Raw genomic sequence first — 60948 nt, forward strand, 5'->3', positions numbered from 1 at the left:
CATTTCTCATCCCACCACCCCAACCATTTCCTTTACTCCAGATTGTTTCAACTGTGTTCTGAGAAGGGCCTCAGGTAAGTATGCTTTGGGAGGATTTGGGTGCCAACTGATCAAGGAATGTTCTAGTAACCACATGAAAACCAATCTCACTAGGAACAATTCTGTATAAAGTGTCACTGTCTAATAGAAACATGTAGAGACACATACATAATTTTAAATTTTCTAGCAGCCACATTTAAAAAGTACAAAAGGAGCAGGTTGAAACAACCTTAGCAATCTATTTTTATTTACCTGGATACATCCAAAATATAATTTCAATGGGTAAACAATATAAAAAGCATTATCAATGAAATATTTTCCTTTCTTTTTTCACACAAAGTGCTTAAAATCTGGTTTGTATTTTACACTTACATCATATCTCCGCTTGGACTGGCCACGTTTTAAGTGCTGGTAGACACATGTGGCTAGTGGCTACCATACTGAACAACATGGTGACACTGTAGTGGTGATTAAGCTTAGCTAATGGGTTGGATCGTTCACAGTGCTCATAAGCTAAGAGCCAAGTATATTAGTTCTCAAGGACTAAACAAACTACTATCAATAAATTTGTTTTGTTAGATGTGTTACTGCATATTAAAATTATGTCTAGATTGTGTTAGGTTTATAGCAGTATTTTCATGTGTGTTGGCTCTTATTTAATCCTCTTAACAGATCATTGAGGCAGAAGTAATAACATTATCTGTCATGACTTTTATTATGCAGATTAAATGAGCAGAACCACATAAAAGCTCTTAGCACAGTGCCTGAAATGTCAGTGAGAACTTGGTAAATGTTAACAATTGTCATTTTAATTGTCATTATTAGTCATAAGGCCAGAAATTATCCCTTTTTACAGACTGGGAAGCTTGAGACTTGAAGACTTTAATTTGTTTAATGTGGTAGAAGCTAAGTTTAATTTTTTAAAATGCATGAAATTTTAATTAAAAGACACTACTTGCTTATTCTAATATTTGAAACAATTCATAACTATATAAAGAAAAAATATTAGTAATCAATTCCTATACCCAGTCTCAGCCATTACCAAAATCCCTGTACTCATCTGTCCACACTGTTTTCCTTACTCACACAACCATCTACTAACATATGTAAGGCTTTTTTTATCCACCTCATTTTTGTTTGTGCAAGTATGAGCTCATTTCATAAGAACATTTTTCTGCAACTTGCTTTCTTTCCTTAACAAGAGATAGTGTATGTCCTTCTTGGGATCAATGGGATTTTATGGCTCATATTTTATACTCTATCTCTTTAATCCATATGGAATTTATTTGGGTAAATACTACGAATGTGAGATTTTTTTAACTTTACTTGTGTGTGTGTGTGCACGCTAATATGAAACTGGGCTTTGTAATATTTGAGCTTTCAATTTTGTTATATTTATCCTTCAGTCACTTCTTTTTTGTCCAGTTTCATTAAGATATAATTGACATACAACACTGTATAAGTTTAAGGTGTACAGCATACTGATTTGACTTACATATATCATGAAATGACTACTGCAGTAAGTTTACTGAACACCCATCATGTTATATACATACAAAATTAAAGAAATAGAAAAAAAACTTTTCCTTGTGATGAGGACCCTTAGGATTTACTCTCTGAACAACTTTCATATATAATGTACAGCAGTGCTAATTATATTGATCATATTGTACATTACAGCCCTAGTACTTACTTATCTTATAACTGGAAGTTTGTACCTTTTGACTGTCTTCCTCCAGTTCCCCCTCCCCTTCAGTCGCTTCTTGAACCAGATACTCAATTGTTTTAATTATGATAGCTACACACTGCCACTTGGTATTCATTCAACAAATATTTGTTGGTGCCAATTACATGCCATCATTAAACAAAAGAACCAAGAATACTTGTCCTCAGAGAACTTGCATTCTAGGAGGGTGGAGGTGGCACAAATATAAGTAAATTATCTACCATTAGAAAGTGATAAAGGTCAAGGGGAAAAAATACGCATCCACGTTAAAGGGGATGTGGAGTTCTGGTATGGAGACTGGTTGTAAAATGAAGGAAAGTGATCAAGGGAAGTCTTGAAGGGTAAGAGAATATGCCACTCCAAACTATGCCACTTTGATATTTTGATTATTTTGAGCTGTAGGCTTTTGAAAACAATAGCAACTTTAGGAAGGGGCTTTTTCTGAACTCCCCTTATCTGCCTACTGACAGATCCTCCAAAAGGAACTCAACTGTCATAGACCCTCTCCCTCGGAGTTTCATCAACCAGGTAAGACTGACTTTTATCACAGGATAGGAGGCTAGAAGTCAACACTACAGCCAGACACACGTTCTCACAAACCATCATACTTCCCATCTATTCTTCTAACGGTCCCTTCACCTTTCTTAAAAATTATTTACTCTCCCCTAAGAGGCCTACATACCATCTCCGCCTTTCCTATTAAGATGGTATTTAAGTCTGAATTCTAAGCACCTCTGAGTTACTCTCCCTGAGTATCTCCCATGTATACAGGAGGTATACATGTTAATAAACTTGCTTGTTTTTCTCTTGTTAATCTGTCTTTTATGACTTGGGTCTCCACCAAGAACTCAGATGGGTAGAGAAAAAATTATTTGTCCTCCTCTATAGTCTCAATGAGAAGGTGATTTCTGAGCAAATATCTAGAACATGTGAAGGATGTGAGAGAGGAATAACAGGAGCCAGCATAGAAGAGCGCACCTAAGGAACATCCTATGCAAATGCCCTGAGGAGAGTGGCAGCTCGGCTCTAAGAACATCAAGGCCAGTGTGGCTGGAGTGCACACTGGGAGAGTCTTTAGGAATGAAGTTCAGGAAAATAAAGGGAAGCTCGTTAAGCAGGGCTCTGTAAGCCATTGCACTGACTGGCTTTTAATCCTAGTTCAATAGGGGAGCCACTGCAGGTTTGGTGCTGCAAAGTATTTATCTGACTTACCAGTTAAGACAATTATCTTGTATATATTTTTAAAAGGAGTGCCTACAGGTTTTACTAATGAATAGAATGACCAGTATTTGAGATAGAGAGGTCTCCAGTTCAAGGAGAATGTGGGGCTGGTTAGGAGATGAGTTAAATTTAATATGACTGTTAGCCATGCACATAGACATGCTGAATAGGCAAGTGTGTCCTCTGGAGTTCAGGAGGAAAGCTTAAGCTGGAAATATAAAATTAAGTGTCATTAGCATACAGATGGTATTTAAAGCCATGAGACTGGAAACATTCATTCAGGGTAAGTACAGAGAGAGAAAAGAGGTGGGATCCCAGAGCTGAACCCAAAGGCATTCCAACCTTATGACAACAAGGAAGAGAGAATCCAGCGAAAGAGACTAAGAAGGAAAAGCCAGTGACTTAAGTAGAAGACTAAGAGAAAATAAGTGCATTGGAGGCCAAGTGAATAAAGTGTTACCAGAAGGGGATACAACTGAGAATTAGGCTTCTTTCTGAGTTGAAGGCAATGCTGTAAATTTGATTGTGGTGATGGGTGTACACCTCTAAACTGACTAAAACTCACTGAATTGTACTACATGAAACCAGTGAATTTTATGGTATGTAATTTATACCTCTAATTTTTTTTAAAGACCAGGGCTGCCATGTTCAGCCACACTACCTGCAGTGCTCTACTCAGGAAGGTGGCCTTGCATCGATGACAATGTGAACTGCACCTTTCTGAGTGGAGAAATGCTCAACAAAGTAACACTGGGGGTGGCCTTGGGAACACAGTGGGGGAAAAGCACAGAGCTGCTCTCGCTTGAGTCCCTGGTAGAAAAATTAATAATACAAATGAGTGAATGAACGTATTGGGGTGAAACATTTTTTCCTTTGCCTCAGGCTATGCTATGGCTCCACAGAAGGCTGGCTGACCCCAATTTTTTAATATTAATTTCCCGTCTCTATGTGTTTCCCTCTGTCTGAAACTGCATCGGGATTTCTCCCCAGAAACAATCCTGAACCCGTAAAAAATGACAGAGGATGCTATGAATTTGACCCTTAAAACCCTTCAGTGAATGGATAATTGTGCAAATTAATTCCTGGTAAAATATTATATGAGAAAGTAAAGACTAAAGCATCTGTTAACATTCTAGAAAATGAAAAATGCTATACTCACTATCTGAAACACTGGGAGAAACCGCAGTCTGGGAGAAACCGCAGCAAGGCCGGCTTCTTAGCAGTTGCAGCCGTAACAGGAAGCTTATTCCTTCCTATGGATGGGGCAACAAGTTGTCTTGCAGGTGCGAGGGCTCCTCCTTGGTCCTAAGGAAACTAACTTCTCGTCGCCCTCGCTGTGGACTCGGCGCCGACATTGCGGAAGGACCACGCATGCGCTCCGACCACGCATGCGCTCCGATCACGCAAGCGCTCCGACCACGCAAGCGCTCCACGCCGGCCAGAAATATCGGGTTCGAGCGCCCCCTGCTGGCCGTGTGGGCACAGCGCAGGAAGCTCAAACCTAGTTGTTCATCGGTGGTGGTGTCCCTTCTTGGGGATCCAGGTGAATCACTGAAATTCAGTATTCAGATGATTCAGTGCCATGATTTGGGAAGTTCAAGAAGAAATGGAGGGCTTCCCTGGTGGTGCAGTGGTTAAGAATCCGCCTGCCAATGCAGGGGACACGGGTTCAAGCCCTGGTCCGGGAAGATCCCACATGTCACGGAGCAACTAAGCCCATGCGCCACAACTACTGAGCCTGCGCTCTAGAGCCCGTGAGCCGCAACTGCTGAGCCCGCGTGCCACAACTACTGAAGCCCATGCGCCTAGAACCTGTGCTCTGCAACAAGAGAAGCCACCACAATGAGAAGCCCGCGCACCTCAATGAAGAGTAGCCCCTGCTCGCCACAACTAGAGAAAGTCTGCGCAGCAACGAAGACCCAACACAGCCAAAAATAAAGAAATAAATAAATTTAAAAAAAAAAAAAAAAAAAAAAAAAAGAAGAAATGGAGCCCATTGTTCTGTTAGAGATAACATGAAGCTAAGTTCAAAGTCAGTAAACAAAATTCAGTTGATTTTTCTATGTACCAGTAATAAATAACTTGAATATGAAAGAAACAATACCATTTACAATACACCAAAAAAGAAAAAATATCCTCAAGTATAAATCCAATAAAATATTTACAAATCTCTGTGGAAAAAAATATGAAACACTCTTGAAAGCAATGAAAAAAATATTAATTGAGATATATTCCCTTCTAATGATTGAAAACCACAGTATTATTAGTATGTCAATTCTTCTTAAATTGATCTAAAGATCCAGTGCAATTCCAATGAAAATTTCAGCAGGCTATTTTGTAGATATTGACAAACTCGTTTTAAACATTGAGTAGCCTAGACAATACTGATGAAGAACACACTTCCCAATTCAAGATTTATTTCAAATCTACAATAAACAAGAAAGCATGATAATTAAAACCTACAATAAACAAGAAAGCATGATATTTAAACGAATAGACACATAGACAAATGGAACAGAATAGAAAGCCCACAAATAGACCTATGCAAACACAGACAACTTGACCTTGCCAAACCCAGAAACGATAGTGTTTAATCTTTTAGTCTTTAGTCATCATCAACAAATGTTAGTGTAATTTTATAAATGGGATTAGGGGTATGCTGAGAGTCTCTGAATAACTACAACAAGGGTGGGAATTGGGTGGTAGAGTTGGTATAGTCTTACAGGCAATAGATTCATAACTGGGGTTATAAAGCATGACAGGGAGAGAATGGTATGGAAGTGGCAATGGGAGTGTGCGTCATGAGATGCAGGAGTAAGGAAGAGCAAACACTTGAGAAGGATTTAAGAGAAGCAGCATCCTCAGCGGAGAACCAGGTTTTAATTAGAGCACGAAGATAAACACCAGGGAATAGTATAAGGATGTTCACTTTGATTGTTCTGGGACAGCTTTTTATTTTAAAATGCAGTGACTTTCATAGGTTTGTTGAATTTCTACAGTTTGGTTATATTTTAAGAAGGAGTTATCCTTGGTTGATGTAGACAAATGGGTTATATGAGCCTTTGAGTTTGCTTTTGTAGGATTGTGTGTATATGGCAAATACCATTGTGTACATTTGAAACTACTAAAACTTGAAATACAAATTCATAAACAGAAATTCTTTCGTCATCTTGATAGAAACATAATTATATGTGAATTACCTAGTAGCCATAATGCACTTTTAATAAAGTAGTAATCGTTATGACCACAGAGTACAATGGAAAAATACAGAGTAGGAAAACCTGACCCTACAATATATTTTTTTATTTATTTTTGGTAGAAATCATATTTTTCATCATCCCTTTATGTATGGAACAGGGCAGAGTTTTAGACTTTGGTCATTTTATTTCTGCTGCTAACTAGCTTTTAAAAATATTCACAGCTTTTTGGAGGTATAAAGGATATATAATAAACTGCACATATTTAAAATGTGAACTATGATAATTTTTGACATTTATACACACATGAGAACCTATCCATCATCTCCAAATTTTCCTCATGCAACTTTGTAACCCCATCTTTCCTGTTAATCCCTGCTGCCCTTCTCCAACCTCAAACCAAGGCAAATACTGATATGCTTTCTGTGACAATAGATCAGTTTAAATATTCTGGAAATTTATATAGATGGAATCAAACAATATACATTCTTTTCTGTCTTCTTTCTTTCACTCAGCATAATTATTTTGCGATTAATCCATGTAGCTGTGTGTATCTATAGTTTATTCATTTCTATGGCCGAATTGTATTCCACTGTATGGATATACCAAATTTTGTTTATCCATCCCCTTGTTGGTGTACATTTCGGTGGTTTCTATTTTTTTTTGCCATTATGAGTAAATCTGTTATGAACATTTGTGTATAGTTCTTTGCATCACATATGTTTTCATGTCTCTTGGATAAATACCAAGGTTTAGAATGGATTGATTATGTGGTAGTAAATGTTTAGCTTTTTACGAATCTGCTAAATTGTTTCCCAAAATGATTGTGCCATTTACATTCTGACCGGAAGTGTAGTAGTGCTCCAGTGATCCATATCCTCACGGACGCAGTATCACCAGTATTTTCAATTTTAGACCTTCTAATAAGTACACAGTAGAATCTAATTGTGATATAGCATTTCCCTAATGACTAATGACTAAGCATCTTTTCATGTGCTTATTTGCCATCCTTATATCTTCTTTGATGAAGTGTCTGTTCAAATCTTTAGCTTGTTTTTTTATTGGATTGCTTGATTTCTTATTATTGAGTTTTGAGAATTCTTTATATATTCTTGACACAAGTCCTTTATCAGATATGTGATTGGCAAACCTTTTCTCACAATCTGTGATTTGTCTTTTCATTCTCTTTACAGTGTTTTTCAAAGATTGTAATTTGAATTAAATCCAATATATCTCTTTTTTTCATTAATAGATTGGGTTTTTTGTACGTAAGAAATGGTTTCAAAGCAACAAATATTTTCCCTGGGTTTTCATATAGAAGCATTATTAAGGTCTATGATCTATTCTGAGTTAATTTTTATGTGGTGAGATGTAGAGATCAAAATTAATTTTTTTGCATGTGGATATGCAATTGCTCCAGACTCAGATTTTGAAAAGACTATCTTCTCTAATCTATCTTCAAATCTCTGTTGATAATTGATCTGTCTATATATGCATATACATGTATGGTTCTATTACTGGACTCTCTATCACATTCCATTTATATATTTTTATCATTATACCAATACTACACTGTGTTGATTATTGTTATTTCATAAAAAGTCCTTGAAATCAAGTAGTACAACCCCTCCAACTTTGTTCTTTTTAAAAGTTCTTGGGACTTCCCTGGTGGCACAGTGGTTAAGAATCCGCCTGCCAATGCAGGGGACACGGGTTTAAGCCCTGGTCTGGGAAGATCCCACATGCTGTGGAGCAAATAAGCCCATGCGCCGCAACTACTGAGACTGCGCTCTAGAGCCCGCGAGCCACAACTACTGAGCCCACGTGCCACAACTACTGAAGCCTGCACACCTAGAGCCTGTGCTCTGCAACAAGAGAAGCCACTGCAATGAGAGGCCCGCGCACCACAACGAAGAGTAGTCACCACTCGCTGCAACTAGAGAAAGCCCACGCGCAACAACGAAGACCCAACGCAGCCAAAAATAAATAAATAAATAAATAAATTTTTTTAAAAAATAAATAAAATAAAATAAAAGTTCTTTTGGCTATTCCAGGTCTTTTGCATTTCCATATAAATATTAGAAGCAGCCATCAACTTGTATTATAACAAACCTTTGGGTTTTCAGAAAGATCACCACAATAAGTCTAGTTAATATCCATCACCATACACAGTTACAAAAAAATTTTTTTTCTTGTAATGAGGACTTTTATGATTTTCTCTTCTTAGCGACTTTCCAATATGTAATACAGTATTATTAACTATAGTCACCATGCTGTACATTACCTCCCCATGACTTATTTATTTTATAACTGGAAATTTGTACCTTTTGGCCGCTTTCACGCATTTTGCCCACACCCCACCCACCACCTCTGGTAACCACCAATCTCTTCTCTGTATCTATGAGCTGCTTCTTCTCCTCCTCCTCCTCCTCCCCTCCCCCTTCTTCTCCTCCTTCTTCTTCCTCCCCCTCCTCTTCTTCTTCTTTCCCTCCTTCTTCTTCTTCTTCTTCTCCTCCTCCTCCTCCTCCTCCCCTCTATGTGGTTGCTCTAAACTTCTCAGAACAAAGCCATACCTCCAGCCTTTGCACACTGTTCCCAGTATTGCACACAGGGATCTATTATTTTCAGCTCAGGCTCCTGTCTTCAAATTCGAGAACTGTACATTGTCAGATGCCTCTGGGATCTGCATTTGTGGCATATCCTCTACTTACTCCAGGTCATACTACTGTCCTATATCCGCTGCGTGTGGCAGCACAGACATCATTTCATTATTTAAGGTTTCAGCTGCTCCTAGCGTCATATAAGAGGTATGCATTTCTGTTGCCTTATTCTCCTTGTGAATTCCAAGAGGAGAAGGAAGATAAGTGACTTTAAACTAATGTGCTCGTGCTAAAAATCCTCTATTATGGTATTTCATTTCAAGTATCAAAATGATGAAAGCAAATTTATAATCCTCTTAACTCAAAGCAAGACACAAGGGGAAAATACAGATTGCTTATTTCTCCTCTAACTCCTTAAGACAAATTGTTTTTCTGTTCATGAATCCCTATGAAAAATGACTTTTTCTATGTGTACTAGTTATGGTCTTGTATTTGCTCTCTATCTCAATGTAGTCCCTGAGACATTTACTAATTTTAAAATATTATTTCCTGAGGAACCAGAATTTATTTTATCTGCCTCATACCATCCTCCCAAAACTTGCACTCTTCTCCCTTCTACCTAAGTTGACTAGATATTTATTAACATGATGTCTCTATTTTCTCTCACAATACCTGGTAATTAATAGTTGTAAATATTAACTAATATGTTCTGAGCAAAGAGACACAGGTGAGAAACAGTTTCTGCCATATAACTGGAAGGAAGATTTGGGAGTATCATGTTCACTGTAATATTTTATATAGCTGTTGACTCACAATAGTGTATGTTTTCCTAATTCTGTATTATTCAATGGTAGGGTTGTCATATTTACCAAAAAATAATAGAGGATACCCAGTTACATATAAATCTTAGATATACCAAAATAGTATCTATTGTATAATATATATTTTATAATATATATTGTATGTTACATATTTTATAAAATAATGATGTTTTATAATAGATAATATAAAATAATATATAATTATATTTATATAATATATATTGTATAATGTATAAGTATATCCTGTGAAATATTTGACTATTTAATGGTAATTTTTCTTACCATTTTCCACATTAACTTTACAAAAGTAGGCATGCTTTGCTTAAAGAAATAGGTGCAACATATTTACTAATTCAGTGCAGGCTTTTGATCTAAACAGAAACATTAAGAATATGGAGCTGAATTACAGCCTTATTTATCCAACTGAAACCTTTTATGTAGTCAAAATGAATAATTTATGTAGCAACGGAAGCATTTTCATTATTATATTTTACAGGCATAAAATGACCTCAAGCTAAATAAGTAAACATTTATATCTATTTATAATTTTAAACACCACTATCTGCCTTATATATACAAGTTTAAGTAAGTTATTTAACAGCACATTTATTTATCTCCCGATTTTATATTAGTGAAAACTGATGCTGAAAGAATCCAAGAGCACTGAGTAATGCCTGATGTCACATAATTATTTCACATTGAGATATTTCCCCATAATCCCATTAATAAATATAATATGTTCTTTTCAGTAATATGAGGAAGATATAAAAGATCTCTAGAGAAAACCTTTTGACATTTAATTTTCTATTTACTACTATTACAATGTCAATGAATAACAATCTGCAAACTCAAAAATATTTGAGATTATTAGTTTCTATGAAGGCCTTTTTAAGTATATAAATATTCTTGAAGAACACTATAGATAATTTTCCTTTTTTAAAAAAGCTGACTGGTAATTTTGAGTTTATATGGTTCTTTAAACTTATTATTCTAATAAGTTACTCCGTATTACTGTGACTATAATTCTAACCAAAAATCCTAAAAATCCTTATGGAGAATTTCCTTCTTAATAAATTATTTCAATAAAATCGTATCTTTTGTATTTACTTTGCACAATGTGCAGTAGTTTGGCTGAGATTTTAATATTAAAAAGATTAATATCTCATGGTTACTATGGGGACTGCAGAGATCAATGTATGACAGCTATTTAGCTTCTAAAATTAACATGAAATTATCATGTAATATAGGCTTGGAAGTCTTTTTTCATTAGAAAAATAGCAAATTTTATTAAAATTATTTAGAGTAGCAAAAACCACAATTAACATATCTACTTGGTATTGTCGGCAAACTTATGCATAAACTGTTATAAATACATAAAAATTATTACATTGGTATATAAACAAGTTATCAGGATATAATATATTTGTAAATATTAACAGGCACATACAATTTCCATTGCATGTTTTATATTAAAATAAAAATTAACTCCTCATTAAAAATGTAATTAGAGGGCTTCCCTGGTGGCGCAGTGGTTGAGCATCTGCCTGCTAATGCAGGGGACACGGGTTCGAGCCCTGGTCTGGGAAGATCCCACATGCCGCGGAGCAACTAGGCCCGTGAGCCACAACTACTGAGTCTGCGCGTCTGGAGCCTGTGCTCCGCAACGAGAGGCCACGATAGTGAGAGGCCCGTGCACGGCGATGAAGAGTGGCCCCCGCTCGCCGCAACTAGAGAAAGCCCTCACACAGAAACGAAGACCCAACACAGCCAAAAATAAATAAATAAATAAATAAATAAATTTAAAAAAAAAAAAAAAAAATGTAATTAGAAAGTCATGTTTTTCTCACTGAGTGAGTGTCAGGGATCATAGTTTATGTTGTAACTTAACGACCGTAAATAAGTAAGCTAGTTAAAACCTATATGAGTTATGGATTATGTTATTTGGTTGGAATAAGATAATTTTTGTATGAATTATGTATTTTAGGTCCATGTTCTTTTTTCTTTTTTCTTCTTTTTTCCTGTGGATATCCAATTTGCATAGCATTTGTTAAAAAGACCATTCTTTCTCTACTGAATTGCTTTTTCACATATGTCAAAAATCAGTTGTCCATACTCGTGTGTGGGCTACTTCTAAGTTGTCTATTGTGTTCCATTTATCAACGTGTCTGTCTCTCTGCCGATACCTCATAGTCTTGATGAGTGTAACCATGTAATATGTCTTGAATTTGGACAGAGTATTTCCTCCTACTGTATTTTTTTCCAGAATATCTTTTAGCTATTCTAGTTTCTTTGTCTTTTCAATACAAATTTTAGAATACTCTTGTCTGTATCTAAAGAAAGTCTTGCTGGAAATTTAATAGGAGTTACCTAAAACCTGTATATCAAGTTGGGGCAAATTAGCACCTTTGCCATGGTGACTCTTCCAGTTCATGAATATGTGTCTCCAGTTATTTAGATCTTTGATTTTTTTTTCATCAGCATTTTATAAGTTCCGCATATGAGTTCTGGACATGTTTTATTAGATTTACACCTAAGTATTTCATATTGAGTGATTATAATGGTATTGTATTTCAAATATTGATTTCCACATGTTCATTGCTAGTATATAAAAATACAACTGATTTTTATATATTGATCTTATATCCTGCAATGTAATTAAATTCACTTATTAATTTCAGAATATTTTGGGGGGATATTTTACATAGAAAACCATGCTTTCTGCAAATAAATGCAGTTTTTTTTATTCTTCTTTTCTGATTTGTATTACATTTGTTTATTTCTTCTGTCTTATTGTGCTGGATAGAATTTCCAGTCCTATGTTGATAAGCAGGTAAGAAATATTCAGCTAATTATTTTAGCTTTTTTTTTTTTTTTAGTGAAATGTAAAAGAATGAGTGTTGACTACTTGAGAGTATAAGAATCTTGGAGACAGATCGTGAACATTTGCAAGGTAATGTCCATGAAATGCATGAGAAAGAGTGGGTAAGTGTTAGAGGAAGTGAGCAGCCATTGTTGAGAGAAAGTCATGAAACTCTGCCCCAAGTCTTCTCTACTATGGAACAAATGTCTTAAGATTCTAGGAGAAGGGCAGCTAATCTTGTTTTACCCAGGGCACAGAATAAGACCCATTGAAACTGGGTGTACAGGAAAGTAAAATATTCTTTACTCCTGGGGGAGAGATAAAACAATGATCTAGAGGTTTCCTACAGTTGGGGGAGGGACAACATTGCTGAGAAAGGCCTGCCCACAAGAACCTAATATCTCGCCTACCTAAGATTTAGCTTGTACCAGGGAAACAGAGAAGATCCCCAACATCAGGCTAGCATGCAGTGAGTAACAAGCTACAGAAGTCTACTGATAGAAGGTGAGCAAGATCATGTATAGCAGGGATTGGCATTCACAAGAAAACACCACTAAAAACATGGTGTATAATGGTGAAAGACTAAATGCCTTCCACTTGAGATCGGGAACAAATGAGAGATATTTACCCTTACCACTTTTATTTAACATTGTACTGGTAGTTTTAGCCAGTGCAGTTAAGTAAGTAAAAGAGATGAAACAAAATCCAGACTGGAAAGGAAATATTAAAACTGTCTTTATTTGCAGAAAACATGACCCTGTATGTAGAAAATCCTAGGGAATCCACACACACAAAAACCAAGAACTAATAAACAAGCTCAGCAAGGTCTCAGCACCCAAGGTCACCATGCAAACGTCATAGTATGTGTAAATGCTAGCAATTAACAGTCCAAAAAGAAAATGAAGGGAATTCCCTGGTGGTTCTGTGGTTAGGACTCCACAATTTCACTGCCCAGGGCCTGGGTTCCATCCCTGGGTGGAGAGCAAAGATCCCACAAGCCTTGTGGCATGGCCAAAAAAACCAAAAAACAAAATGAAAATGAAGAAATTCCATTCACAATATCATCAAAGAGAATAAAATACTGAAGAATATGTTTAACAAAAAAGTCCACACCTTGTACAATGAAAACTATAAAACATTGCTGAAAGAAATTAAAGGACATCTAAATAAATGGAGGAACATCTCATTAATTGGAAGAATCAATAATGTTAAGATGGCAATACTCTCTAATTGATCTATAGATTCAACACAACCCTATTAAAAGCCCAGCTGTCTTTTTCACAGCTACTGACAAGTTCATTCTAAAATTCATATGGCAACACGAAGGATCTATAGAGCCAAAACAATATTTAAAAGAAGAATAACATTGGAAAACTTACACTGACCAATTTTAAAACTTACTACAAAGCTACAGTAATCAAGACAGTGTTGTATTGGGAAAAGGATAGACATACAGATCAATGGCATAGAACTGAGAGTCCAGATGTAAAACCATATATCTATGGTTATTTGATTTTTGACAAGGGTACCAAGACCTTTCAATTGGGAGAGAATAATCTTTTCAATAAGTTATTCTGAGACAACTGGATAACCACATATAAGAGGATTAATGTGGACTCTTACCTAAAACCAAACCTAAAAATTAACTCGAAATGGATCATAGATGTAAATTAAGAGCTTAAAACTATAAAACTCTTAGAAAAAAGCTAATGGTAAATTTTTAAACCTTGAGTTAGACAAATATTTCTTAGCTATGACACCAAAAGCACAAGAGATTAAAAAAAAATGTATATTTTACTTCATCAAGATTAAAAAACATTTGTACTTCAAATGACTTCATTAATAAAGTGAAAACACAATTCATACAATGGGAGAAAGTATTTTTAAATGATGTATTCAATAAAGAACTTGTACCCAGAATATATTAGAAGGCAAATAATCCCATTAAAAATAGGCAAAAAATGTAAACAGAAATTTTAACAAACAGGACATAGGAATGGCCTGAAGTACATGAAGTGACGCTCAAAATCATTAGTCGTTAGGGAAATGCAAATTAAAACCACAATAAGATACCACTTCAGACCTAGCAAAATATTACATATAAAAGTCAGGTGATAACAAGTGTTGAAAAGGATGTAAAGAAACTGAAACTCTCACACATTGCTGTTGGAATGAAAAATGATGCAGCCACTTTGGAAAATGGTATAGCAACTTCTTAAAATGTTAAATGTTCATTTAGCATTAACTTGGCATATAATTCCACTCCTAGGTATTTACCTCAAAAAGTGAAAACAGGGGGCTTCCCTGGTGGCAGAGTGGTTGAGAATCTGCCTGCCAATGCAGGGGACACGGGTTCGAGCCCTGGTCTGGGAAGATCCCGCATGCCGCGGAGCAACTAGGCCCGTGAGCCACAACTACTGAGCCTGCGTGTCTGGAGCTTGTGCTCTGCAACAAGAAAGGCTGCGACAGTGAGAGGCCCGTGCACTGCGATGAAGAGTGGCCCCCGCTCGCCGCAACTAGAGAAAGCCCTCGCACAGAAATGAAGACCCAACACAGCCAAAAATTTAAATAAATAAATAAAAAAAAAAAAGTGAAAACATGTGTCCACGCAATGTGGTGAATGGATGAACAAAATGTGATATAGCCATACACTGGAATATTATTTGGTAATAAAAAGGAATGAAGTATCAATATATGCTGCCAGTGGATTAAACTCAAAACATTATGTTAGATGAAAGCCAGACAGAAAGGCCACAGGTTGTATCACTGCATTTATATGAAATGTCCAGAAACTCCAAATCTATAAAGGAAAAAAAGTAGATTAGTAGTTGCCTTAGGTTGTGGTGATAGTTGCCCAGCTCTGTAAACGTATTAAGAATCTTTAAATTATACACCATTAAAATGGGTGAATTTTGTGGCATGTAAATTATATCTCAATAAAACTGTTTCTTCTACCAAATTATCTTAGAGAAGGTCATCATTCTTTACTGCATTTTCTTGGATTTACTAAATGTTAAGTGCTGCCCCAACTGTTTACTGCATTACTATAATCAGCAAATTACATGTACAATAGTACAGAGCAACTCAGACTGTATTCATGCTTTAGAGACTGGGTCTTCCTAACCACTCCTTACCCCATGTTCTTTAGACCTGGGATCTTCATCTCTATTCCGAAATTCTGGTCTTCACGTGGTCAGTTCAGAGTCACATGGCAGCCAATACACAGTGTTTACCTGTGGCAGTTCCTTGAACTGAGTTTCAAGTTTCTTGAACTCCAGTTTCATCTGAGACCTTGAGGCATAAAATGACAATTAATGGAATAGGGGTGATTAAGCATAGCTAATACGAAGGATTAGTCTAGATAATCACATCCTGATATATAGATAATTGGCTTCTAAGGAGGATATCAAGAGAACATAATTAAATGTGTATTTTGGCTTTGAAGCAAATGTGATAATTTAATAGCTTGTTTTTATCTCTTCTCAATTTCCAAGAGGAACTGAATCATCAGAATTAATAATATCATCTGTATCATAGAACTTTTACAAGGTTCAAGTGAGATTATCCACAAATACACACCAAGCAGTCAGCCTGCCGTGTAAGTAGTCTGTAAATCTTAATAATCATCATCAGTGCTGCTACTTTTGTCCAAATTTAATATTAAGTATGGTTAATATCTTTGGTTTACAGAAGAGAAAATTTATAGTTTCTAGAAGGTAAGTGACTTTTAAAATTTTCTTATGAAATGATTTGCCTGTAGAACCTTTCATTTTTATCTCTTTATCTCTACTGACTATTTTAAATAACAAAATAACTCCTTCTCACTATCTCAAATGGAACTAGCTAAGGATATATAATAAAAATTAGCAATCTTTCTCACCCACACCAACCTTCTCTGTCTCATATCTCCTATAGTAAGAAGTATTAACAATGTGGTATATTTCCTGGTTGTTCTCTTAAAAATACATATGCCTGTATGTATTTAAATATACACAGAAAAACAAGATTTTTATTGCCTTTTTTTTGTAAATTGAGGATGACTGTAAGTTACTTTCCAAAATTGTAAGTTGATAATGTGATTAACTTTAGTAAAAATTTATAGATTCTAAATAACATTTCAAAAGTCAGCAGTGAAAATGTTTTTATCTATTTTATATTTATTTATATTTAATTTTTAAGGATGGACCTGAACATTGTAAGCTCTTTAGTGATAATTTTCTCATGTATCAATCTCTTTAGTCACTCTGACCAGTCTATAATGTAGAACTAACAACTATACTATATTTTTTTATGTGTGTAAAGACTGAGCAAGGTAATCCACTTAAAAGCACAAAGTGTACTGCTTGTCAGTTATAGAAGAATTAAGCAAAGTTTCCTTTCATTTTTAACCACATTGCATTTTCTTTTTAAATTGTATCTTAATTAAAGAGAAATATTTGCTCATTTCGAAATAGTAAATAATGTAAAGACATAAAGAAAGTGCAATGATCTCCCATCACACCCTGTATATTTCTCCAGCCCTTTTATAAGCAAGGCAAATTGTTTAGTGTATTTCCTCCGTACTTTTCTGTATGCTCAAAAGAAATCCTAATATATACATACATACACACACATACACACAAACTCTAAGGTATTTGAGAATTTTTTTAACAATGGGAAATATTGTATAAATTTATTTTTTCATGTTTCATCACACTATAAAAACTAAGTACATCACAGATGTCTAAGTCAGATTGCTTCATGAATTAATGTCTGAAATGTTTGAAAATTATGAAACTTAAATTTTAACCCATGTGGGCTGAATTCAGGCATATGTTTTAAATTGAGGATTTATGTGTGGTTTTCTGACAGATATTGACTTTGTGCTACAGCTACCTCTCAAATAAGTTGCAATGACCAATGACTGACCCAGCAGCAAACTGTCTAAATTATTATAGCTTTATAGTAGAGTAACCATTATTCAATTGCTTTTCCTATTCTACTTATCCATTGCTTCTATGTCATATACCACCAATTTATTTTTGGAGATTACCATTACCTCACTTAATTAAACTTACAAAAATTACATTAGGCTATATTAGGACTTTTAATTCTAAAATGACTATAAGTTAATTCATGAAATATTAACAACTTTACAATATTGAGCCTTTTTTCCCATATGTTTATCATTTTTGAAACTTCTTTCTTAAATCTTTCTGTGAAAAAAATTTTTTTCATCCTAAGTGTCCTTGAAAATACCTGATAAGTTTATCCTTTAGAATTTTAGATTATCTCTTCATTTTGTTTTGGTTTTTGTTTTTCCATTACTGATGGATTAACTTTGATAATTGGTAAAGCTATTGGTTATTATACAATTGCTGTCTGCCTGCCTCCTTCCAGAGCAAACTGTAAGTTCTCAATTTTTTTCAACATGAATTTCTTGGTTTTCCTAAGTGAATGGTAATAGCTCTCTTCATGAATCACAATTAAAATAATCCTGCACACACATCATCCCAAAAATATGTGCCTTAGGTTCTTCTCTCAAACAATTCAGGTGGTACTTATTTTGGGATTATGCCTAATATGAGCCTCTTAGACATTTGATACTCTTCTGTATTTTGGGATCCAGGTCCTCCCTCACAAAACAAGTTTGTAGAGACTTTGGTGCCAACTCACCCAGGGTTGCACTGACAGACACCTGAAAGCCAAACAACATTGAGATGTCAACTTAATAGTGGGACTTAATATTAGCTAGTTAATAGATTTACTCAAGTTACTTATATGTTGGTAAGTTTTAAGGAAGTATAAAACTTTAAGTACAAAACTAAGTTTTTAGCAACAAAACTATATATTAACAAACTTTCAAATATATTGCTATTTTGTTGTTTTGCTGTTAAAGATACAGGATTACTCTTAAACATTTCCTCCATTATTTTTCTATCTTAATAACCCACAATTACCAAATTGTTCTATTTCAATGTCCCACCTAGTGGGTCAAGAAACCAATTAACTTGGTTGCTGATAGCTTTTTTTAATAGAAAAATTTTAAAGGTATCATAATTGGTATGGGTAACTCGTGTTTCATATAACTTAAGAAAAATAACTCTGGTATTTGGAAATAATGTATAATATGTATTTTAAAGTAAGTAAAATGCTAAAGTGTTGGAATTAACTTCTCTGTCATTATATTATTTTATTATTTTCATGTTACACATTTGATAAATAATTAATGGATTGAGTTGCAATGGAGAATATACCCTGATACTTCCATTTAATTATCAAACTTAGTGGAAGCCTAGCCTTAACAATTACTAATAGCATGTAAGAATTTCTCGTCATCATTTTCCTCCCATAAAATTATATATACTCACCCATAATATGTAAACAGAGAGACATTTTTTAAACCTTTTTTATTTCACAAAAAGGAAGTCATAATTTATACACTCATCTGCTAATTGTTTTCCTCATTCAACAAATCATTAAGGATGTACTTGTTAGTAGATTTTTATTTCGGGGATATTTTCAAATACAACCTTTAAAAATGTGTGTAATGTATCCATTTAACGGTGAGAATTGAGTTGCAAGTGTTGAATTTCCCCATATCCATTTGAGCTATTGATCCAATGGTTGTTTTAATGATTATAGTTTTATAGTACAGTTTAATGTATTAAATATTATTCATTGGCATTCTTTATTTGGTTTCTTATAGGTATTCTCATTTGCTTAGACTGTAACAATACTATGCCCAATGTCTAAAAAACAAAATCACTTTCAAATTATAATTTGATTAGATATTTTCAGTAGATTGTTTTTCCATCCAGGATCTATTGCATGTGGGAACACACACCCACACACACCCACACCCACACACACACACACAAGAGGACAGTATTTATATACAACCAGGACATTTTGTATGCTTAAATTTATTCATTGACATCTTTTAATTTTTTCTTTCTGCTGTGGATAGATTCTTTTATGAATTGTTATTTTTAGAAGACTTATTGCTGATACATAGGGAAGCCACTGGTTGTATTTACTTCCTTAAATACTGCTTCTCTCACCAAACTATATTACTGATTTTTAAAAATTTTCAGTGGATTTTCTTAGTTTTTTAAGGTGATTAATAATATTCATTTGTTTGGGGCATTGGGATATTAAAACCAAACTACACACTACATCATCGTAATCAGAATGTTTCATGAATAATCATATGAAACAAGTTAAGCAGAGCTTTTATTTTAGGGACTATCACTAACAACCTAGTTCAACTTCATATCTCATAGATAGCAAAGGGAATTCTAAACAAATCAAACAAGATTTAAAAAAATTTTTTTTTCTTGCAATGGCAATTTTATTTTCTTTTGTGAAAATAAACAACTGGGAGTTTAAATTGTTCCCCAAAACCCCATAAAAATGAAAGGAAATACAGAAGAAGCGTGTGAGGTGATGGGGGAGGGAGGAGGGTCTTTAGAGCTTTGGCAGATTGTGTTAGCACGGACTAGACCCGGGTGACAGGAGCCAGACCTCAGAGCCAGGTCCTGTCTGACACTCCGGGGCTGTGAGGGGACATCTCGACTGGTAAGCGGGTGGAACACAGGCGTCTTCGCTGAGGAAGTGGCAGGCACCTTGAGTCCCTTTAAACGCGGGGAAGAACCATTGCAGAGGACCTCTTCCCCCCACCAAAAGCTGGAGGCTGGGGCATTAGGGCCACTGAGGGAAAGGGGACGCTGGTGGAGACAAACGAGGCCGAGGTGTCTTCTCACATGGTGACACCCTTACACTGGGCAGAGGACGAAGATGAAGGCAAGAACCCACGGAACTGAGCAAAGGAGAAAAACGTGGGCCAAGTAAAAGGGAATGTCCAGGAATGGGATGTAGATGAAGAGGCTGCGGGCTAGAAATGGCAGTAACGACCAACATGCAGGCTGGGTGGGGGAAGCCGGGACGCTGGCGGGTGATGGGAAGAGGGAGGAGGGCAGAGAGTCCAGGAGGTAGAGACAGAGGTGTCTTCTGCCCAGGTCCATCCACCGCTGCACATATAGGAAGAATAACACACTACTTTTCAGTTCTTGTTTTTTAAAGATTTTTGTTTTGTTTTGTTTTGTTTTTTAAAAAAGCCTTAAGATCAGCTACTGTTTACATCTACAGAACGTAAAGTGCTGCTGTTACCAGTCACTTTACAGAACAGTCCGGAGTGGTCAAATATTGACCAATAAAGTTTCCTTTTTTTTTTCTTCTTCTTCTTCTGCATCATTACTACTCGATGAGTCACGTGACAGCCTGCATAGGTCAGGGGGCAGCTTAGTGGGCAGACTTGGTGACGAAGGAAAGAGGCTGGGCTTGGAGCACGGGGAGGGCCTGGTGGGCATGTAGCGTGGCTGGGAAGGAAGGGGGGGACGTTAGCAGAGCTGTGGGCACGGACCCCAGGGGGAGGGGCCAGGACAGGGTGGGGGGCTGGCTGCCCATCTGGCCAGAGGAGGTGGCGGCAGCCTTCGCTGACAGGAAAGCAGCCGAGTGGAGAGCCATCTGGGCCCGGGTCTCTGGCTTGGTGGTGAGGGAGAGGGGCTGGGCTTGCTCCGAGTGGGTGGCAGCCGGGGCAGCCGGGGAGGCCAAGGCCGCTGAGGGGGTGGCCGGGGAGTCCAGCATGCTGCCGTGGGAGGAGGCAGGGCTGTCACAGGGCTTCTCAGGGGGCAGTTACGGGGCACATGGCTTCTTCCTTTTAGAGGCCAGAGCACCTTCTGCCTCCTGGACTTGCTGCTGGGCGGGGGTCTGGGACAGCTGCTTTTCTCACTTCCTCTTCTTTTTCTTACCGTAGTTGTCCCGGGCTAGTTCAACTTCATATCTCATAGATAGCAAAGTGAATTCTAAACAGCAAATCAAATATGATTTTTAAAAACATTTTTTGGCGGCGCCGTGCGGCTTGTGGGATCTTAGTTTCCCGGTGGCAGTGAAAGCGCAGAGTCCTAACCAGGGATCACCAGAGAACTCCCTCAAATGTGATTATTAAATGTGTATTTTTAATGAAATTTAATTTTGTGATAGTATAAATAACACCGTTTATGTTTCTGTTACTACTTTTCAGATTCCAAAAGGGTCTTTACGTATGTTGCCTCACTGAATTCTCATGAAAATTCTGTGATATACAATTCATAATATTTTTATAGAGTAAGATTGTTGTGAGGGTCAAGGGTGATAATCTACATATAAGCACTAAGCTCTCTGCCAGAAAATGTAAGTAAGCATCAAGTGTTAATGATTATCATTATTATCATTTTTTTCTTATTTGCAACAACATATCAAATAACTGATCTATGGTATCAATTATTTTATTATTTTTCATAATAATTTTCTTAATAACATTGCAAATTATTTTTCACCATTGCTAGTGATACCAGGCAACGGAACATAAAAAAACAAAAGTAATACCTTCTCCATTACCCTTCATTTCATACTTCTTCTTTAATCAATATTAATTGCCTAGTTCATTTTATTCAACATTTGCCACATTTAGAAATATATATAATACTCCAAAATTGCATGTATTCATGCAAGTCGTTGTATAGAATCAAATATTGTGATAATAACAGCATTTATGTTTCTCTGTCTCTTCAAAGCCAGTCCATAAAGTTTGGCCTTGGTAGCTTCTGAAAACATGGGATCATGTGTGTTTTTCTCACTGACTTCAACACTTGTCCATTAGCTGGGCTGTTACCTGAGCTTTCAGGTAATCAGTTTGGAGTAATTTTCCAAGGGAGGTTATAGAGTTTGACTAAGGCTACATCTTGATCCGGTGACTCACTGGAGACCTTGAAACAAAATAGCATTTTTACCAAGTAGAATTAATCTTACATAATCCATCTTTTTCATTAAATAACTCATCATGAACCTCCATCTGGGTGAAAGTAAGTAATGCCTTTTTTTTGGGGGGGGGTTGAAAATTATTTTATTTTTCCAGTTTTACTGAGATATAATTAACAATGAGCACTGTATAAGTTCAAGAGGTACAGCATAATGACTTGACACACATATACTCAAAATGATGACCACAAGAGGTTTGGTTAACACTCATCACCTCATATAGTTATAAAAAAATGTTTTTTCCTTGTGAGAACTTTTACTATTTGCTCTCTTAGCAACTATCAAATATACCACACAGCAATGTTAACTATAGTCATCATGTTTTATATTACATCCCCAATACTTATTTTATAACTGTAAGTGTATAACTTTTTACCACCTTCATCCAATTCTCCCAATCCCATCCTCCGCCTCAGGTAACCACAAATCTGATCTCTTTTTCCATGAATTTGGTTTTATTTATTTATTTTAGCTTCCACATGTAAGTGAGATTATTTCTGTCTGACTTATTTCACTTAGCACAATGTCCTCAAGATCCATCCATGTTGTCACAGATGGCAAGGTTTCCTTCTTTTTTATGGCTGCATAATATTTCATTGTAGATATGTACCACATTTTCTTTATCCATTCATCTATCCGTGAACACTTAGGTTGCTTTCATGTCTTAGCAATTGTAAATAATGATGCCTATTTTTTTTAATTCTAATTTTTTTTTAAATCTAAATTTTAACACACATGGACTGAGTTCGGCTATGTTATAAATTGATAATATATCTGTGGATGTCTATTTCTGTTAAATACTTACTTTATGCAAGAGCAATTCAACTCTCAATTAAGTATATTGATCTTTGTCATTAATTGAGCCAATAGTGCAAGGTTTTCATTATTGTAGCATTACAATACCATTGAGGATCTGGTGTTTCAAATGCCTGCTATACCCTCTTTATTTAAGGATTTCATGAAATATTTTAAATTTAGATATTAATCTAAATATTGGCTTTCCATATTTATGAAAGTGTCACTTTGTGCTTTTGTTGAGAGTTTAGCTAAGCTACTCCATGATATTGCTGCCTTGGCATCCATTTTGTTCAACCAAATGGCCTGAGGGGGCCTTACACAGACACGAGTCCCTCATGCAAGCACATGCCCTACATAGCAGCTGGCAAAGTCATAGGTAAATATAAGTTCCTGATACAATTTCCCCAAGAGTCCTTGTGATCAACAGTCTCCCCTCTTATGTGCCCTTTAGATAAGACACCCATGGGGCTTACCAAAACTTCACTCTTTTGACTTGAATTGATCAATCCCACTGTAACCTGGAAACCCCAAAGCACTCCACCCATGGACCCTAATAAAGGCATGTGCCCTAGGTCCTGTCTCTCCCTCTGGCTGCACTCTGCCTTGACCTCCCTGTGTGACCCCTCAAGGGGTGCCCCGTAATTCCTCCAGGACCTGTGAGTAATAAACTTCTCTATTTCAAATTCTGCTGTGATCTGACACTCTGTGCTCCACTTAACAAGTGTTAATTTGACAAATTCATGACAGCCTTTTATTCTAGGATGACTAAATTAAAGGAAATGCAAGATCTTTCCAAGACAGAGTTTTCTCCTTTCTGATATGTGAAATTGGCCATTTTGATTTGTAAATATGTCTATATAAGTGTGTGTGCATGCCTGTGTACTTTTATAGGGGATGTATACAAAAATTTGAGATGTGTTGTGATAATATAATGGCTTATAATTCTATGTTGCTTTTAATCTTCCAAAAGACTTCCTCATTGACACCTCATGGCAATCCTGTGATGTAGAATTAATAATATTTTCTAAATCATAGGATTGCTGTGAGGATCATATGAGATTATCCATCAATTAATACTAACACAAATGATCATTATTGTTCTAATTATTTTCATTATTATTTACTTTTATTTAACTTTATATGTTGAAGTAATTTTACATTCATAATGGATTGTGAAAATAGTACAAAGAATTCCTGTGTATCCTTCATTCAGCTTCCTTTTACGGTAGCATACTACCACATGGTAGGTACTATGGTAGCATAACCATAGTACATTATCAAAATCAGGAAATTTACTTTAGTAGAATACTATCAATTAGATTATAGACTTTATTCAGATTTCATTAGTTATTGCATGCACTCATTTCTCTCTCTCTCTCTCTCTCTCTGTGTGTCTGTGTATGTGTGCGTCTGTAAGTTCTATGAAATGCTATCACATATATGGATTTGTATAACCACTACCACAATAAGGATACATAATTGTTCCATCACCACAGAGGAACTCTATCATACACCCCTTTACAGTCACACACTCCTCATCCACCTCCATGCCTAAACCCTGGGAATCTGTTTTCCATCTCTACATTTTTTTCATTTAGATAATGTTATATAAATGAAATCATAAATATGTAATATTTTGAGGTTCTATTTTTTTTTACCCAGTGTAATAACCTTAAGCTCCATCTAACTTGTGTGAGTATTAATAGTTCATTCATTTGTAATGCTGAGTAACACTCCATGGTATATATGTACCACAGTTTGTTTAACCATTCACTCATTGAAGGACATTTGTGTTATTTCCACTTTTTGATTATTAAAAAAGGAGCTGCTATGAACATTCATGTACAACAGTTTTTGTAGACAAATTTTTATTTCTGTGGGATAAATGTTGAAGAGGAAGATTGAAGAGTCATGTGGTAAGTGTATATTTAGTTTTTAAATTATCTACCAAACTTTTCCAGAGCAGGTGTACCATTTTACATTCCCCTCAGCAATATATGAGAGATCCAGTTTCTCTGCATCCTTGCCAACATTTGGTATCATCACTGTTTTTTAATTTAGCAGTTCCAATACTATGCAATGGTATCTTATTGCAGTCTTAATTTGCATTTCCTTCATGGCTAATGATGTTGAACATCTTTTCGCGTTTTTGTTTTTGGTTTTTTTTTTGGCTGCGCCACGCGGCATACAGGATCTCAGTTTCCCGACCAGGACCAGCGATGGAACACATGCCCGCTGCAGTAGAAGCACAGAGTCTTAACCACTAGACCACCAGGGAATTACCAATATACAAAGTTCCAGTTGTGCAGGATGAATAAATTCTGAAGATATAATGTACAGCATGGTGACTATACTTAATACTATATTGTAAACTTGAAATTTGCTAAGAGAGTAGATTTTAATTGTTCTCACAGGAAAAAAATGGTAATTATGTGAGGTGATATGTTAATTAAGTTGATTGTGGTAGTCATTCCATAATATATACATATATCAAAGCATCACTTTGTACACCTTAAATATATAAATTTTTATTTGTAATTAAATCTCAGTGATGCTGGAAAAAAGTAATTCTCCTAAGATGTTTATTAAACATGTCTTTTTCTCTTACACTTATTTATTTTCAAGATATCTGGTTATTATTGCTAGAGACACAGTAGAAAACTAGGTTCAGAGAAATTATTGATGTCCCTCATTACCCTTCTGATTGCAGTTTGCACCCCAATGTTCTTATGGCAAGCGTTCTCATACATACCCTTCCACAACCTACTCCATGCTCAAAAAAACCCACTCACGTTTATTTGTACATAGACATTATACCTATTTACACAGCCAAAAGAATTTTTTGTTTGTTGGTTTGCTTTACAATGAAAGCATCAAAATATTTGGTTCATTTTGTGCTGTATACAGTCATTATAAAATATTTAATAGGGAATTAGTACGTTTTTAGAATATAACTTTGTTGTGAAAATGAAGTGAGCATAATCCATCTGAAGCTCTATGTATGGACTTTCCTTTGGAATAATTGCAGACTAGGAAATTTGTGCCACTCTTCTCAAAGAGCACCACTAATATTACCAAATGAAACCAAAATTGAACAAAACAAACCAACAAAAAAATCATCTAACAAGGCAGGGAGATATATAGAAACAAGATCTGGAAGAAGGAAACTGTTGGGGGAGCTCCTGGAGAAGGATGTGACTGCTGGTTGACCTGTGAGCTGGTTCAGAGCAATCAGAGGTTCCGCTCCCCTCCCCACCCTTGGAAGATACTTTCTGCTCACTGTTCCCACAGTGGGAGCTGTTCCAAGGACACAGCCTCGAGAGAGCGAGGTGTTGCTGAGAACATCTGGACAGAGTATATGACTGAACCCCGTTAAGGCCTCTATATGAACTTTTAAGATTCAAGCAAGTGGGGATGCAGCCCTGGGAGACAAGCCTTGTATGTAAATTCCCTTACTCAGTAAATTGCCGCCTACCAGTCTGGGGCGGTCTACCTCTTCCTTCCCTCTCTCCTTGACCTCCATGTAAGGGGACCAGTTCGCAAACCAACAGAAACCCAAAGAGGTTAGCCTGGCATTTGGAGCTGAATTTTTACCAGAAACGTGATCATTCTCTGTGTCTCCGTAGTTCCTCCTCTCCTTCTCAGACGTGCATACTTGTGCCTTTGGGATGCCATTAATTTTTTTCTGCTCTCTGCCTTTCTTACTGAAGTATTTATCCGGTAGACCTCATCTTTTAGTCGTTTGCTTGGATTTTCTAAGTGATATATATTATATAACGCCTAAATGTAGTTACTAAGCCCCTGCTTGATATGTAACCATTAAGTAAAACTTAATATTTTTTTTCTTATTTAATTTCAAGAGCAATTACTGGATTTTTACAGAAGGCACAAGTGTGGCTTGTGGGGGTTAAATGACTGCTTTAAAGTCCTACATTCAGTGTCTGCTCTAAGGTTAACACACACGCATACACAAATACATCATATATGCTTACATACACGTATGTTTATGTTGATATTATAAATAACAAGTGTAATCTTTTCTCACAAAAATATGCAAACTTATAAAAAAAATAATAATCCTCAATCCCCACAGGTACATATCTTTCATACTATACTTCTTCCATAATCGGTGCTAACCTGCCTGGTGAATTTCATTCAGTAGTATTTTATGCATTCATGTTCTCTCAGTGATCTCTCTCTCTCTCTCTCTGAATTTCAAGCCAGATCTCCCTCTTTTTATTCACTGCAGTTTTGCCGTACAATATCCTACCTGATATGTCAGAGATTTTCATTCTTTTTGTTTTCGGTGGTTTATCTTGATTAACCTTATCCATATTCATGCAGGTAATATTTTATCAAACAACTTTTTTCAAATAATCAATAAAGCCACATTGGAATTTTAACTTATGTATTAATATAAATTAATTAAATATCAAACTAATTATGTAGAAATTACCCCAGTCTCACTTAGATTCATCCTTTCCAGGAAAATGATTGTTTTTCCATCTAAATTTACATAGGTTTTAACCATTCATGATAAACCTATTTCTGAGTATTTTGCTTTTTCTTTCTATTGTAAATGGCTTCTTAATTCTATTGCCTTTTACAAAAGATTATTACTAGTATATAAAGATTCTGTTAAATGTTTGTATACCTGTTTTCTGTCTATACACTTTTCTGAACTACTTTGTAACTTATCAGTTTTCCTAATGATTCTTTAGATTTTTCTAGGTAGATAATTATAATATCATCAATGTGTTTGAAGCTTTATAGTATTGGAAACAATTCACATTTCAATGAATTGTATTCAGTTTATGCTATATTTGGTCATACAGAACAAATGTGACAGCAGATATACTTCTGGCACTGATTCCCTCTTCTCCACCCAGACAATCCCTTTCTTATATAACTGTGTTTTATGTCTCAACCATGATATAGGTTCTCAGGTAACGTACTTAGTGTGCACTATAGTGCCTACTCATAAAACCTAAACTCACTAGTGATCCTTCATTATGGCAGAATAAAAGGAATTTTGTAGCAAAAGGTAAAGGCAACAAGTTAGTAAGATGGTTTCTAACATTATCTTCTTATGCAGTAAATATGTAGGCCTTACATAAGCATACAGCATATTATCATGTATTGTTATGCTGTAAAGCATTTTCATGATACTTATAACCCCTTAACTTATATACTGATTATCAGCTTACATGATTAAAACACATATATGTGGGGAGTGGTGGTGTGATGAATTGGGAGATTGGGATTGACATGTATACACTAATATGTATAAAATGGATAACTAATAAGAACTTGCTGTATAAAAAAATAAATTAAATTAAATTAAAAATACACATATATGTGAGCATTTATCTTTTCAACAACCCTTTAATATAGTAATAGTAGTTTCTATTATTATTATTGTGCAGTAAATAAAATTAGACAATCCATATAACTGCATGAAACATAGTAGCTGAGTCCTCATAAGTAATAAATAAATGGAGGCTGCTATTGCTCTTTTTATTAGTAATAAATTTTTTCTTTTGCTTACATAAAAGGACACCTGAAGAGGAAAAGTTAAATACCTTTTGTAAGATCACAAAAAGTGAAAAAGTGATAATCCAAGATTTTTCGTCTTTTAAGATATATTTTCTTATTTAACATTGTTATTTCAATAGGAATATATGGTCATTGTTGCTAGAGAGACCGCAAAAATAAATACAGATAAGTAATGATGTTCCTCCATTATTCTGCTTCTGGTCAAAACTTTCCCATTATTACAACCCACTATATTCACCCAAGGGTACTACTCAATGTCAATAGCCTGGTACATATCCTGGGATCTCCTTCTCCATGCTCAAACAAATCAGTGCACAGCTGTGCAAATATATACACACATGAATGTAATTTATTCTCACTTCAGTACATAGAAATTTTGTTGTTCATTCTCTGTATAATAACAAGATCATTGTGTGTGTTTGTGTATTGTTTTGCAAATTAATTTAATCTCAAAATCTTATGTTTATTTCTCTAGATGAAATTTTTGTCTCTGCAGTATACATTGCATTTATATATATATTAATTTTTCCTCAAACGTAAAATTTTCTCCAAAGAATCTGAGCCACATATTTTGTCTTTTTATATATCTGTTAGGTGTTTTATCTCATGCTAAATAAAAGTTTGATCTTTCAGTGGTGTTAGTAATGGCTTTATTATTCTTTTTTTGGAATTTATCTCAGTTTTACCTCTTTTTTGCATGAGCTCTAACAATGCATGCTGATTATATTCTACTGACTTCAAAAAAGAATAATTATTACAATGGATTATAATATATGGATTAAAAGAAAACATGAGTCTATCATGATACCTTAAAAAAAAGTGAGAGAAGGACAAAAGGGAAATCTCCTTTGTACCAATGCCAACTAATAATTGCATAAGAAATGATGATAGAATTTTTTAATTGCCATTGTGCAATTCCCAATGTAATATTTGATTCAATCAAGTATATTCAAAAGATTCCAATTGTGTGAAAGGTTATTGAGCAATGAGATATTCACATAGCCTTGAATATTGCCCCAAAGATTACTTATTAATTACAAAGAAACAAAGATACTATTAAAATGGAGAGAATTGGCAGTCACTCTTCTAATCCAGTATTCAAAATTATTACCGCCAATATGGGACATTTGACATTATATGTCTCCTGATGCGATATAAGAAATATAGGAAATCATATAAAGTCCTTGTCAAAATGTTTAACCTGAATCTAATAATGTAGAAACAGACAATTGAGAACATGAGACATTCTAAAGGACAACAGACCTGGGTTCTTCAAAATTATCACTATCATAGGAGAAATAAAGTCAGGAACACTAGTCTAGATTAAGAAGCTAAAGAGACATAATAATCAAAGACAAAATATGACCCTAGATTTGATCTTGGATTGAAAATTAAATACCTATAAATGAAAATTCTGAAGATAATTGAGGAAATACAAATCTAAACTGGATATTAGATGATGTTGAATTTACAGTAACTTTCTTATCGTATGTAAGAAAGTATTCTGATTATTAGAAATTACAGGCTGAAGTATTTAGCAGTGAAATGTCAAGATGTATGTAATTTATTTTCAAATGGGTCAGCAAAAAGAGAAAATATGGTATGATGTAACAATTGGTGAGTCTAGATTAAGTTATACAAGTATTCATTGGAGTATTTAAAAAATTTTTCAAAATAAAAAGCTGGGGGAAAATATAATGCTGGGATTTTTAGTCTCTCCCTGTTTTCTTGCCTTAAAACTGTAATGCATTTGGGGGAAAAATGAACATTTTTACAACAGTAAATCTTCTCATAAAGAGAGTTAAATATGTATATACTCCTGGATTCAATCCTTGGGCATTCCATTTCACTCTCTTGGTTTTACTCCTACCTTATTGGTCATTCTTTCTAAGTCTCTTTTGTTAGTTCTTCCTCTTCTCTCTGTCTTCTAAATTTTGAATATATTGAAGCCTTGGTCCTCATCTCTCCTCTCTCTTCCTTGATTATCTCATGTAGAAGCATAGCTCTAAAATACCATCTATGGCTGACAACTCCCAAATTTACATACCTCAGTCTACTTTCTCCAACTCTAAACTATAATAGTATATCAACTGTTTACGTCTCCACTTGGATATCTAATAAGCTTCTTTAATTCAGCACATTGCAAATTGAACTCCTAGTATTTCCCTTATGAACCTGCTTCACCCAGAGCTTACTCCATCTCAGTTGTTAGCAACTCCATCCTTCTAGTTGCTCAGGCCAAAATCTTGGAAATTGCCTCCTAACAGGACTCTCTGCATCTTACCCTTGCCTCTGTATAGTCTGTGATCAACACAGTAGCCAGAATAATCCCTTTAAAACTATATTGTATTAATCCTCTTCTCCAAAATTCTTTAATGGCTTTTCTTTTCAATCAAAGTAAAGTAAAAAATCCCACAAGGTCTTACAAAGACCTATTTGATCTGATCCCTTGTTGCCTATATGACCTAACCGCTTATTTCTCTCACTCTTCTTCAGCCACATTGAACTTGATTTTCCTAGAATGCCTGTGCCATGTTTCCTCTGCCGTGAAAGATCATTCCCCAGATATCTGTATTACTTTATGCCTCAAGACCTCCTTCTATTTTTTTGCTAAGCTCTCAACCTCACAACGAGGCTGACTCTGACCACCCTGTGTTGTATTAAAACTTGTAGCCATATCCCTACTCTTTTATCTTTCTCCGTATTTCAATTTTCCATAGCAGTCATCAAATTCTAATATACAATTTTCTTATTATATATGTTTACAGTTTATTACCTCTCTTCTTCAATGTAATGTAAAGTCCATGGAGGCAGAGGTATTTGAGTGTTTTGTTCTCTGCTATAACCCAAGAAATTCTAATGGTGTCAGACATATAGTAAGTACTCAATAGATGTTTGTTAAATGAGTTAATTATTTTCAGTGTAAGTTTTTGCATTTTACTTAATACTTTTCCTGAACTTTTCTTAATAAATATTCTTTGGTACTTTATTATTATCTCTGTTTTCAATGGGTTTTTGTACTCATTATTCCAGTGGATTAGTACTACTATAAAACAGAACTGTTACCTTCATCTTTCTTTGTTTCTCTCCATCCTTTTATGTGTCCAAAGCATTGCATAATTAAAACCAAGACAGACTCCCCATCATCATAATTGAAAGTTCTATGTATGTTCATTGGGATCAATAGCTATGGCCCCCTTTTCATTTCTTTTTTTTTTTTTTAACTTTCTCTCTTTGCATCAATTTTATTTATTTATTTATTGTTTTGGGGTTTTTTAATTTTTGTTTTTAACTTTTTTAATTGAAGTAGAATTGATTTACAACGTTGTGCCAATCTCTGCTGTACCCCTTTTCATTTCTGATATCGGTGTTTTGCATCCTCTTTCTTTCTTCTTGGTGAGCATGGAAGATGTTTATCAATTTTATTGAACTTTTCAAAGAACCAACTTTTGATTTATTTGATTTTCTCTGTTACTTTGCTGTCTCCAGTTTCATTTACTTCTATTCTAATTTTTATTATTTCCTTTCTTATACTTGCTTTAGGTTTAAATTGCTCTTCTCTCTCTAGTTTTCTATGATGCAAGCATAAGTTATAGATTGCAGATCTTTGTTTTTCTCTAATATATGCATTGAAGACTATAAACATCCTTGTAAGCACTGCTTTCCCTGTATCTCACAAATTTTGATAGGTTGTATTTTCATATTCATTTAGTTCAAAATATTTTAAAATTTCTCTTGAGACTTTTTCTTTGGCCTGTATGTCATTTAGTAGTGTGTTGGTTAATTTCCAAATATTTGGGACTTTTCCAAGTATTTCTCTGTTATTGATTTCTAGTTTAATTCTACTGTTGTCTGAGAACATAATTTGCATAATTCCTATTCAATTTGGTAAAGTAACGTTTTTTAAAATTTTTCTTGGAGTATAGCTGATTTTAAACGTTGTGTTAGTTTCAGGTGTACAGCAAAGTGAATCTGTTATACATATACATAGATCCACTCTTTTTAGATTCTTTTCCCATATAGGCCATTACAGAGTATTAAGAAGAGTTCCCTGTGCTATACAGCAAGCTAAATTTGGTAAGGTATGTTTTATGGCCCAGGATGTGGTCTGTCTCGGCGAACATTCTGTGTGAGTTTGGGAAGAACACGTATTCTGTAGTTGCTGGATAGAGTATTCTATAAAAGTCAATTAGATCAGTTTGATTGATAGTGCTGTTCAGGTTAACTATATTCTTACTGAAAGACAGATGTTGATGTATAATAGTTGATTTCTCTATTTCTCCTTGCAGTTCTAACAGTTTTTGTCTCCCAAATTTTAACGCTCTGTTGTTAAGGTACACACACATCTTTTTGTTTCCCTGGAGAGTTGACATTTTTATGATTATGATCCTCTTTATCCCTGATAATTTTTATTGTTCCAAAGTCAGCATCATTTAAAATTAATATAGCTACTTCGTCTTCCTTTTGCTTAATGTTTGCATGGTATATTTTTTCCATATATTTACTTTTAACCTGTGTCTTTAGAGTGAGTTTCTTGTAAACAACATAGAATCGGGTCTTGGTTACTGCCCCCACCCTTGTTATAGACATGAAAAGAATTTTTCTTAGCTTTTTAACATGAGAACTTGGTGGGATCCCTGGAGGTAAAACTCACAAGTGTGGACGCCTCCCTAAGACTGCAGTCCCTAAGGATTCCTCGCTCTCAAACTAGTCTACACACTGCTTCTAGTAATTTCCCAAAGTTATGGTTTAAGTGTTCTTATCAGTTTATGACTCTACTGGCATCTAATCCAAGTAAATTGATCTCAACTCTTCTTTGTATTCACCTTTCTCTCCAGATTTTGGGATAGTGGTTTGCCCTACAACTTTTATTCTTTAATGGTTCCAAGGAAAGTCACTGGTTTTCAGTTTGTTCAGTTTTTTTCTTGTATGTATGGCAATGATGATTTCCAAGCTCTCTACATGTTGGAGCTGAAATAGGAAGTTGTCCTTGTTTTTGAGTATGATATGCTTATGTTTGTTTGAGGTTTGTGTGTGTGTTTTTATTCTCTGAGGTTCTTGAGTCTCTGGTTTGCTGTCACTAACTTTGGAAAATTCCTCACCAGTGTTTCTCCAAATATTTATTTCTGTCCTTTTCTGGCTTTCTTTTTACAGTCCAGTTGTACACACTTAAGACATTTAATAAAGTACCACATCTATTGATACATTCCAAATATCTTAGCTCCTAGATAACTAATGATTAAGACCAAATATCACTGTTGGAATAAGGCATAATTTTGCAGAGTAATTCCACAGATTTAGGCTTTGAAAAAGAAATGAGATCAGAACTGGTGAAAAAGTGGAGGGAAAGCATTTAATAGGGGATATTGACTTGAGCAAAGTTATCAGCGTGTAATTGTAAGAAATTTTTAGGGATCAGAGAATAGAGCAATCTGCATATAATGTTCATTTTAGAAACGAATAAGGTGTATGCCTTCTTTTTGCTGAGTTAATACCTACTCACCCTTCAGAACTTGCTTTAAATATCAGATGTAGCATTTTCTGACCTCTCCAGAATAGATTTAGTCCTCCTACTTTATGCTTTCATAGCACTATTTATTTGTTTGTTTTTATAGCATCTATAGTAGTTGTACACATTTATTGAATGAGTACTATATGCTAGGAATTGTGTTAAGCACTTAAGAACGATATCATTTAAGTGTACGTTTAAAATTTGTCTTTTACCCTCCACTGTATGTAGCATAAAAGGACATGGCAGATATGTCTTTTCGTTCACCATTGTATCCCTAGTGCCTAGTGTAGAGCTTGCCACGTATTAGGTGCTTAATATATCTTTGTTGACTGATTAAGTAGTTAAAGATGTTATTGTTAACTTTATTATTTACTCCTAGCTAATGAAGATATTCTTCTTTCTAGTCCATTGGATTCATTTGTTGAGATTGCTAAATTACCACTTCAGTCAATACTTAAGGCTAGTAATTCTGAAAACGCCTAGAATGGCCCTGTGGTACCTTGAATGATTTTGGAGTTGGATGAGAGAGAAATAACCACTGACTAATTCACTGTATTCTGTTTGGACCACATAATCATGTGTGAAGTAGCTGCCACTTTGAAATGATTGGAATTTGTAAGTCATTTTATTTGGGATTTTAAAGTTAATTTAACCACGAGTTCCTTATTCAAAACCGATCTAAAGGCATAGTATTGTCAAAATTATTTTCTTGCATTCTGTTCATATATGTATGTAGTTCCTACTTGGTTGAAATAATCTTGGTATAATAATAAAAAGTTCTGAATCCATTTAATAACCATGTGTAAGAAATAACTATATTTCTCCTATCTGTCAGCAAAGTGCTACAGTCTTTTTTTTTCTTCCAGTGACCTAGATACACCCAGAGCCTGTGAGAGTTACTCTGAATTTATCTTAAAAATCAATATCAGTTTTCCCTTGCCTATTACTATAGGGAATATTTTCTCTTTGCCTTCCATCTATCTGCAGTAGAAACTTTAGTCAGAGACAAACAATATGACAAGCTTTCCAGATTCATCTCCTAGAAAAGAAAGGAATTTTTCACATTGGTTCATTAAGTAGAAATATCCTATCCTGAGCAAAGTCCCAAGCAAGCAGTTGCTAGCTGATGTTTAAAATAGATAAAAATAGATAGATTTAAATCATCTAGTATAATATTTGCATAGAAGTTCTTTTTCTCAGTAATTAATCATTGAATCATAATGTGTGTTCACTAACGTACCAAATGATACTTAGTTCCAAAAGATGAGCATAATAATTCCTTACATGTGTTTAGCACTTTGTAAATTCTAAAGATTTTCAAATCTGACAGCACAATTGATCCTCATAACAACCCTTTGGGGTAGGTAAGGTGAGTGTACCTGGCATTGTATTGGCTCATACTGTGTTCATTCCTTAAGCATTTCTGTTTTACATTCTTCTACTCCAGAGGCTGGAAAGATGAATTCTTGTTTTCCAGTCTCCCCCGCAACCAAGGCTGACCTTGTGGCATAGTTCTTGCCAAAAAGATGAAAGAAAGAAAAATCTAAGTAGTGTTCTGAGAAATAATTTTGATTACTGATGAAAAGAAGGACAGATAACATGTGTTTAGCCTCATTCCTTTACCCTCTTTGCCTGTAACACGCAGATGTGATGCCTGGAAGTACAGGAGCCATCGTACAACCACATGGTAATGTTGGGGAGGAAGAAATTTTCCTCTACCCTTCTAGATTCTTCTGGCTAGTCTAAATTGACATGAGACAGATTAGCAGGAGGAAATCAAACAAAGTTTAGTAACATGTATACATGGAAGAGACCCAGGAACACTGAGTAACTCACCAAAATGGCTGAAACCCTCACCTTATATACCATCCTCAGCTGAAAACAAAAGAGGATGTTGATGTAGTTAGTTGTTTGGGATTTCAAAGGGGAGAAAGGCAATTGACATGGAGATGGGAAAGCAAATGTTTGGTAAATAAATGTTTGCTGGGCCAGGCGGAGACATTGGGACACAGAAAGGAATTTTAACCAACAGACTTAGCTAAGTCCGTCCCTGTCCACACACCTAGTTCGTAATTGTAGTTATCTTTAGGGATAGCTCCCTTCCTGGAACAGGTCCTCTATCTACATTCTTTTTTTTTTTTTTTTTTTTTTAATCTACATTCTTTTAGGCACTTAGGGGGAAGGACAAAGTTTCTCCCTGAGTTTTTTGGGCCTTGATTGTTTTCAGCTCCAAATAATCCACATGCCAAAGAGACATTTCGGGGTGGCAAGTTTTACTCCCCTACAGTAATGATGGTGAAACACAAAGAGCCTTAGTCCTTTAATTCATTGTTGAGCACCTGAAACAATGCCTGCTCATTTTTGGATTTCCGTTATTGTGAGAGAAGATATGACATGTCCATTAACATAACAACAGCAGGGGAATGCGTCTTTATCTTTCTGTAGATTTTAATATGCTAATACACTTAAAATATTTTAAATGGAATCTTAAGCTAAGAAAATGAAAATTGTTATGCTTTTAAAAATAGAGCAAATCTGGTAAAAAGATCTCAGTTACTTCTAGACTAGAGCACATTACCATTCTCTGGAGCCTGCTCTGAGCTCTAACATTTTCCATACTTATTAAGAAAACTGATGCATATATACAAGCACTTTTCTATGGTATTTACTCAAGAGTGGAATTGCTGGGCTACGGAGTACGTGTGTCTTCAATTTTATTAAATAATTCCTAACTGTTTTCCAAAGTGGTTATATTAATTGCACACTTCCACCGATAGAGTATTAGAATTATATGTTTTTCACCACTGGATATTATCAGAGTGTAAAAATTTGCCAGTCTGGAATGTGGGTAATGATCTTGTACTGTCGGGTTTTTGTTGTTGTTTTTTAGTTTTTATTTCATAATCATAAACAACTTTGCAATCCAGCTAAACTTGGAAGGGGATAAGGAAAATATGGAACTGAAAGAACTGCAGTGAGAACACAAAAATTATAGGATATTTCGAGCAGATGGGGGTGAAGGGGTGCTCTCCTGAGCTACAGAAGGAATGTCTGGTGGTTGAGATAAAACAAAATTCAGATTTATAAGATTTGTCCACAGTCAGCAATGGTGATCTTCTTGCTGGTCTTGCCATTCCTGAACCCAAAGCACATGGCTTCCACAATATTCTTGCCCTCTTTCACCTTGCCAAAGACCACACGCTTGCCATCCAACCACTCAGTCTTGGCAGTGCAGATGAAAAACTGGGAACCGTTTGTGTTGGGGCCAGCATTTGCCATGGACAAGATGCCAGGACCCATATGCTTCAGGATGAAATTTTCGTCATGAAATTTCTCCCCATAGATAGACTTGCCACCAGTGCCATTATGGCGTGTGAAGTCACCACCCTGGCACATAAATCCCAGAATTATTCTGTGAAAGCAGGGACCTTTGTAACCAAATCCTTTCTTCCCAGTGCTCAGAGTGCGAAAGTTTTCTGCTGTCTTTAGAACTTTGCAAACAGCTCGAAGGAGAGGCAGCCCAAGGACTCTCCCTGGATGGCGATGTCGAAGAACACGATGGAGTTGACCAAGGTGCGCAGCGCGGGAGGCTCAGGGCGGCGGCGTCTGCAAGGCCTCTAGTACTGTGGTTTTAATTTATATTTTCCTGATTACTAATAAGGTTGAGTACCATTTCAAATGATTTTTGGACATGTGGAATTACTCTGTTTTGAAGGAACTGTTCAAATCTTTTGTTCATTTTTCTGTAGAGGTCTTTGTTGTCTTTACCTTATTGATTTGTAAGATTATATATAAATATATATACCTGATTCTCATTGTTCACAATAGTTATGTTCTACAAAATCACCATAAACACTGAATTAGCAAATGATGAACTATGCTCTTAGGAAAAATACAGGATTAGGTTCCTATGGGTCTCTGGTGACATTTTCACCAACTGAAGTGTCATTTGTGTTGTATAGGTTCTTTGCCAATGTCCTTTTAAAACAAGCCAGTCTCATCAGCGTTGTAAATCTTCTCTTCCCATTACTCTTTTCCTGTACAACACTTAGTGGATACTTTTAAAATTCTTCCACAGCCTCCTGACCTGCAGAACCTGCCTCACCTACAAGTTTAACGTTTTTCACACCATATTGCCTTTTGAAACAAGCAAGCCAATCAGCCAGGATTAGTCAAGAGGGTTTAATATTTTCCTAACCCTGAGTAATCTGACTGTAAATTTCTTTGGCTTTCAGCCTCACAACAATGAGGGCCACTATGCTTTTATTAATTGGTTATCATCTTATAAATCCACAGACTTAGCCACTCTTCCATCTTTTCCATAGCATCATCACACACTATAGCTGTTACTTTAGCACTTTCCAGAGCTGCCTGATGTAAAGATGGACAAATTTCCTCTTCCTTTTTCTGGATATACCAAATTGTTGACTCATTAACTTCGAACTTGTGAAATGTGAAATAAAATGGAGTCACTTATGTCAAGGGGTCTTAAAATAGAGCTGGGAGGCCATTACCAAGGTGGACTTTATGCATGTCCCAACTGGGTGGAACCCCAATCTGGTTTCTGGCTGGGTTTGAGTCCCAGCGTGTGGGTTCAAGTCCCAATTTGTGTTGCATGGTTTCAGAACCATGAACTTTTGAACTGGGTCAAACTACAAACCAAGGACTGGGAGTCGGCAAGAACACCTGCAACTTGTCACAGTAACAAACTTTACCTCCCTTATGCCTCTAATTTCAATTGAAATTCCTTGTAATGCAACCCCCTCTTCTTTGCCTTTAAAAGCTCCTAACTTTTACTCCCTAGTGAGACACTTTGGGTTGCAACCCGAATCTGTGTGCCCCAGTTGCACTTCTTTGATCTCAAATGTCAACTACGAATTGGCACTCACCATTGGCACTTGCCATCTATCGCTACAAGGATTAAATCAGGTGCTGCTGCAGCTGCTGATTTTCAACACCCCTGAAATCAGTTCAGGGTGGAGAGCAGAAATGAGGCACTCTGTGCTCTGGGAAAAACTGGCAGAACAGGTCTTCAGATAGTTAGACAATTTCAGGAGCTGATTTTATGAGCCCAATTCTTGCATCTCCTCATGTCTAGAAAAGCCCTAAAAACCTTCATGGTCATGTTTGCTCCTCGTGACTAGCAGTAACCTGCACGAGACGAGCCGAAACCTTCTGTAAAAAATATGTGATTGATTGCATGTATTCCCCCTTCACCAAAGTCAGATATGTACTGGCCTTCCGCCCTGCCTCTTTGGAGCAGTTTCTCAGAGCTATCTGGGATGCTGTCTCCCGGGCTGTAGTCCTCATTTTGCCCCAACTAAAACTTAACTTGCAACTCTCACGTTGTGTATTTTTTAAGTCGACACAAATAAATGCTTTCTACTTGATTATTGCCTCCTAGGTTTATTTAGGTTGACAAACTCATGGCCAACAGCACTGTAACTCATGCCTGAACAAAGTTTATTAATACTCATAAAGCAAATCATAGCCTGCTTAGGAACACTTGGACAGTACTCCAGTGCTGTGCTTGGAGGCCATTTTAAACAGCAAAATCACCAAAAACAAGCGGAAAAAAAAAATGCAAGAAATGTGGCGCTAAATAGACCTTGAAAAGAACACTTGTTTACAGTATGAGAGCTGAAACAAGGCAGAGCATTGCCTTATTCGACCTCAGCTGGCAATGTCTGTGTTGAAAGACTCAAATTCACCACTCAGTGCATGATCACAAATGACCACAAAAACACTGTAAGTATTGATTTTGGGATTACAAAGAAATTTTAGTAAGCAAATGAATCCACAAGTACCAAATCTGTAAAGAATGAGGAGGGATTGTGTATATTGATGTATGTGTGTGTGGTGAAGTCAGGGTTAAATTTCTTTTTTTTTCATTTTTTTCCCTGCGTATACCCAATTGTCTCAGCACCATTTAAGAAAAAAAAAAACTGACCTTTCCCCACTCCTCTGCAGTGCTACTTTTGTCAAAAATCAAATATCCATTTATGCAAGGTTCTATGTGATATTATGATTTATAATGAGAAGTATGTATTTGGTCTTTGTCCTGTTTCTGGCTCAGAGCTCCTAAAACACTTGGAATTTCCTAAGCGTTGAGAGCCATAATGGTGTTTTGTTATGTTAATGAAGTGACTTTTGGAAAACACTTAAGAAACCTACGGCTGGGGGCTGATTGCCGGGAGAGCCAACCACGTGATTAGAGGGTTGGAACTTCCACTAACCTCCCCCACCTCTGGGGAGGGCCGAGGGGCTGAAGATTGAATTCAGTTTGCCAATGGTCAATGATTGAATCAATCATGCCTATGTAATGAAACCTCCATAAAACCCCCAAAGGACGGAGTTTGGAAAGATTCTGGGTTGGCAAACGTGGAGATTTGGGGAGAGTGGTGTGCCTTGAGAGGACTTGGAAGCTCTGCGCCCCTTCCCACATGACTTGCCTATACATCTCTTCCATCCTGCTGTTCCTGAGTCGTGTCCTTTTATAACCAACCGGTGATCCAGTAAGTAAAATGTTTCTCTGAGTTCTGTGAGCTGATGTAGCAAGTTAATCAAGCCCAAAGAGGGGATTGTGGGAACCTTTGATTTATAGCCGGTTGGTCAGAAGAACAGGTGATAACTTGGACTTGAGACTGGCCTCTGAAGTTGGGGTCAGGAGCAGTCCTGTAGAACTGAGCCCTTAACCTGTGGAATGTGATGCTGTCTCCAGGTAGATAGTGTCAGAATTGAGATAACTTGTAGGACACCCAGCTGGTGTCCCAAGAATTGTTGGTATGGAAAAACCCCCCTCACCACATTAGAAATTGGTGACCCGAACCATTATAGCAACTCTATTTCTGCCTTCTCCTGTTCTGTCCATTTTACTGTCCCTATACCAATATCACACTGCCTTAATTGCTATAATTTTATAATTATTTTTTTAATTTAATTTTTGTCTGCATTGGGTCTTCATTGTTGCATGTGGGCTTTCTCTAGTTGCGGCTACTCTTCTATGCAGTGCACAGGCTTCTCATAGCGGTGGCTTCTCTTGTTGCAGAGCATGGGCTCTAGGCACACGGGCTTCAATAGTTGTGGCACGTGGGCTCAGTAGTTGTGGCTCGCAGGTTCTAGAGCACAGGCTCAGTAGCTGTGGCGCACGGGCTTAGTTGCTCCACAGCATGTGGGGTCTTCCCGGAGCAGGGCTCGAACCCATGTCCCCTGCATTGGCAGGCGGATTCTTAACCACTGCGCCACAGGGAAGTCCCAGATGTTATCTTTTTAAATGTCACTTTCTATCTGTTGTTGATGGTACATAGAAATACCATTCTCTTTTATGTGTTTTTTTATGGAGAACTTGCTAAACTTGCTTATCAATTCTAATAATTTATCTCTATATTATTTTGTATTTTTATGTGCATAATTATATATATAATGTGCACTATATATATATATATATAAATAAAATGTCATCTTCCCCTGCCCCCTTTCTGATGAGTATAACTTGACCATGCTGGCTAGGACTTCAGTACAAATGTTAAATTGAAGTGGCGGTAGTGAGCCTCCTTGTGTTGTTCCACATTTCAATGGAAATTACTCAGTGTGTCACCATTAAGTATCTTTTGTAACCGTCAGTTTTCCAGTAAAGAAAGTTTAAAATTTTTTTTTTTTTTTGTCACACTGTGCGGCTTGTGGGATCTTAGTTCCCCAACCAAGGACTGAACCCAGGCCCTCAGCAGTGAAAGCACAGAGTCCTAACCGCTGGACCGCCAGGGAATTCCCTTAAAGGAAGTTTTCTTATAGAAATCTAGCCAAGTCTTTCTATTATGACTATGTTATTAATTATATCAAGTGATTTAACTCCACCTATTTCGATGATCGTATGATTCTCCCATTTTAATATGGTAATATGGTACATTACATTAATTAAAATTTTAAAGCAAAACAGAACCAGCATTTCTGAAATAACTCCACAGTCTAATGATATATTATCCTTTTTTTCTGTTGCTGATATTTTGTGAGGATTTTTGCACATATACTTTCGAATGAGATTCACAAGTAATTTTCCTTTCTTATACAACTCTTGTTAGAGTTTTTAGCAAGCTGTTGTTAGACTCACAGAATGAGTTGCAAACTGTACCTTCTTATTCAATTATTGGGAATAATAGTTAGTGTAATGCTGGAATTATTGCTGTCTTGAACGTTTGGTAGAACTACTAGTGAAGCTCTTTGTACCTGCAGCTTTCAATGTAGGAAGATTTTCATTACTAATGCAAATGCTTTAATCATTAAAGAACTATTCAGTTTTAAATTGCTTCTGGGTAATTTTTGGTAAATTATAGTTTTCCAGAAATTTATACATTGTATCTAAATATTAAGTGTATTGCCATAAAGTTGTTCATGACATTCCCTTATTAATATCTGAAAGATCTGTGACAGTCTTTTGTTGTTCATTCTTAATGTGTTTTGGCAGACATTTATTGAATTTTTAGAATAAATGTTATTTTTAATTTTAATTAATTGCAGAAAAATTGCAAAAGATAATTACAGAAAAATTTTAATTACCGAAAAATTGCAAAGACAGTACAGACTTCCTGTATACACTGCACCCAGTTTCCCCTATTATTAACATATTATATTAGTATCATAAATTTGGTAACAAGCCACCAATATTGGTATCCAATTATTCACTAAAGTCCATACCTTATTCCAATTTTTTTTAACTTTTCACATAATGTCCTTTTTCTGTTTCAGGACCCCATCAATGATCTCATATCACATTTAGCTGTCATGTATCCTGAGGCTCCTCTAAGACAGTGACAATTTTTCAGACTTTCCTTGTAGTTTTGGTGTCAACATTTTTAGGTATTGGTGAGGTATTTTATAGAACATCCTTAAACTGGGATTTGTCTGATGCTTTTCTTATAATTAGACTGGGGTTAGGTTATACACTATCAACAAGACTTATGACTTTTAATGACCTTGATCACATGGCTGAGGTAGGGTTTCTCCAGGGTAAAGTTACTTCTATTCATCTTTTCTTTAACATCTTTATTAGAGTATAATTGCTTTACAATGGTGTATCAGTTTCTGCTTTATAACAAAGTGAATCAGTTATACATATACATATGTCCCCATATCTCTTCCCTCTTGCATCTCCCTCCCTCCCACCCTCCCTATCCCACCCCTCTAGGTGGTCACAAAGCATGGAGCTGATCTCCCTGTGCTATGAGGCTGCTTCCCACTAGCTATCTATTTTACGTTTGGTAGTGTATATATGTCCATGCCACTCTCTCACTTTGTCCCAGATTACCCTTCCCCCTCCCCATATCCTCAAGTCCATTCTCTAGTAGGTCTGCATCTTTATTCCCGTCTTGCCCCTAGGTTCTTCTGACCATTTTCTTTTTTCATTTTTTTTTCTTTTTTTAGATTGCATATATATGTGTTAGCATACAGTATTTGTTTTTCTCTTTCTAACTTACTTCACTATGTATGACAGTCTCTAGGTCCATCCACCTCAATACAAATAACTCAGTTTCGTTCCTTTTTATGGCTGAGTAATATTCCATTGTATATATGTGCCACATCTTCTTTATCCATTCATCTGTCGATGGACACTTAGGTTGTTTCCATGTCCTGGCTATTGTAAATAGTGCTGCAGTGAACATTGTGGTACTTGACTCTTTCTGAATTATGGTTTTCTCAGGGTATATGCCCAGTAATGGGATTGCTGGGTCATATGGTAGTTCTATTTTTAGTTTTTTAAGGAACCTCCATAGTGGTTGTATCAATTTACATTCCCACCAACAGTGCAAGAGGGTTTCCTTTTCTCCACACCATCTCCAGCACTTATTGTTTGTAGATTTTTTGATGATGGCCATTCTGACCAGTGTGAGGTGATACCTCACTGTAGTTTTGATTTGCATTTCTCTAATGATTAGTGATATTGAGCACCCTTTCATGTGTTTGTTGGCAATCTGTATATCTTCTTTGGAGAAATGTCTATTTAGGTCTTCTGCCCATTTTTGGATTGGGTTGTTTGTTCTTCTGATATTGAGCTGCATGAGTTGCTTGTAAATTCTGGAGATTAGTCCTTTGTCAGTTGCTTCATTTGCAAATATTTTCTCCCATTCTGAGGGTTGTCTTTTCATCTTGTTGATGGTTTCCTTTGCTGTGCAAAAGCTTTTAAGTTTCATTAGGTCCCATTTGTTTATTTTTGTTTTTATTTCCCTTTCTCTAGGAGGTGGGTCAAAAAGGATCTTGCTGTGATTTATGTCATAGAGTGTTCTGCCTATGTTTTCTTCTAAGAGTATTCTAGTGTCTGGTCTTACATTTACGTCTTTAATCTGTTTTGAGTTTATTTTTGTGAATGGTGTTAGGGAGTGTTATAATTTCATTCTTTTACAGGTAGCTGTCCAGTTTTCCCAGCACCACTTATTGAAGAGGCTGTCTTTTCTCCATTGTGTATTCTTGCCTCCTTTATCAAAGATAAGGTGACCATATGTGCGTGGGTTTATCTCTGGGCTTTCTATCCTGTTCCATTGATCTATATTTCTGTTTTTGTGCCAGTAGCATACTGTCTTGATTACTGTAGCTTTGTAGTATAGTCTGAAGTCAGGGAACCTGATTCTCCAGCTCTGTTTTTCTTTCTCAAGATTGCTTTGGCTATTTGGGGTCTTTTGGGTTTCCATACAAATTGTGAAATTTTTTTGTTCTAGTTCTGTGAAAAATGCCATTGGTAGTTTGACAGGGATTGTATTGAATCTGTAGATTGCTTTGGGTAGTACAGTCATTGTCACAATGTTGATTCTTCCAATCCAAGAACATAGTATATCTCTCCATCTGTTGGTATCATCTTTAATTTCTTTCATCAGTGTCCTATAGTTTCCTGCATACAGGTCGTTTGTCTCCTCAGGTAGATTTATTCCTAGATATTTTATTCTTTTTGTTGCAATGGTAAATGGGAGTGTTTCCTTAATTTTTCTTTCAGATTTTTCATCATTAGTGTATAGGAATGCAAGAGATTTCTGTGCATTAATTTTGTATCCTGCTACTTTACCAAATACATTGATTACCTCTAGTAGTTTTCTGGTAGCATCTTTAGGATACTCTATGTATATTATCATGTCATCTGCAAACAGTGATGGCTTTACTTCTTCTTTTCTTTTTTTTTTTTTTTTTTTTTAAGTATCAAACATATATATATTTTTAAAAGTACAGTCTTTCTTTGCTTATAGATACTCAAGATATATACAAGGCTCAATGTCAGAAAATTACACTCAGAAGTGTTTTATCTCCATGCTGCAAACCATTTGCATTTCCTCTAGGTATTCCCGCAATCTTTTTTTTTTTTTTTTTTAAACATCTTTATTGAAGTATAATTGCTTTACAATGGTGTGCTAGCTTCTGCTTTACAACAAAGTGAATCAGTTACACATATACATATGTTGCCATATCTCTTCCCTCTTGCATCTCCCTCCCTCCCACCCTCCCTATCCCACCCCTCTAGGTGGTCACAAAGCACCGAGCTGATCTCCCTGTGCTATGTGGCTGCTTCCCACTAGTTATCTATTTTACATTTGGTAGTGTATATATGTCCATGACACTCTCTCACCCTGTCACATCTCACCCCTCCCCCTCCCCATATCCTCAAGTCCATTCTCTAGTAGGTCTGTGTCTTTATTCCCATCTTGCCACTAGGTTCTTCATGACCTCTTTTTTTTTTTTTTTTTTTCCCTTAGATTCCATATATATGTGTTAGCATACTGTATTTGTTTTTCTCTTTCTGACTTACTTCACTCTGTATGACAGACTCTAACTCCATCCACCTCATTACAAACACCTCCATTTCATTTCTTTTTATGGCTGAGTAATATTCCATTGTATATATGTGCCACATCTTCTTTATCCATTCATCCGATGATGGACACCTAGGTTGCTTCCATGTCCTGGCTATTGTAAACAGAGCTGCAATGAATATTTTGGTACATGACTCTTTCTGAATTATGGTTTTCTCAGGGTATATGCCCAGTAGTGGGATTGCTGGGTCATATGGTAGTTCTATTTTTAGTTTTTTAAGGAACCTCCATACTGTTCTCCATAGTGGCTGTATCAATTTACATTCCCACCAACAGTGCAAGAGTGTTCCCTTTTCTCCACACCCTCTCCAGCATTTATTGTTTCTAGATTTTTTGATGATGGCCATTCTGACCGGTGTGAGATGATACCTCATTGTAGTTTTGATTTGCATTTCTCTAATGATTAATGATGTTGAGCATTCTTTCATGTGTCTGTTGGCAATCTGTATCTCTTCTTTGGAGAAATGTCTATTTAGGTCTTCTGCCCATTTTTGGATTGGGTTGTTTGTTCTTCTGATATTGAGCTGCATGAGTTGCTTGTAAATTCTGGAGATTAGTCCTTTGTCCGTTGCTTCATTTGCAAATATTTTCTCCCATTCTGAGGGTTGTCTTTTGGTCTTGTTTATGGTTTCCTTTGCTGTGCAAAAGCTTTTAAGTTTCATTAGGTCCCATTTGTTTATTTGTGTTTTTATTTCCATTTCTCTAGGACCTGGGTCAAAAAGGATCTTGCTGTGACTTATGTCATACAGTGTTCTGCCTATGTTTTCCTCTAAGAGTTTGATAGTGTCTGGCCTTACACTTAGGTCTTTAATCCATTTTGAGTTTATTTTTGTGTATGGTGTTAGGGAGTGTTCTAATTTCATACTTTTACATGTACCTGTCCAATTTTCCCAGCACCACTTATTGAAGAGACTGTCTTTTCTCCACTGTATATGCTTGCCTCCTTTATCAAAGATAAGGTGACCATATGTGCGTGGGCTTATCTCTGGGCTTTCTATCCTGTTCCATTGATCTATATTTCTGTTTTTGTGCCAGTACCAAACTGTCTTGATTACTGTAGCTTTGTAATATAGTCTGAAGTCAGGGAGCCTGATTCCTCCAGCTCCATTTTTCGTTCTCAAGATTGCTTTGGCTATTCGGGGTCTTTTGTGTTTCCATACAAATTGTGAAATTTTTTGTTCTAGTTCTGTGAAAAATGCCATTGGTAGTTTGACAGGGATTGTATTGAATCTGTAGATTGCTTTGGGTAGTACAGTCATTGTCACAATGTTGATTCTTCCAATCCAAGAACATAGTATATCTCTCCATCTGTTGGTATCATCTTTAATTTCTTTCATTAGTGTTTTATAGTTTCCTGCATACAGGTCGTTTGTCTCCTCAGGTAGATTTATTCCTAGATATTTTATTCTTTTTGTTGCAATGGTAAATGGGAGTGTTTCCTTAATTTTTCTTTCAGATTTTTCATCATTAGTGTATAGGAATGCAAGAGATTTCTGTGCATTAATTTTGTATCCTGCTACTTTACCAAATACATTGATTACCTCTAGTAGTTTTCTGGTAGCATCTTTAGGATACTCTATGTATATTATCATGTCATCTGCAAACAGTGATGGCTTTACTTCTTCTTTTCTGATTTGGATTCCTTTTATTTCTTTTTCTCCTCTGATTGCTGTGGCTAAAACTGCCAAAACTATGTTGAATAATAGTGGTGAGAGTGGACAACCTTGTCTTGTTCCGAATCTTAGAGGAAATGGTTTCAGTTTTTTACCATTGAGAATGATGTTGGCTGTCTGTTTGTCATATATGGCCTTTATTATATTGAGGTAAGTTCCCTCTATGCCTACTTTCTGGAGGGTTTTTATCATAAATGGGTGTTGAATTTTGCCAGAAGCTTTTTCTGCATCTATTGAGATGATCATATGGTTTTTATCCTTCAGTTTGTTAATATGGTGTATCACATTGATTTGCCTATATTGAAGAATCCTTACATTCCTGGGATAAACCCCAATTGATCATGGTGTATGATCCTTTTAATGTGCTGTTGGATTCTGTTTGCTAGTATTTTGTTGAGGATTTTTTCATCTATGTTCATCAGTGATATTGGCCTGTAGTTTTCTTTCTTTGTGACATCTTCGTCTGGTTTTGGTATCAGAGTGATGGTGGCCTCTTAGAATGAGTTTGGGAGTGTTCCTCCCTCTGCTATATTTTAGAAGAGTTTGAGAAGGATAGGTGTTAGGTCTTCTCTAAATGTTTGATAGAATTTGCCTGTGAAGCCCAGATTATTTTCTTAAAGAAAACGCCGTGCGTTCTCCCGGGGAAGTTGTCCCTGGATCACGGGACCCTGGCAGTGGCGGGCTGCACAGGCTCCCGGGAGGGGAGGTGTGGAGAGTGACCTGTGCTCGCACACAGGCTTTTAGGTGGCGGCAGCAGCAGCCTTAGCGTCTCATGCCCGTCTCTGGGGTCCGCGCTGATAGCCGCGGCTCGCGCCCGTCTCTGGAGCTCGTTTAGGCGGCGCTCTGAATCCCCTCTCCTCGCGCACCAGGAAACAAAGAGGGAAGAAAAAGTCTCTTGCCTCTTCGGCAGCTCCAGACTTTCCTGGACTCCCTCCCGGCCAGCTGTGGTGCGCTAACCCCTTCAGGCTGTGTTCACGCCGCCAACCCCAGTCCTCTCCCTGCGATCCGACCTCCGAAGCCCGAGCCTCAGCTCCCAGCCCCCGCCCACCCCGGCGGGTGAGCAGACAAGCCTCTCGGGCTGCTGAGTGTGGTCGGCACCGATCCTCTGTGCGGGAATCTCTCCGCTGTGCCCTCCGCACCCCTGTGGCTGCGCTCTCCTCCGTGGCTCCGAAGCTTCCCCCCTCCGCCACCCGCAGTCTCCACCCGGGAAGGGGCTTCCTAGTGTGTGGGAATCTTTCCTCCTTCACAGCTCCCTCCCACTGGTGCAGGTCCCGTCCCTATTCTTTTGTCTCTGTTTTTTCTTTTTTCTTTTGCCCTACCCAGGTACATGGGGAGTTTCTTGCCTTTTGGGAGGTCTGAGGTCTTCTGCCAGCATTCAGTAGGTGTTCTGTAGGAGTTGTTCCACATGTAGATGTATTTCTGATGTATTTGTGGGGAGGAAGGTGATCTCCACGTCTTACTCTTATGCCATCTTGAAGGTCTCCACAGCAATGGACATTTTTATATTATCTTTATATAATACAAACTTACTATAATTGCTATTCGTGCCAGAAGTTTTTCTTGACTTTTTTTGGGGAGGATTTTCTACATAGAAAATCACTATTGCAAAGATATTTTTATTTCTTCCTTTCTAATTTGTAACTCCTTTCCCCCCCTCTTGTCTTTTTGCACTAGCTAAGAATTCCAGTATAATTTTGAATTGGAGTGGCGAGCGAGAACATCCTTGCCTTGTTCCCCAAAGTGGTCAAGCATATACTTTCTCATCATGAAGTATGATGTTAGCTATAGATTTTTTGTGTTATTTACCATGTAGAGAATCTGTCTCTGTATTCCTAGTTTGCTGAGAGTTTTTATCATGAATGGATGTAAGTTATTGTCTGATGCTTTTCTGCATCAATTGATCTTATCACATGTTATTTTTTTTCTTTAGACTATTGATATGGTTTGCATTGATTGATTTTTGCATGTTGAACTAGCCTTGCATATATGCTTTATCATGGTGTATATTTTTTAATACAGTGCGGGATTCAATTTGTTAATATTTTGTTGAAGATTTTTGTATCTATGCTCATGAGAGAATGGTCTATAGTTTTTCTTTCTTGTGATATCTTTATCTGGATTTCATAAAAGGGTAATGTTGGCCTCATAAAATGAGTTAGGAAGTGTTCCTTCTGTTCCTATTTCCCAAAAGAGATTATAGAGAATTGATATTATTTCTTCATTAAGTGTTTGTTAGAATTCACCAGTGAAATCATCTGGGTCTAGTGCTTCCCATTTTGGAAGGTTATTAATTTTTATTTTCTGTAATAGTTTTAGGCCTACCCAGATTATCTGTTTCTCTTTGTGTGACTTTTTGTAGTTTGTGTTGTTCAAACAAATGGTCCATTTCATTCAGGTTATCAGAACTGTGGGCATGGAATTGTTAATAGTATTCTGTTGTTAGCTTTTAAATTTTCGTAGGATCAGTTGTATGATCCTTCTTTCATTTATGATATTTGTATCTTGTACTCTCTCTTTTTCTTTTGGTTAGCCTGTCTGCAGGTTTATCACTTATTTTTATCTTTTCAAAGAAACTGCCTTAGGTTTCTTTGATTTTCTCTATTTTTGTCCTGTTTTAAATTCTATTGATTTCTGCTCTAATATTTATTATTTCTATTTTTATTCTAGTTTTAGACTTAAATGTATTTTTTCTTTAGTTTCCTAAGATATAAACTTAAATTATAGATAATAGATCACTATTTATTTCTAAAATATGTATTTTATACCATGAATTTCCTTCTAAGCACTACTTTCTACTCATCTCACAAAATTTGATAAGTTGTATTTTATATTCATTAGGTTCAAAGTATTTTTTAAAATTTCTCTTGAGACGTTTTCTTTGTTTGTTGTGTTACTTAAAAATGTATTGTTTAATTTCCAAATATTTGGGAACTTTAGAGCTACCTTCCTGCTGTTTATTTCTAATTTAATTGCTTTGTGGTATGAGAATATACACTGTGTGATTTCTTTTATTAGGATTGGTTTCTGGAGAATTGCCTTGTTCTTTAGATTTGACTGGTTTAGGATATCTTTTTCTTCATTTTCCTTGACTCTCTGTGTTGGTGTCTGTGCATTAGACAAAGCAGGCACTTCTCCCAGTCTTCATGGGCTGGCCACGTATAGGACAAGACTTCAACAAATCAGTCCTGCCAGAGGTTCTGGGGCCTCTAATAATTCTTTCCCTCCTCAGGGGGAAACTGAGAGCTTGGGTTTTTTATCTGCTCACTGTGTGCTGAGCAAGGGAAGGCATCTACTAGCCCAAGCTGTGTGACTTCTGTCTCTCCTGGGACTGGTAGATGGTGCTGGACCTGTTTGAATTCTAGGACTAGTGAGATAGATGCTAGGTCTTTGGGCATCTCAGGAGAAGTTGGGAAGCTGGCTGCACAGATCAACTCTTTCCTTCCCCAGGAAGAAGCTGAAAGCTGGGATTTTCCATCTGTTCATTCTGTGCTGAGCAGAGGAAAGAATCTATGGCATCTACCACCCCAAGCCATCAGTTCAGCTCTGCCCCTGGCTGCTAAACTATGCTGGACCTGTCAGAAGTCCAACTAGCAAGACAAAAGCCAGTCCTCTAGGGAGCCCCTTTGAAAAAGTTGGGGTGTTGGATATGTGAACCAACCCCTTCATTTCCCTGGGTGAAGTTGGGAGCTAGGGGATCTCTTCCGGATCCTGTGGTGCTGGGCTGGGATCAGGGACCCCAGTGAGAGGTGTCCCAAATCTCCCTACCCGCTTCAGTGAGTCTGGTTTAGCTTTCCCCGGGTGCAGGAGACTTTCTCTTAGTTTCTAGATTTCTCACAGTGGGAATTTGTCCATGAATTGTTGCTGAACCAGTTTGTTTGTGGGAGGAAGGAGGATCCAAGGTTTCCAACATCTTGCTGATATCACTCCATACACTTTCCTTTAAAGGGGTTAAGGTGTGTTTTATGGCCCAGAATGTGGTTTATCTTGGTGACTGTTCTTGAGAAAATTCATGTGACTTGAGAAGAAGGTGAATTCTACTCTCGTTGGATGGAGTATTTCATAAGTCTCAATTAGACCAGTTTGCCTGATAGTGCTGTTTAGGTCATCTACGTCCTATTGATTTTCTGCCTGGTTGATTTATCAATTACCAACAGGGGAGTTTTGACTGACCAAGTGTCCACAGTTGTCTATTTCTTACTCTCTATTCTGTCTTGACCAAAATTTAGTCAGGTTTCTCTCTTCCTTAGGGCCCCTGAACTTTGCTTGTCCCCAAGTGTGAGCAAATGCAGAACATCTTCTCTTATCAGTTTATATTGAGAATTGGCTGACCACAGTGTGACACTTGTCCTGTCAGACCCTGCTGGGCATTTCTTCTAATTGGTAGTACCGAAGGTACTGCTTACGTTTTTGTTTGATTTTGAGATGCTTGCAGATTTCTGAGATGGGGTAGATCTCCCTGTTACAATAGTTTTTCTTCTGAATAAAATCTCTCCTTATCTAAGTCCAGATTTGTTTTTATTTGACAGAAGTTTCCAACCCCAATAGATGATTTGTCTATTTCTCCTTAAATTTCAATCAGTTTTTGTTTCAGGTATTTTGGCACTCTGTTGTTAGCAACATATGCATTTAGAATCATTATGTCTTTTTATAAAATTTAACTCTTTATCATTATGTAATATCCCTCGTTAATCTGTTTTGTTTTTTTTTTTTGCCGTGTCACACAGCATGTGGGATCTTGGTTCCCCGACCAGGGATCAAACCCACACCCCCTGGAGTGAAAGCAGGGAGTCTTAACCACTGGACCACCAGGGAAGTCCTCTCTGGTTAATTTTAAGTGTCAACTTGGCTAGGGCCCAGTACCCAGATATTTGGTCAAACACAAGTCTAAATGTCACTGTGAAGGTATTTTTTTAAGGTGAGATTAGCATTTAAATCAACAGACTTTGAGTAAAACAGATTTTCCTCCATAAGGTGGGTGAGCCTCATCCAACTAGTTGAAGGCTTTAGAAAATAAGAGAGGCCCCCTAACCTTGTTATGTGTTAACTTGACTACACTAAGGGATGCCCACATAGCTGGTAAAACATTATTTTTAGGTGTGTCTGTGAGAATGTTTCTTAGAGAGATTAGCATTTGAATTGGTAAACTGAGTAAAGGAGATCTTCCATCACTAATGTGGAAGGGTATCATCCAATCCCTTGAGCCCCTGAATAGAACAAACAGGTGGAGAAAGGGTGAATTTGTTGTCTTTGCTTGAGCTGAGACATCCATCTTCTCTTGCCCTTGGACATTGACAGTCCTAGTTCAAATATTCTTCTACTTTGTTCTCTTTCTTCTCCTTCTGATATTCAAATTATTCATGTGTTACACATTTTTGGAATTCTTAGATATTTTGTTCTTTTATTTTTCATTCTTTTTTCCCCTTTGTATTATAATTTAGGAAGTTTCTATTGACACATCTTCGAGTTCACTGATTCTTTCTCCAGCCATGCCCATTCTTCTGATGAGCCCATCAAAGGCATTCTTCATTTATGTTACCATGTTTTAGTTTTCCAGAATTTTCTTTTGATTGTTTCTCATAGTGTCTGTCTCTCTGCTTATATTACTCATTTATTTTTTCATATTGTCTACTTTTCCATTAGACTCCTTAACATATTATCATTGTTATTTTAAATTTCCTGCTTGATAATTCCAAAATATATGTCACATCTGAGTCTTATTTTGATGCTTGTTTTGTCTTTCCAGACTGTTTTTTCTTTTTGTTTAACATACCTTGTAATTTGTTGTTAACACTAGGCATGATGTATTGAGTAATACAAACTAAGTTAAATAAACTTCTAGTGTGAGGTTTTATGCATTTTGGTTAAGTTTGCCTATATTTAATGTTTGCTGTAGCTGTAGATGACAGAGGTTTCAAATTCTGGTCCTGTCTTTTTTTTTTTCTTTTTGTCTCCCTTTTTGTCTATTGGCTTCCATGAAAATACTTCCTCTGGGTCTCTGCTTCCAGCTGTGAATTATATTGGTACGGTGGTGGTGTGTGTCAGAGGGTAAATGTTCTATAATCTTACAGTTAAAATTTTAGTGGTCCTATGTCCCTGAACTGTGAGCTTCGGAAGTGCTTCTCAGATATCCCCCTTTTAGGTGACACACAGAGGGTGCTGGCAGTCAGGCACATGCTCTATCCCCCAGGTGGGATAAGGCTCAGTTAAACTCTTTTCCACTGGAGGGTAGGTCTTTGTTGTGGAGACTCTCTGGGAATATTTCAAAGAGGTTATTTTTCCCCTCCTGCTAGAAACAAAGGGAAATTTTTTCCTGGATCCTTACTTGGAGAACATGGTGTGGTTCCTGGAGTGAAAGCCCATGAAAGCATGGGATTGGGTCCCCAGGAGTTTCTCATTTTCTGGCTAGGCCACGCTCCAACTCCAACATTTTGTCTGTTACCATTTAAGTGTTATCTCCAGTGCCTTTTGCTACAAATTAGCAGTTCTCTGTTATGAGTCTCTGTATTTGCCTGTCATTATAGACTTTGGGGTGGCAGTTTGCTCTGATACTTTGATTCTCTGAAGGATCCAAGAAAAGTTGTTGATTTTCAACTGTTCAGCTTTTTTCTTTTTGTAAGAAAGGAAATGGCAACTTTCAAGCTCTTTTCCTATAAGTGCTGAAACCAGAAGTCTATCAATTTTATTATTTATGTCAAAGGACAAATTTTTGGTTTTCTTGACCCTCTTTTATTGTATATTCATGTACTGGTTCGTTAATTTGGCTCTCATCTTTAATATTTTCTTTTTTATCTTCTGGGGGTTAATTTTTCCATTTTGTTTCTAAACTTACTAAAATAGACTATTACTGCATTAATCTTCATCCTTTATTTTTTTCTCTGATATATGCATTTAAGGAATAAATTTCCTGCTAAGCATGGCTTTAACTCCATCCCACACATTTAGATATAGCATTTGTATTAACTTTTATTTCAAAATAGTTCTAATTTCCATTAAGACTTATTTCTTCACCTAAAGATTTTTAAAGTGTATTTTAAAATTTTGAAAAGCAAGAATTTTCATTTTATCTTTGTGATGTTGATTTCTGACATTGTGATCACAGAGAATATGCCATAACTGAAATTGTTTGATTTTTATTGAGACGAGCTTTGTAGCCAAGGATATAGTCAATGTTTACAAGTGTTCAGTGTATGGTTTTTAGAATATGTATTCTTCAGGAATTACACAGCAGTTATAAAGTTTAAATTGTTAATGGTTTAATTCCAGTTTTCAATATCTTTACTAATATGTTTGTCTGCTCAACCTATCCATTAAGGAGACCAGTATGCAATGTTTGAAAATTTTTCAATTTTATTATAATTCTACTAATTATCCTTTTATATGTTTTTGGCCATATTTTTAGCACAAACAAAAAGACAGACACTTTGTTATATATTCATGATTAATTAAGCCTTTTATCATTCTGAAGTTAAAGTCTTTCTCCCTACTAATTGATATTGCTGTAAATTCTATTTTATGTCATGTTAATGTAGCTATACCAGTTGCAATTGCATATTGTGTTTTTATCTCCTTCCTCTGCTTTAATGAAGCAAGCACCCCAGAGCTCACCTGACCAGACTTTGTTGACCTGAAGAAAAGAGCTTCTTATTGCCTATCCTCAATGAAATCAAGAATTGTTTCAACACATAATGACAAGCTATGAATGCCCCCCACCCTATACACACATTCTCTTACCCTTGGTCTGACATCTGCATTAATCTAAAGGAATGATTGATGTCCATTCAAAACCTTAGGCAGGCTGGACTTGCCTTTTAAGTATCTTTTCTGTGGCCCATATTCTAAGGTGGGCTGTTGGATTTTTCAGTGTCTCAAAACCATGAGGCAAAAAACTCACCTGTGAGAAGAGTGGGATGAGGCAGGGACGTGGCAGAAGTTTACCTGTCACTTTCCTAGGTTCCTTGTTGTCATGGAAACGATTGCCTTGGTCTATACTGCCTGTGTGTGTTTGGGAGAACCCCTCTTGTATTATGGATCTCAAAGCAAGCCTTCTATGAAACGAGGAATCATCAGAGTGAAGCTGTCTTAACACATTAAACTCCAGCAATGGGAGTGGGCTAGCATTTCGGCCTCCAGAGGATGCTAAGTGAAGTAAGAGGCCACCTGGTTATCACTTCTAAATCCAGTGAACCAGGAAGAATGAGTACTTACCTCACACCTGGCCACGCTTTACATCTCTTTAAGCTAACATTTATGGACCACTTACTATTTGTCAGGCACTGTGATGTACATTTTAGCTTCATATCTTACTTAATCTTTAGAATGAGCCAGTGGGCTGCACTGTTATTCTCACCTGCACTTTACTGATGAGAAATTGGGGCTGAGAGAGGTGAGGAGACTTTCCCAAGTTCGGCCCGGCTCCTTCTCCTGTTGCTCTACCTGGCCGTGGGCTTCCTGTGACCTGTTCTGTTTGGCAGCAGTGGACGTCTTGCTTATTCTGAGATCCCTCTGCCTCACGCTGTTGGTAAATGAGTAACCCTAAGTCAGCTGAGCAGCCAAGTCAGGGCTGGGTCTGTCCTAGGGAAGCATTTGTAGGTGAGGCTGAAGTTCCAGAACTCCTTCGGTTTTGTGTTTGTGCATGTGTTCCAATGGGTCTATACCAATATTTCTGTTTTTCTTTCACATAAAATGGAAAGGATTTGAGGACTGGACCCTCTACATAGGATATCATCATTCACTATTTTTCTGTTCTGTTTATGGGTAATAAGGAGAAGACCAGACCTTAGAAAACGGGTTCAGCTTGGCCATCGTTAAGAGTTGAATGGTATCCTGCAAAATACGCATGTTGAATCCTAATTCCCAGGACCTCAGAATGTGACTGTATTTGGAAACAGGGTCTTTACAGAGGTAACCAAGTAAACACCATGAGATCCCATATGACTGGTGTCTTATGAAAACGGGAAATGTGGGCACAGAGGCACGGATAGAGGGGAGATGATGTGAGAGACGGGGGAGAAGACGGCCATCCACAAGCCAAGGAGAGAGGCCTGGAGCAGATCCTTCCCTCACAGACAACTGATACTCGTGTGGTGTGCGCGCCTGTAAAAACACATGCACAGGAAAGGAATGGGGTGGGGTGAGCTCTGTGTGTGTGTGTGTGTTTGAGGGGGCAGAAGGGAGGAGGGTCAGGGAAGGTCCTCTGGAGATGGTGACACGTGAGGTGCAGTTTTAAGGGGGAAGAGAAGTTTCCCTGGTGATGGGCTGGGGTGTGGGGGAAGGGCATCCCAGGTAGAGGGGACAAGTCGTGAAAGGTCACGAGCGGGTGAGCGAGAGGCTGGTGTGCTCACGGGACTCCTGACGCTGCCTGTTCCTGCTTCTCCCCTGACCTTCCTGAGCATCCTTTTCCTCTCACTACCAACAGCACTAAGCACTCGAGGTCCAGTCCTTAGCCCAGGGCCTTCCTCTTCCTACCACTTTCTGAGAACGGTTATTTTCAGACCATTACAGGAAACATCAGCCATGCGGGGGCTCCCATGTGTGAATCTGCAGCTGGGACGGTCCTCTTCTCTGGAGTGTCACCTCGTCTGCAGTGTTTACATGTGCACAGCCCAGCATCAGCTCGGGCCCAAGAGAGCCAAGTTACATTCTCTTTCCTTCAAAAGTGTGGCCCAGGCTTCTGTGTTATTTTTTGATGGCCCCACCATCAATCAGTGATCTGGTCCTAAGCCCTGGAGTCACCTCTGACCCCTCCTGCTTCCAAACACCTTGTTAGGATGCAGGACCAGACTGACAGTGTTATTCTCTAAGTCCCCATTTGTTTCCCTTGTCTTGAAATTCTCAGCAACCTTTGCCCATCCCCTATCTCCTGGCATCTGTCTCCTGTTCTACAAGTGATGACAAAATTTACTGACAGTGACTGAGATGATACCTGTGGGGTCCTTCAGCAGCAGGAACATCAGTCGTTAGGGTGACCGGAGAGTCTGTGTGTGTTGTAAATGGTTAAATAATCTTCTGCCATCTCCCGATTAACCTGTGGCTGCAATTCCCTCCTTGAACTGTCTGCTCTGTCATTTCGAATCAGAAGAACATTATATTTCCTGGATAAAATGGGTGCACAATAGAAAATTGGTGGTCGGGACTTTTTCAAATAATCCATGAAAAGATACTTTCTTTTTCCCCATTTTTTCTTCCTATAGGAATGTTTGCAGTCGTTGGCACTGTGACCACCCTCTTCTTGATATGCTTTCTTCATGTGAAACCATTCTCTCCTGATTTTCTCTCTGAGTGCAATCCTTCTTCAGACTCTGCCGGATAATCCTCTTTCCCTACTCACACTTTAAAAGTTTATGTTTCCTGAACCTCTGCCCTGAGTGCACTGGGCATTCCTGCTCTTCAGACTTGGTCAGGGGCCCTCATTTATCCTCACGACCTCACTGCCGACACTCTCACACCCGGATCTGCCGTGCACACCTATCTTCTAGAGACGCAGCTTCCTCCTTGGCGTCTCCACTTGGATTTCCCCGTAGATCCCGGAACCTCATCCTGTCAAACACTGACCGAGTCACCTATTCCTTCTTCCGCGAGGCACTCACATTGCTGCTAGGGGTCCTCATGAGTTCCAGCTGCTGTAACAAAGATGCCACAGACTGGGTGCCTCAGAAACAGCAGACATTTATTTCTTACAGTTCTGGAGGTGGGAAGTCCAAGATCAAGGTGCCAGCAGGTCTAGTGTCTGGTGAGAGCCCTCTTCCTGGTTTTCAGAAGGCCATCTTCCCATCTTGGGAGAGAGAGGGAGCCATGTCCCTCTTGTTTCTCTTCTTATAAGGACATTAATCCCATCCTGAGGGCTCCACCCTCATGATCTAATTGCCTCCCAAAGGCCTCACCTCCTAATACCGTCACATTGGGATTAGGGTTTCAACATATGAATTTTGGGAGGACAAAAACATTCAGTTCATAGCACTAGGGTTGGGGAATTTACATCAAATTTTGCTGTCTGAGACGTTAAAGTGATTCATATCTGCTTTAATGTGGTTTCTGGCCTCCATATTTGAGGTAGGTTTAGCAATAATACCAAACGTCTCATAATAGGCAGAGAAGGAATAAAAGCATCCATAGTAGACTTGGATCTCAAGTACAGTTGAGACTGCCAACTTTAGGGCTGGAATTTGCACCATTGGCTCTCCTAGTTCTCAGGCTTTTGGACTCACACTGGAACTCCACATCAGACCTCCTGGGTCTCCAGCTTGCTCACTGCTGGTCTTGGGACTTCTCATCCTCCATAACCACATGAGCCAATTCTTTATAATAAATATATCTATCTGTGTATCTATATATCTATGTATCTATCTATCTCTCTACCTCTCCATCCATCTGTCCATCCATCCTTCCATTCTATTGGTTTCTTTCTCTGGAGAATCCTGACAAATACCACTATTTTTTTTCATATACTTAACTCTCCCCAACTCCAGTCTTGTCTTTGTGATTGTTTTTAATTAACATACTATAAAATTAACTTTTTTTGGTGTGTACAGTTCTATGAATTTTAACACATGCATAAATTCACATAACTACCAACACAGTCAGGATGCAAAACAGTTCTATCACCCCCTAAAATTTTCTCATGTCACCCCTTTATTGTCAAACTCTCCCGCAGCCAGAAAATCTGACAGTCACGGATCTGTACTTCTTTCTATAGTTTTGCCTTTTTAAGAATGTCATCCTAGAGTGTACAATCTTTTGAGATTATCTTTTTTTTTTCTCTCAGCATAATTCTCTGGAAGATCATCCAGGTTGCTTATATTAGTAGTTTGTTCCTTTTTATCACTGAGTAGTATTCCATATATAGATGTACCACTTCTGGTTATCCATTCTCCCACAGAAAGACATTCCTGTTATTTACAGTTTTTGATGATTATAAATAAAGGTGCCATTAAGCATTCAGTTACAGGTTTTTATGTGAACATAATTCACTTGGGTAAATGACTAGGGCAAATACATTAGGAGTAGGATTGCTGGGTCATGTGGTGAATATATGTTTAACTTTATAAGAAACTGCAAAATAATTCTCAAAAAATGTCATACCTTTTGCATCCCAGTCAGTAGTTTATGAGAGATTTAGTCATTCTGCATCCTTGTCAGGACTTGGTATTGCCAGGTTGTTGCTTTCCCATCCTTACAGGTGTAGTGGTAGCTCAGTGTGGCATTAATTTGCATTTTCCTAATGGCACCTTTTTAATGTGTTTATTTGCCTTCTATATCTCTTTGGTGAAGTGTCTGTTCACAGCTTTGCCAATTTTTAAAAATTGTTTTTTAGTTGAGTTTTAAATGTTCTTTACTCTGTATATAAGTTCTTTGTCAGATATAAGATTAGCAAATATATTGCAGGGCAGGAATAAGAGACGCAGACGTAGAGAATGGACGTGTGGACACGGTCGGGGGGAAGAGGGATGGAATGAATTGGGAGATTGGGATTGACATATATACACTACCGTGTGTAAAACAGGTAGCTAGTGGGAACCTGCTATACAGTGCAGGGAGCTCAGCTTGGTGCTCTGCGGTGACCTAGATGGGTGGGATGGGGTGGGGAAGGTCCAAGAGGGATGGGATATATGTATACACATAGCTGATTCGCTTCGTTGTACAGCAGAAACTAACACAACTTTGTAAAGCAACTATACCCCAATTAAAAAATAAGATATATGCACACCAAAAAAAAAAAAAAAAGATTAGCAAATATTTTCTCCAAGTTTGTAGCTTGTCATTTAATTCTCTTAATAGTGACTTTCTCAGAGTAAAGAATTTTTTTTTACACATTTTGATTAAGTTCTGTTCATTCATTTTTTTCTTTTATGGGCCATGCTTTTGGTGTCATATCTAAGAACTCTTCACCAAGCCCTAAGTTCCAAATATTTCCTCCTATGGTTTCTTATAAAAGCCTTATAGTTTTAAAGTTTACTTTTAGGTCCATGTACAAATTTTAGTTAATTTTTAATAAGGTATGAAGTTTAGGTTGAGGTTCAGTTTTGTCTTCCATATGGATGTCCAGTTGCTCCAACAACATGTGTTGAAAAGTCTATTCTTTCTCCATTGATTTGCCTTTGTTGAAAATCTGTTGTCTATGTATGATTATCTATTTCTGGACCATCTGTTCTCCTGAGTGATTTTTAACTTTGCTAGTAATGCCAGTCTGAAGGTGGGTTCTACTGACTGGTGAGATGTGAGGTGCCCTTATTCTGCCAGAGGGTGGCCTAACAGATGGAGTT

General features: G+C 37.0%; 2 pseudogenes; both read right to left on the minus strand.

Moving 5' to 3' along the window:
* Positions 1 to 20720: 20720 nt before the first annotated feature.
* On the minus strand, positions 20721 to 21293 carry LOC133081924 (transcription factor 7-like 1; annotated as a pseudogene).
* A 15958-nt stretch (positions 21294 to 37251) lies between these two features.
* Positions 37252 to 58224, minus strand: LOC133081925 (peptidyl-prolyl cis-trans isomerase A-like; annotated as a pseudogene).
* Between the last annotated feature and the right edge of the window lie 2724 nt (positions 58225 to 60948).

This window comes from Eubalaena glacialis, chromosome X (assembly GCF_028564815.1).
Source record: "Eubalaena glacialis isolate mEubGla1 chromosome X, mEubGla1.1.hap2.+ XY, whole genome shotgun sequence".
NCBI lineage: Eukaryota > Metazoa > Chordata > Mammalia > Artiodactyla > Balaenidae > Eubalaena > Eubalaena glacialis.